The following is a 71630-nucleotide window of genomic DNA, read 5'->3' as shown; positions in this document are numbered from 1 at the left end:
GGAAGGGTGCAGCTAGGCTTTGAAGCTGCAAGGCTATTCAATGCTAATCAATTGCAACATTCACACTTGACTCAAACAGGCAGGCGTTCTTTCTCCCACCCTGGACCTTCCACAGATACATAAAACCCACTTCCTTAGTTTCCAAGACATCACAACTTCTGAGGATGCCTGCCATAGATGTGGGCGAAATGTTAGGATATAATGCTTCTGGAACATGGCCATGTTGTTTATTTATTCAGTCACTTCCGACTCTTTGTGACCTCATGGACCAGTCCACGCCAGAGCTCCCTGTCGGCCGTGGCCACCCCCAGTTCCTTCAAGGTCAAGTCAGTCCCTTCAAGGATACCGTCCATCCATCTCACCCTTGGTCGGCCTCTTTTCCTTTTTCCTTCAATTTTCCCCAGCATCATTCTCTTCTCCAAGCTTTCCTGTCTTCTCATGATGTGGCCAAAGTGCTTCATCTTTGCCTCTAATCTCCTTCCCTCCAATGAGCAGATGGGCATTATTTCCTGGAGGATGGACTGGTTGGATCTTCTTACGGTCCAAGGCACTCTCAGGATTTTCCTCCAGCACCAGAGTTCAAAAGCGTCTCTCTTCCTTCACACAGCCTTCCTTATGGCCCAGCTCTCGCGTCCATAGGTTACTACAGGGAATACCATTGCTTAACTATGCAAACATGGTCATAAGGTAAAGGTAAAAGTTTTCCCAACATATAAGTCCAGTCGTGTCAGACTCTGGGTGGTGGTGCTCATCTCCATTTCTAAGCCAAAGAGCCGGCGTTGTCTGCAGACACCTCCAAGATCATGTGGCCAGCATGACTGCATGGAGTGCAGTTACCTTCCTGCCAGAGTGGTACCTATTGATCTACTCACATTTGCATGTTTTCAAACTGCTAGGTTGGCAGAAGCTGGGGCTAATAATGGGAGCTCACTCCTCTCCCCGGATGCGAACCTGCGACCTTTCAGTCTGCAAGTTCAGCAGCTCAGCGCTTTAACATGCTGTGCCACTGGCGGCACTGAACAAGGCCACACAGCCCTGAAAACTCACAGCAACCCAGTGATTCCGGCTATGAAAGCCTTTGACAACAATTGCAAAACTGGACTGCGATTCCTCAAATGGCAAAAGAAATCAAAGTACAAATGGACCTAAGTTATTTATTAATCCTCTGAAAGCTGATGTTATGGTTAACACATAATACAAAACTATGTGTTTGTTACAAAAGCAAACTTGTAAAAAGTACCTTGTAGCTCTTGCTAACAATACTGAATAAAATAACGTTTTACAAAAGCTGCTGCACCGCTTGTTACTTTTCCATTTGGTTTTGTTACAGTAAAGTATCACTTATCCAACACTCGCTTATCCAACATTCTGGTTTATCCAACACATTTTTGTAGTCAATGTTTTCAATATATCGTGATATTTTGGTGCTAAATTCGTAAATACAGTAATTACTACATAGCATTACTGCAGAAACTACTTTTTCTGTCAAATTTGTTGTATAACATGATGCTTTGGTGCTTAATTTGTAAAATCATAACCTAATTTGATGTTTAATAGGCTTTTCCTTAATCTCTCCATATTATCCAACATATTCGCTTATCTGCCAGCCCGTTTAGCTTGGATAAGTGAGACTCTACTGTACTTTTTTTGGAAGAGGACTTTTTTTGGAGGACTATCTTAGGAGAAGCGCCTGCATTTTGAACTCCAAATTCCCAATATTTCCAGTTAAGATTTGCAATTATCAGTCTGCAAAAACATTAAGCAAAACGGGAGGAAACGGCATAGTTGTGCAAAAGGATGGGTAAAAGTAGGGGAGCAAGGCTGCAGTATTTATACAACAGAGAGAAATATTCACAGTACACAGATTATGCAAAATATCAATTCAGCACAAATTTCTTTTCTTAAAAAAATGCTCAAAAAACGTGAAAGAAAGAGTAAGCAAACACCATAACCCAGACATAAATACAGATGTATCCTACGAAACCGTTTCCGAGCTTTGGAGCAGAGTGGGAAAGTAGAAAAATACAGCCAGGAATGAATGGGAAACAATGGCATTTTGGTGAGTAGAAAAAAGTCCTCAGTCTATCGACTAATAAAAAAGATGAAATGCATGTCACAGATTTCTATTTTCTACATAGAAAATGTCCTTCCACCTTCGCCTTATTTTTTTTTTGCAAAGTCCAAAAGGTGGGATGAAAAAAATCAGTTATCTACGTAGCACCATCGACTCTAATATTTTCCTATTAAAGAAAAAAAAAACGCTAAGCAAAAGGAAAATTAAGTCTCAACGGAACAGTTGTGCTTACATCACATTTTTAAAAAGGTAATTACTCAACTCAAATACACTCTTCTTTTGCATTGGGGTCAATTCGGGCCACAGGGACAGTTCTACTGGAAAGGGGCGGGCCAGGGGCGGGGTCTGGTCGCACAACACATTGTGATTGGCTGCCCGGCCTTTCACTCGTCTTGCTTCCTTTTGGGCTTCTTGGGGTTCCGAGAGCGGCTCTTGGCTTTGCAGAGCGGGCAGATGGGCGCGTTCCGGTGGATCTGCTGGTGGCACGACAAGCAAGCCTAGAAAGATCACAAAGTGGATCCATGTGAATACAGTGTTCCCTCACTACTTCGTGGTTCACTTTTTGTGGATTCACTGTTTTTCAATAAACTCTAAAAGACTATTATAAATCATAAAAAATTACAATTTACAGCCTAAGGAAGGGAGGAAGGAGAAGCCAAAGGGAGAGAAAAGGAGCCCAAGTGGCAACGGGAGAAGGAAGCAATTTATCAACACACGATTGATTGGTTGATAAAGACTTAAAATAGTGTATAACCATTAAAATAATGCATCGATATTAAAATAAATATAGCGTCCCCACTTTGCAGATTTTCACTTATTGCGGATGGTTCTGGAACCTAACCCGAGTGATAAGTGAGGGAACACTGTACAGGGTTTAAAAGATTTCTAACGGGGTTGCTGTGGGTTTTCCAGGTTGTCTGGCCATGTTTCAGAAGCATTATCTCCTGATGTTTTGCCCACATCTATGGCAGACCTCCTCTGAAGTTGTGAGGTCTGTTGGAAACTAGGCAAGTGGGGTTTATATATCTGTGGAATGTCCAGGGAGGGAGAAAGAACTTTTGTCTATTGGAGGCAAGTGTGAATGGAATAATGTCTAGGTGGGAGAAAGAACTCTTGTCTGTTTAAGGCTAGTGTAACTTCTGCAATTGGTTACCCTAATTAGCACTGAAAAGCCTTGCAGCTTCAAAGCCTGGCTGCTTTCTACCAGGGGATCCTTTTGTTAGGAGATGTTAGCTGACCCTGATTGTTTCTTGTCTGATTCCCCTGTTTTCTGAGTGTTGTTATTAATTTATTGTCCTGATTTTAGAGTTTTTTAAAATACTGGTAACACCTCCTAACAAAAGGATCCCCCCCATGCAGGAAGCAGCTAGGCTTTGAAGCTGCAAGGCTAGTTAATGCTAATCAAGGTGGCCAATTGAAACATTTACACTTTCCTCAAACAGACAAGAGTTCTTTCTCTCACCTTGGGCCTTCCACAGATATACAAACCCCACTTGCCTAGTTTCCAACAGACCTCACAACCTCTGAGGATGCCTGCCATAGATGTGGTCGAAACATCAGGAGAGAATGCTTCTGGAACATGGCAGACAGCCCGGAAAACCCACAGCAACCCAGTGATTCCAGCCATGAAAGCCTTCAACAACACAGATTTTTAACTATTTATTTTCAATAGGTTCAGCGTTTAATCAGATTTTTAATGCGTGTATGTATTTTAAGCTCTACATTGTATTGCTTTAAGCATCAACTGTTTTGGGACTCTGTTTAGAGATAAAGTAGGATAGAAATAATAATAATAATAATAATAATAATAATAATAATAGTAATAATAATAATAATAATAATAATATAACTTTTTATCTTTAATAGCTTCAATGTTTGATCCTATTTGAATGTCAGAATGTTTTTTAAAGTTCTAAATTATGCATTGTACTGCATTTAGTTTTAACAGCTTTGGGTCTTTGTTTATAAAGATAATACAGAATAGAAATAACAACAATGATAATAACAATGATAATAATATCATTCCCTTTAAACCCAGGAAATCTCGATTTTGTTTCTACACCAGATCAGTGGTGTCAAACTGCATTAATTCTGCAGTCTAGATGCACCCTGAGCTTCCATCTTTCTCTTCTCCACAGTCATCCCTCCATTTCTATCTTGACTTTTCTACACTCAATTGCTCACAAATTTGATTAAAAATATCCCTTTGAGCAACCTCTAGGCCTTCCAATTCAATTCTAATGTCCACGTCCTCCATTCATTTTGAGGAACCTCTAGGGGTGCATCTACATTGCAGAACGAGTGCAGTTTGATACCACTTGAACTGCCATGCCTCAGCTATGGCATTCTGGGATTTGCAGTTTGGTGAGGCACCAACGCTCCTTATCAGAGCAAGCTAAAGGTAAAGCTAAAGGTTTCCCCTGACGTTAAGTCCAGTAATGTCTGACTCTGAGGGTTGGTGCTCATATCCATTTCTAAGCCGAAGAGCCGGTGTTGTCCGTAGACACCTCCAAGGTCATGTGGCCGGCATGACTGCATGGAGCGCCGTTACCTTCCTGCCGGAGCGGTAACTATTGATCTACTCACATTGGCATGTTTTCGAACTGCTAGATTGGCAGAAGCTGGAGCAACAGTAGGCGCTCACTCCGCTCCTGGGATTTGAACCTGGGACCTTTTGGTCTGCAAGTTCAGCAGCTCAGCGCTTTAACACACTTCGCCACTGGGGCTCCCAGAGCAAGCTAAGGGTCTTATAAAACTACAACTTCCACAGCATTGAGACATGGAAGTTGAAGGGGTGTCAAACCGGCATGAATCCTGTGAGTTGTAGTTTGCTGAGGCATCAGAACTCCTTGGCAGAGAAGGCTAAAGACTTTGTGAAACTACAACTCCCGATATCCCATAGCACTGAGCAAAGATGACCCTTACCTTCATGGGCGGTGGCTGTTGCCGGAAGGTGGCTGTCTGTCGGGTGTCTTGTTTTCTGGCCACTTGCAACTGCTGGGCTGCTGCCGCTGCTGCTGCCAAGGATTCTGGAATTTGAGGCTCCTGCGGCTCCGTCTGCCACTCGGCTTTCTGCTTTTCAAAGTAACTGCAGCAAGAAGAGAAACCAAGAAAACATGTGCACAGTCACCACCATCCTACTTCCTTTGGAGGCCTTATGTGAGAGTAACAATTATGATGAAAACAGCAAGGGATGTTGGGGGATGGAGTCCCACAAATACCCTGATGTCACTCACATCTGGGACTGTTAGCATGAGTACAGCACTGGTTTTAGCATTAAATCATTAAAGTCAGTTCCTCCATGAAAGTTCAACTGTTTGGAAAACATTATCCAATCCAATTTTTATTCATTGATTAGACTGTTGTTCTTTTGCTATTGAATAGTTTTGACTAGTTGTGGCCATCAAAGTATTATTATTATTATTATTTTATTATGTCACAGCAAACAAGATAGACATGCTGGATTTTGTATCACAATATCACAAGTTGAACACTTCCCAAGTGTCTATTATTATTATTAAATGCTGCATTTTCTACCATTGCATTTTCCTTTAATTCCTATATTTTGCCCCAAGATTCCTCCTCTTTTACTGGCTAGATATGCATTCATTTTTCAAGGCAGCGCTCTTGCCCTGAGTTTCCTCCTCCTCATTTTGGAGGCTCCAGTCCAGGCATGGGCAACCTTCGGCCCTCCAGGTGTTTCGGACTACAACTCCCACAATTCCTAACGGCCGGAGTTGTAGTCCGAAACACCTGGAGGGCCGAAGGTTGCCCATGCCTGCTCCAGCCCAAGCCTGTAGAGATCTGGGAATCCTGCACCGTTTGACAGTAAGAGAAGCAGCAGTGCATGGTGCTGGGATTTTTTGCATTTTCTGCCTTGGTTTTTATGGCACGTCTTATGGACTCACTCTAAGGAGAGTTTCTCTTCCTCCTCACACAGGTCCGGCAACCTCTGCAAACCCAGCGTCATCCTCAAGGCATCCACATGCTCCTTGAGAGGCTTGTACTCCTCATGCAGGCGCCGGGTCGACTCCAGGAGCTTGTTGAGGTCGTTCTCGGACTGCTTGATTGTGTTTTCCATCTGAAAAAGAGGCATCGAATTTTCTGTATTTTTCCCATTGCGATGGAGCAGCCCACATAACATTCAGATTTGAAAGAGCAATTATTTAGGCGAGCTTACAGTACTGTGGTGCATCTACTATATGAGATTAATGTGGTTTGCCATTGCTTGAACTGCCATGGCTTGATGCTACCGAGTCCTGGGGTCTGTAGTTTGCATCATTAGCAGAGAAGGCTAAAGACCTTGTAAAACTACAACTCCCAAGATGACAGCATTCAGCCATGCCAGTTCAAGTGGTGGCAACTGCATTCATTGATTCTACAGTGTGACTGCACCCATAGTCTGTCCCAGAGTCCTAGCTCAACACTCAAAATATATACCATATGTACTAGAACATGGGGTCCTCAAACTTTTTAAGCCGAGGGCCAGTCTACAATCCTTCAGACTGTTGAGGGGCCGGATTATCATTTGAAAAAAAATACAAACAAATTCCGATGCACACTGCACATGTCTTACTTGTAGTGCAAAAACAACAACAACAACAAAAACAATGAAAGAACAATACAATATTTAAAAATAAAAACAATTTTAACCAACATACATTTATCAGGATTTCAATGGGAAGTGTGCTCCTGCTTCTGGCCAATGAGATAGTCAAGTTAATTAGGATTGTTGTTGTTGTTGTTGTGTGCCTTCAAGTCATTTCAGACTTTGGGCGAGCCTAAGTCTAAAATGTATTTATTATTTATTTATTTATTTACTACATTTGTATCACACCCTTCTCACCCCAAAGGGGACTCAGAGTGGCTTACAAATTATATGTACATACAATATATTATATTATTAGCATAGCACAATATTATCATTATATATTACTATATTGAACTATACTGTAATATTATTAGTAATATTATATGTAATATAGAATATATAATTAATATTATCATATAGTATTATTATTAGTGTTATATTGTATTACATTATAATATTATTATCAATATTATATGTATATACAATGTATTATATTATAAAACTGAGTGCGGGGGCCAGGTAAATGACCTCGGAGGGCTGCATCCGGCCCCCGGGCCTTAGTTTGGGGACCCCTGTACTAGAAGATAAGCTGAGTTTTTCAGCCCTTATTTATGAGCTGAAAAAGCCTCCCCCCGGTTTATAATCAGGTCAAGGCCGGCAACGGAGCCTGCAGGCTATTGCTTGCAATATGTGATCTATTTCTCTCTTCTTCTCCCTTATCAGTGTGTTTACTTTTGCAAAGCCTCCCTCCTCTTAATCAAGGGAATGTTTTGAAAAGAGAGACACCTTTGCAAGTCAGGAACAAGAAAAATATATATTCATTAATCTTATGAAAGCATTTTCCACTGAAATATTTGTTAAACTCTCCTATAGGCATTAACCCCTTGCAAACTTTTGCAATCTCTATGTACCTTTATATATGTATCTATCTATATACATTAATTTTATATATGAATTTCCCCTCATATGTTTGCAGGTCTTTGCAAATCCTTTATACATATAGATCCATGTACCTGTGTATCTGTAGCCATACATATACATTATTTTTATATATGAATTTACCCTCATGTTTCCAAGTCTCTGCAAATATCTATATAAAGAGAAATGTCTGGATAGATATGAATATATTCTTACCTACCTATATATTGCAGAAGAGAAGGCTGAGAGGAGACATGATAGCCATGTACAAATATGTGAAGGGAAGTCATAGGGAGGAGGGAGCAAGCTTGTTTTCTGCTGCCCTGCAGACTAGGACACGGAACAATGGCTTCAAACTACAGGAAAGGAGATTCCACCTGAACATCAGGAAGAACTTCCTCACTGTGAGCGCTGTTCGACAGTGGAACTCTCTCCCCCGGGCTGTGGTGGAGGCTCCTTCCTTGGAGGCTTTTAAGCAGAGGCTGGATGGCCATCTGTCGGGGGTGCTTTGAATGCGATTTCCTGCTTCTTGGCAGGGGGTTGGACTGGATGGCCCATGAGGTCTCTTCCAACTCTACTATTCTATGATTCTATGATATAGGGAAATGAACACACAAATATATATAGACATGTGTGTGTGTGTGTGTGTATGTGTGTGTGTGTGTGTATGTATATGTATGTGTATGTGTGTGTGTGTGTGTGTGTGTATATATATATATATATATATATAGGGCTTGCAAATATTGTAGGGGAAATGCACACACACACACACACACAGAGGGATTTGCAAAAGTTTCAGGGGGAAATGCATATGTGAAATTAGTTGAATGTTTGCCTGTTACTATGTTGGAAGCCGGCCTGAGTCCCCATGGGGAGATAGGGTGGGATCCAAATGAAGTTTTATTATTATTATTATTATTATTATTATTATTATTATTATTATTATTATTATTAGGTTATTGCTGATACCATATTGTTTTTGTTGCCCCTACTTTTCCACTTATAGAGCTAGTTTATTGCTTTTCTTTGAAATATGGTAAATATTCAAAAACATTTAACCTACTGATGCCTCGATTAATGAAATTTTATTGGTATCTATTTTTATTTTGAAAATTACCCGTAACTGCTGCATTTCCCACCCTCGGCTTATACTCGAGTCAATAAGTTATCCCAGTTTTTTGTGATAAAATTAGGTGCCTCGGCTTATATTTGGGTTGGCTTATACTCGAATATATACGGTAATTCTTGAAATTTTTACTTGGATTTTACATGCATTTTTGTTTTTATACTTATGTCATATATTTATACTTGTGTACTATGTATTGTGGTTTATATACAGCACTAGGGTGCTTCTGTGAACCGCCCCGAGTCCTCCTGGGGAGATGGTGGCAGCGTATAAATAAAGATTTATTTATTTATTTATTATATTCAAAGCCCTCTTGACAGATGGCCATCCAATCTCACAGACATTATCAGGACCGTGGAGAAATAGGGCTATAGAATCAAAGACTCCTTGAGTTGGAAGGGGCCTCAAGGGCAATCCAGTCCAACCCCCTTCTGCCAGGCAGGAAGCCACAATCAAAGTCCTCCTGACAGATGGCCATCCACCCTCATGGACATTATCAGAATCATGGGGAAATAGAGCTATAAAATTAAAGACTCCTAGAGTTGGAGAGGACCCCAAGGGCCATCTAGTCCAACTTCCTTCTGCCAGGCCAACACCTCACTCACCACATTAATGTCGGCGTGGATGAGGCGCAATTCCTCCACATGCGCCATCTTCTCCTGCAGAAGGAGGTCCATCTCCTGCTTGTATTCCTTCAGGTGCCTCTCCTCTGACTCCAGTGACTCGAATTCCGCCTTCAAGCGGGCTTTGATCTTCTCCATCTGCAGAGTCTTGTTCCTGCAAAAGAAGAGAAACACACAGAGAGAGACGAGATGAAAGGAAAGAAAAGTGAAGAGCTATTTTGGGCTGGTCAAGAGAAGGTATTTAATGAAGACAATAACGAGGGTCAAGGGAAAAGGGAAAGATGGAGCAGAGACCTAAAGTGGTTCCTGATTAAAACACTAATTCACAGGTTTTGGATTTTTTCATTGCTCTTTCCTTGGTCAACCTCTTTCACTGACCATATAATTGCATTAGAGGATCTGGAGATGTCAGATACTCTCCAGCATCACATCTGAGAATCTAGAGATCCCTAGAGAGAAGAAATCCACAAAAGTGGAGAGGCAATGTTTCTATTCAAGGCCCATTGATGTCAGCTCCTAAAAGCTTGAAGGAATAGGAAAAGTTGGTGCTTTTCCTTGTAAAATGTTAGCTAACACTCCTGGGGTTTATCTACACTGTAGGATGAATGCAGTTTGGCACCACTTGGAACTGCCATGTCAGAATAATAATAATAATAATAATAATAATAATAATAATAATAATAATAATAATAATAATAAATCACACAGTCCTAGACACTTGGGAAGTGTTCGACTTGTGATTTTGTGATACAAAATCCAGCATATCTATCTTGTTTGCTGTGTCATAATAATAATAATAATAATAATAATAATAATAATAATAATAATAATTTATATTTGTTACCGGCCTTTCCCTGTGACTCAAAGTGGAGTACAACATGGTTAAACTAATACAACTGTGAGTTTTCTGGGCTGTATGGCTATATTCCAGAAGCATTCTCTCCTGATGCTTCACCCACATCTATGGCAGGCATTCTCAGAGGTTGTGAGGTCTGAGGATGCCTGCCAAAGGCCTGAGGATGCCTGCTATAGATGTGGGTGAAACATCGGGAAAGAATGCTTCTGAAACATGACCATACAGCCCGGAAAACTCACAGCAACCCAATGTTGTATTACTGTAGTTTGTTTTAACAATGTTTTACTCCACCTTGAGTCACAGGGAGAGACCAGTAACAAATATTTATTATTATTACTATTATTACTATTACAGTATTACTATTATTATTATTGTTCTGACATGGCAATTCCATGGCCAGTGATTTCGGCTACGAAAGCCTTCGTCAACACATTAATACAGCACCATTAATATGCGTATATCAAAATACGCACAACAAAGATGGACACTAAATGCAATGAGATCCTGGGAGTTGTCGTTTTACACGCTCTTTAGCCTTCCTTACCAATGGCGGCAAACTACAACTCCCAGGATTCCACAGCATTGAGCCATAGTATTGATAGTTAAAGTGGTGTTGAACGGCATCAATTCTTCAGTGTAGATGCACCCTTGGTCATATAACCTGAGTTTGCAAGATTCATAGGGTCAACATAACATAGCCCTTAACTGGAACTAACCAAATGGATTTGGGCACAAGTGTCCAATCTTTTCTCAGCACATCCCATTTTGCTCGCTGCTTTGGTTGCCTCTCTCTTTGGGGTCTCTCATTATTTCTGCGGATTTAACAGCAGCGGGAAGCCTTGACATCCTTCTGAGCAGTTCGCTCTCCAATGCTCTCTTTTCAAAAATGATCAGAGAATATATATATATATATATATATATACACACACACACACACACATACACATACACACACACACACAACCCTATTCTCATTATGGACTCACTGGAAAACTACTGTGAAGGTTCTCTGGTTGTGAAGCCAAAAGGGCAGGAAAGAAAAATTCATTTTCCATTTACCAGCCAGCAATATTTTCATTTCTCTTATACTTTTCCCAAGAATTTTGAACAAACAGAAGGGTGAAAAATAGCAAGGCCTTAATGTATAACAGAGGTGGGTACCCTTTCATCATTCGAATGTGGATGTTTTCCATGTTGAGTCTCCCTTATCCAAAATGCTTGGGACCAGAAGGGTTTCAAATTTTCGAATATCTGTATTTGCCTCTATGCCTTTCATAGCATTGAGCCATGGCAGGTGAAGCTGTATCAAACTGCATTTACTTCCATAGTGTAGATGTACCACTAAGCAGGATATAAATCATCATCATCAGAGCTGCCGTTTTACAAGGCCTTGAGCCTTTTCTGCCATACCAAACTACACATCCCAAAATTCCATAACATTAAGCCATGATGATTAAAGTGGTGTCAAATTTCATTTGATTCTACAGTTCACCTGCAAACCCAGCCAAAGGATCCCATCTAGCAGAAACAATAGGAAAGCCTCATGTCTCATAATGTGGGAAGCTGCGGAAATTCAGAATATTTCCCATTTGCGTAAGTGGGTCACAGGCTTCATTTCACATAAGAGGGCTGATTCATCTCAGGGACCCTTTGGGCACTGGAAGCCTTTAATAGGAAAAAGGCAACGTGAAAAAAGGAACTTCAAGCAATTAATGTCTTCCTTTCGACACATTCATCTACTGCTTGCTCCTTTTAGAAACTGCACCTCCAAATCCACACCAGAGGTATTTATTTTTTGGCATCATCAATCCGTGCGGTCTGGGTGTTGGACTAAAGTGGTGCTAAACTGCATTAATTCTACAGTGTAGATGCACCACATGCCCACCTTTAAATACAAAGATTCCTATGCATTTGAGCCTTCATGGCATCATCAAGCAGTGAGGTCTGAGCACTGGACCAAAGTGGTGCTAAACTGCATTAATTTTACAGTGTAGATGCACCCCATGCCCATCTTTAAATACCAAGATCCCTATGGATTTGAGCCTCCATGGCATCATCAATCTGTGGAGTCTGAGCATTGGACTAAAGTGGTGCTAAACCGCATTATTTCTACAGTGTATCTGCAGCCATAGACACAAAAACAGCCCTACTTTCCCAAAAGGTTAGTAGAATGATCTGTGCCAGCACTCTGCCCATCCTCCCCAGGCTATTAATTCACTGGCATTATTATTAATTTCTTGGTATTATTATTATTATTATTATTATTATTATTAATTCCCTGGCACTGTTAATTAATTCCTGGCATGATGAATCTTCCAGATTTCGGAATAAATCCATTGTAGAAGCCCAGACTCGGTGCTGCAGCTCCTGCAGGGAAATGCACAAAGGCAGGAGGCACAAACAGAGCCCTCCCCAAAGCCAGCCCTTCCTTACCGGATCTCCTTGATGCTTTCCAGCTTGCACATGATCTCCTGCTCCTCGGCCATGCTTCCTTGCAATGTGCGAGAGCAATAATAATCAATTGGGGAGGAAAAAAAGCCCAGTACAATAGGCACAACGGAGCCCCCCTTTTTTCTGAGCGCAAAGACTGCAGCAGGAGGAGGAGGAGGAGAGCAAAGCCTCTCGGGAGTTGGAGTTCGGGACTGCTGAGTCCTCCAGGCTCTGGAGGGCAGGCGGGACTACAAGCCCCACAATGCAAAGCGCAGAGCTTTCCCTCTCGCTTTTTCCGGCCCCCAATCCACTTGCATTGGTCAACAATTGTATGGAAGACTGCAAGGAAATAGGGGTGTCCCATGTTTTGGGGTGGTCCAACGCTTTGAAAAGGGGACAAAGCCTTGCAATATTTAGAAGGGCAGCTTTTACATTTCCCCCTTCTTTTTGTTGCTGCTGCTGTTATTGTTATTATGCATTATATAGCATTTTCATGGTTTATGTTTTGTTGTCCTGTATCGCATTTATTACCCTGCTTTGTAGCCCCATTTCTTAAGATTGGCTCTGCATCTCGTGGTGCCAGAGCGCAGAGCCTTCCAAGTCGCCCAGTTTTCTGCGTGCCCAGGAGGGAGACCCTCATTCAGCATCAGCCACTGATTGAGGTTTCGGGTTTTAGCCTGCCACTTTTGGACTCTCACTTGCTGAGGTGTTCGTGTGAGTATCTCTGTAGATCATATAATAATAATAATAATAATACAGCTGGCACAACAAAACATTGCACGGAAAGTTCCTTGACAAAATTGAAGGAAAAGCTGACAAGGAGAAGACCTGGCTCTGGCTCACAAATGGGACACTGAAGAAGGAGACAGAAGGCCTGATCCTTACAGCTCAAGAGCAAGCCATCAGAACAAATGCAATTAAGGCCAAGATCGAAAAATCAGCTGATGACCCAAAATGCAGACTGTGCAAGGAAGCTGACGAAACCATTGATCATATCCTCAGCTGCTGTAAGAAAATCGCACAGACAGACTACAAATAGAGGCACAACTATGTGGCCCAAATGATTCATTGGAACTTATGCCTCAAGTACCACCTCCCAGCAGTAAAGAACTGGTGGGATCACAAACCTGCAAAAGTATTGGAAAATGAACACGCAAAAATACTGTGGGACTTCTGAATCCAGACTGACAAAGTTCTGGAATACAACACACCAGACATCACAGTTGTGGAGAAGAAAAAGGTTTGCATCATTGATGTCGCCATCCCAGGTGACAGTCGCATTGATGAAAAATAACAGGACCTCAAGATTGAACTTCAAAGACTCTGGCAGAAACCAGTGCAGGTGGTCCCGGTGGTGATGGGCACACTGGGTGCCGTGCCAAAAGATCTCAGCCGGCATTTGGAAACAATAGACATTGACAAAATTACGATCTGCCAACTGCAAAAGGCCACCCTACTGGGATCTGCGCGCATCATCCGAAAATACATCACGCAGTCCTAGGCACTTGGGAAGTGTTCAACTTGTAATTTTGTGATACGAAATCCAGCATATCTATCTTGTTTGCTGTGTTATACAATATAATAATAATAACTTTATTTTTGTATGCCGCCTCCATCTCCCCAACAGGGACTCGGAGCGGCTCACACGGGGACAAGCCCAATACAAATCACATAACATCATAAAATCAAACAGCTAAAACAACAAGCTTGGCTAAAAACAAATTAAACAGGTCATAGTTTAAAAACATAATTAAGAGCAGGAAATATAAACAATCATCCACAGCATTAAAAGGTCCAATATGGACATAAATGGGCAAACAAACTGACAAAATAGTGTCTATATCAAAATAGAACATACATGAAATAGACAAAGCAGGTAGGGAAGATAAATATGGGATGGGAATCAAACTATTTCTTAGAAAACTATTTCTTGATTTAAGGCGTGGGCGTACTGGCTGATATCGGAACAGGGGATGGGCCGGAGATGTCAATGCCTTGGTCCTTTCATTGCTGGCTGCTACTTCCCGGCGGATGTCAGGTGATGCAATGCCGGCCAAACAGTATAATTTCTCCAGTGGTGTAGGACATAGACATCCGGTGATAATGCGGCATGTCTCATTAAGAGCCACATCCACTGTTTTAACGTGGTGAGATGTATTCCACTCTAGGCATGCGTACTCAGCAGCAGAGTAGCAAAGCGCAAGGGCAGATGTCTTCACTGTGTCTGGTTGTGATCTCCAGGTTGTGCCGGCCAGCTTTGGTATGATGTTATTTCTAGCACCCATGTTTTGCTTGATGGCCAAGCAGTGCTTCTTGTAAGTCAGGACACGGTCCAGGGTGACTCCCAGGTATTTGGGTGTGCTGCAATGCTCCAGTGGGATTCCTTCCCAGGTAATCCTCGGAGCTCGAGAGGCTTGTCGATCAGCTGGTTTTCCCTGTAATAGGCAGTAAGAGCACCAAAAGCTTGAGAGAGCTTCTGTTCAACCATTTCAAAGCTCCCTGCTTGGGCGGTGATGGCAGGATCAGCAGCATAGATGAAACTCTCTGTGCCTTCTGGCAATGGCTGGTCATTCGTTTAGATGTTAAACACTGATGGAGCAAGCACACTCCCCTGAGGCAGGCCATTCTTCTGTTTTTGCCATCTGCTTCTCTGGCCCTGGAATTCAACAATGATTGAATTGTGATTTAAAGCCACCCCTTGAAGGCATAGAATAGATAGAAGAATACTGTACTAATAGCTGTCCTCACTCCAGGCGCCTATGCCCTCTTCCGCGCATGCGCAACGCCGTCCCGTAGCCTCCCAGAGGAGGAGGGCTGGGCGCGGTTGCTAGGCGACGGCGCCCGAGCGGCCTGGTCCAGAATCCGCCTCAGACGGAGCCTGCGAGAGGAAGGCCGAGGCGGAGGAGGAAGAGGGAGAAGCGGCCTGTGGGGCTGCAGGCCCGGCCCAGAGCCCTCCGCCCCCAGAGCCGGCCCCCATGCCGCTGCGTCGAGGAGGAGGAGGGGGAGAGTCGGTAAGGACCGGTAAGGGAGAGTCGGTAAGGGTCGAGGCCTCAGGGGGCGCCTCAGGCCTCGGGGTTGAAGGGGAAGGGGGGGGGGTAATTGGAGCGGCCGAGCCAAGCCTCCCAGTGCAAGGGTAGTCTACCTGTGCTGGAACTGGAACAAGAACAAGTGGTAACGATATTATCAATAATAACCATATCACTACGTGTTTATATGCCAGTCAGTGCTTTGTGTATAATATATAAGACGGCAGGGAGCTGGATGCAAGAACTGGAGTAACAGTAGTAGTAGTAGTAGTAGTAGTAATAATAATACTTATAACCACCAGATATCTCACTATGGTTGGTAAATATTTACTAAAAGGGGAGATTTATTCCTTTCATTTTGTAAAATATATAGAGGATTATTGAGAGTTGGATTCAGGAGACATAATAATAATAATAATAACCACCAGACATATCACTAATGTTGTAGATGTGTATTTCAGGTGAGAAAGGAGAGATTTAATCCTTTTGTTTTGTAAAATATAGAAGATTATTGGGAGTTGGATTTAGGAAGGAGCCTCTGCAGCTGGAGCAATAGTATTAGTAAAAGTAATAACAATAACCTTTAATCATTTTAGTTGCCCTCCTCTGGACCCCATCCAGCTTGTCAATACTGTATCTCTTTTAAAATATGGTGCCCAGAATCGGACACAGTATTCCAGGTAAGGTGTGACCAAACAGATACAAAGGCACTATGACTTCCCTTGATCTAGACACTATTCTCCTTTTGATGCAGCCCAAAATCGCATTGGCTTTTTTAGTTGCTGCATCACACTGTTGGCTCATGTTCAACTTGTTCACGAAGACTCCGAGATCTTTTTCATGGGCTGTTGTCGAGCCACGCATCATCCATCTTGTATCTTTGCATTTCATTTTTCTGCCTAAGTGTAATATTTTACATTCATCCTTATTGAAATTCATTTTGTTAATTCTGGCCCAGCTCTGTAATTTGTTAAGGTCATTTTGAATTCTGATCCTGCCCTTTGGAGTATTAGCTCTCCCTCCTAATTTGGTGTAATCTGCAAACTTGATAAGCATGCCCTCTAAACCTTCATCCAAGTGATTAATAAAGATGTTGAACAGTATTGGGCCCAGGACCGAACCCTGCGGCACTCCACTAGTTACTTCTTTTCAGGATGAAGTGGAACCACTGGTGAGCACTCTTTGGTCGCTTAACCAATTACAGGTCCATCTAATAGTAGCATTGTGTAGCTCACATTTGACTATTTGGTTCAATCGCGTATATTTCAAGTGGGGGGATAGGTTTGTGATACAGCCTAGCAGACTCTCTTCTTACAGTCTATATATGTTGTATGGTTTCTGTCATATCTTTATATTTATTAAATCAGGCATGAATAGTTGTTGTAAAAGTGAGGGCCTTTTTGCGTCCTTGTAGTGAGCTACTGCTGCTCAGTCGTTTAGTCGACTCTGACTCTTCGTGACCTCATGGATCAGTCCACGCCAGAGCTCCCTGTTGGCCGTCACCGCCCCCAGTTCCTTCAAGGTCAAGCCAGTCACTTTTCCTTCCATTTTCCCCAGCATCATGATCTTTTCCAAGCTTTCCTGTCTCCTCATGATGTGGCCAAAATACTTCAGCTTTGCCTCGAATATCCTTCCCTCCAGTGAGCAGCCACTGAGCATTATTTCTTGCGGTCCAAGGCACTCTCAGGATTTTCCTCCAGCACCAGAGTTCAAAAGCGTCTATCTTCCTTCGCTCAGCCTTCCTTATGGTCCAGCTCTCGCATCCATAGGTTACTATGGGGAATACCATTGCTTTCACTATGCGGACCTTTGTTGCCAGTGTGATGTCTCTGCTCTTCACTATTTTGTCAAGGTTGGCCATTTCTCTCCTCCCAAGAAGTAAACGCCTTCTGATTTCCTGACTGCAGTCTGCATCTGCAGTGATCTTTGCACCTAGAAATATAAAGTCTATCACTGCCTCCACGTTTTCTCCCTCTATTTGCCAGTTATCAATAGGTGTAGTTGCCACGATCTTGGTTTTCTTGATGTTTAACTGAAACCCAGCTTTTGCACTTTTTTCTTTCACCTTGGTGATAAGGCTCCTCAGCTCATCCTCGCTTTCGGCCATCAGAGTGGTATCGTCTGCATACCTAAGGTTGTTAATGTTTCTTCCAGCAATTTTAACTCCGTCCTTGGATTCCTCAAGCCTCACATGTCTCATGATGTGTTCTGCGTACAAGTTGAATAGGGAGGGTGAAAGTATGCAGCCTTGCCGCACTCCTTTCCCAATCTTGAACCAGTCTGTTGTTCCGTGATCTGTTCTTACTGTGGCTACTTGGTCTTTACACAGATTTCTCAGGAGACAGACAAGGTGACTTGGTATCCCCATACCACCAAGAACATGCCATAGTTTATTATGATCCACACAGTCAAAGGCTTTAGAATAGTCAATAAAGCAGAAGTAGATGTTTTTCTGAAACTCCCTGGCTTTCTCCATTATCCAGCGGATATTGGCAATTTGGTCTCTGGTTCCTCTGCCTTTTCTGAACCCAGCTTGGACATCTGGCAACTCTCGCTCCATGTATTGCTGGAGTCTTCTTTGTAGGATCTTGAGCGTTACCTTACTGGCATGGGAAATAAGGGCCACTGTACGGAAGTTTGAGCATTCGTTAGCGTTTCCCTTTTTTGGTATGGGGATATAAATTGATTATTTCCAATCTGATGGCCAATCTTGTGTTTTCCATATTTGCTGGCATATGGCATGCATCACCTTGACAGCATCACCTTCCAAGATTTTAAACAGCACAGAGAGTTTTATTGGCAAAATTCTATCAGCCTACGTCCTGCTTCATTTTGTTGTCCCAGACCATGCTTGCCTGTGATCCCGGTTATCACTTGACTGCCCACCTTAGCATTCCAATCTCCTGTAATGAGAATAATGTCTCTTTTTGGTGTGTTATCCACTAAGTGCTGCAGATCCTCGTAGAACTTATCTAATTCTGCTCCAGCAGCTGTGGTTGGGGCGTATGTTTGGATCACTGTGATGTTAAATGGCTTGCCTTTAACTCGAATTGAGATCATTCTATCATTTTTTGGGTTGTATCCAATGACTGCTTTCGTAACTTTATTATTAACTATGAAGGCTACTCCATTTCTTCGGTGTTCCTCTTGTCCGCAGTAGTAGATCTGGTGGTCATCTTTTGTGAAGTGGTCCATTCCAGTCCATTTCAGTTCACTGACTCCTAGAATCTTTAATCTTACATCTCACCAATAACCACATCCAGTTTGCCCTGGCTCATAGATCTTACATTCCAGGTTCCTATAGTGTGTTGATCTCTAGAACATCGGATTCGTCCTTCACCTCCAGCACCGTCGGCCGTTAGCCTTCCTTTCGGCTCTGAGCTAACTGCGTCATCACATCTGGGACTATTTGAACTAGTCCTCTGCTCCTCCCCAGTAGCATTTTGACCATCTTCCGACCTGGGGGTCCTATTTTCCGATGTTATACCGACATTTCTCTGGTTGTACTGATCCATATAGTTTTCATGACAAGAATACTGGGGTGGGTTACCATTACCTTCCCCAGGGATCGTGCTTGGTCTAAAAATCAGGCAAAATTGTATCTAGAAGTTACTTCTGGTTGTTTTCCTAATTCTTCAACAGGTTTTGAGGAGGTTCAGGGAACATCTCTGTTGGAGGGTCCAGGAGTGGTGGTCAACCATTTTGGATTTTAAAAAAAACCCAGATTTTTTTAAAAATGGGGTTGCTGGTGCTCCATGTGATCCACAATGACACAACTTCTGCCCCTATTTTAAAACATTAAAAACATTATTCTTAGAAGCATGATACAAATCAACAAGAACATTTTCTACTATGTAACTTTTTAAAGCCCATTGAAATGAAAGGAACATAATATTTCGTAGTATTTCATTCACTTGGGCTTGTGTTAGAAAAGTGTTATGGTTTTTATCACTTTTAGATAATTTTCTTCTCTCTAGTTTGGTCTTTAACATTGAAAAAACAGAGATGATGAATGTGATTAGCGAACAGATCTGTTGCATTAAGTTTTCAGACTTTAGCACTTTCCAAACTACTAATTTCCTGTTCTGATAGTGATGAAATTGTGAGGAAAGTTTAAATTATTAGTAAATCTTATGCATAACTGTTCTGTAGTGCCCCATGTTTACTTATTTGTTTACAGTGTGTTCTGCTTAAATTCTGTAGCAATATGACTGCCATCTTTAAAGCTGAAACACTGGTCTGTTACAACTAGCATTTTAGGACAGATGCTTTGGGGTTCAGCCCCTTGATGGCTAGGAAAATCTGGAAATATTCTTAATTTCAGTGGTCCATCAATCAACATAATTTTCCCTGTGGAGAGAAAAAGTGGGGTATAAATAAACATTATTTTATTGTATGACGCAGCAAACAAGATAGATATGCTGGATTTCGTTTCACAAAATCACAAGTCGAACACTTCCCAAGTGTCTAGGACTGTGTGATGTATTTTCGGATGATGCGTGCAGATCCCACTAGGGTGGCCTTTTGGAGTTGACAGATCGTAATTTTGTCAATGTCTATTGTTTCCAAATGCCGGCTGAGATCTTTTGGCACGGCACCCAGTGTGCCCATCACCACCGTGACCACCTGCACTGGTTTCTGCCAGAGTCTGTGACGTTCAATCTTGAGGTCCTGATAGCGGCTGAGTTTTTCCTGTTGTTTTTCATCAATGCGACTGTCACCTGGGATGGCAATATCAATTATCCAAACCTTTTTCTTTTCCACTTTGTCAGTGTGGATTCAGAAGTCCCACAGTATCTTTACGTGTTCATTTTCCAATACTTTTGCAGGTTTGTGATCCCACCAGTTTTTTGCTGCTGGGAGGTGGTACTTGAGGCATAAGTTCCAATGAATCATTTGGGCCACATAATTGTGCCTCTGTTTGTAGTCTGTCTGTGCAATTTTCTTATAGCAGCTGAGGATATGATCAATGGTTTAATCGGTTTCCTTGCAGAGTCTGCATTTTAGGTCGTCAGCTGATTTTTCGATCTTGGCCTTAATTGCATTTGTCTTGATGGCTTGCTCCTGGGCTGCAGAGATCAGGCCTTCTGTCTCCTTCTTCAGGGTCCCATTCGTGAGCCAGGGTCATTTGAGAAAGGCATTGTTTGCCTGTATTCCAAGTTTAGTCTAGATCCAGGGTCAGCGAGGTTCCATGGGTGCAGGTGAACTCCCATATGCAAGTCCCATCATCCATGTTCCATTCCCCTCAAACAGCGCCAGGATGTATAGTAGGTCATGGGGACTCTATGTGTCAAGTTTGGTCTTGATCAGACATTGGTGGGGGTTGCAGTGGTCTCAGGAAGTGAGTGAAGATACTGGAAGTCCCATCATCCATGGTCCAAACTCTTCCAAACCACACCAGAATGTAGAGTGGGTCATGGGGGCTCTCTGTACCAAGTTTGGTACTGATTCATCGTTAGTGGGGGTTGCAGTGCTCTCAGGAAGTGAGTGAAGGCCTGGGCTGTGGCGCAGGCAGGAGAGCAAGCCAGCTGCAATTAACTGCAATGAATCACTCTGACCAGGAGGTCATGAGTTCGAGGCCCGCTCGGAGCCTATATTTGTCTTGTCTTTGTTCTGTGTTAAAAGGCATTGAATGTTTGCCTGTATGTGTAATGTGATCCGCCCTGAGTCCCCTTCGGGGTGAGAAGGGCGGAATATAAATGCTGTAAATAAATAAATAAATAATGAAGGTATTGCAAGTCCCATCGTCCATGGTCCATCATACTCCCAACTTCACCAGGGTATAGAGTGGGTCATGGGTGCTCTGTGTGCTAAGTTTGGTCTTGAGTCATTTGTGGCATTTGCGGTGGTCTCAGCAAGTGAGTGAAGGTACTGAAAGTCCCATAATCCTTGGTATGTCCTCCCTCAAATTGAACCAGGACATAAATTGGGTTATGGGGGGTATGTGTGCCAAGTTTGGTCCTGATTCATCATTGGTTAGAGTAACTGGTCTGTCATAGACACAGCATTTGAAAGTACTGCAAATCCTATAATCCTTGGTCCATTCTCCCCCAAAGTGGTGCAGCATGTAAAGTGTGTATTTTGGGATATGTGTGCTAAGTTTGGTCCAATTCTGTCATTCCTGGTAGGCACAATAGTCTCAGGAAGTGAGTGAGGGTACTGCAAATCCCATCATCCATGGTCCATTTCCCCCCAATCTGCACCAGGACATAAAGGGGGTCATGGGGGTTCTGCCTGCCAAGTTTTGTCCAGTTACGTCACTGGTGGGCGTCGCAGTGGTCTGTGGAAGGCAAAGCGATTGAAAGTACTGCAGATCTCATCATCCATGGCCCATCGTCCCCCAAATGGCACCAGGACATAAAATGGGTCATAGGGTTTAAGTGTGCCAAGTTTGGGCCAGGTCCGTCATTTCTGGTGGTCACAGTTGTCTGTTAAAGTGGGAGCCAATCAGAAAGCTGCCACATACCCGCATACCCACATACATATATACCCACATATATACAAATATTGTCTTTTATTATATACCGTACTAGCTTGGGGACCCGGCGGTGCCCGGGTTATTAGTAGAGGGCATTGAGTTGTTTTGGGATGTGAGGAAATATCACTTAAGTTTGGTCCAGATCTGTCGTTGGCCAGGTCCAGTGCTGTCTGGATAAGGGTGAACTACAACTTCCAGATTCCCAGGACAATCACCCCCAAAGCAGGCCTGTATGCACAATTGGCTATGTTGAGTCTGTGTGCCAAGTTTGTTCCATATCCGGTCGGCTGGGTTCAGGGCTATCTGGATAAGGGTGAACTACAACTCCCAAAGGCAAAGGATAATCACCACGAAACCCTACCTGTATAATAATAATAATAATAACAACAACAACAACAACAACTTTATTTTTATACCCCGCCCCATCTCCCCGAAGGGACTCTGGGCGGCTTACATGGGGCCTTGCCCGATAAAACAATCAAATATCAAAACACAGCAATAAAACAGTTATCCAATAAAAACATCAATTACAGTAAAAACAATCATTAAAATCAACATAAAACATACAATATTAACACTGGAGACTAATTCATAGAACCCAGGCAACGTGCAACATGTGCCGAAATGGGCCGAAATGGGGAAGGTAATTTCTCAGTTAAAATGGACAAAGTGCAATATAGCATTGACAACACCTCAAGATTGTATGTACAGTTGTATGTACAGTTGGGCATGATGGGGCTATGTGCCAAGTTTGGTCCAGATCCGAAGTCAGCTGAGTTCGGTGCTGTCTGTATAAGGGTGAACTACAACTCCCAGAGGCAAAGGACAATTGCCCTGAAACCCTGCCTGTATGTACAGTTGGGCGTGATGGGTTTAAAGCGTGTCAAGTTTGGGCCAGGTTCGTCGTTCCTAGTGGTCACAGTGGCCTGTGATAGTGATGGCCAATCAGAAAGCTGTCACATACATACATATTCCGCCACACTGTTGTCCGCCGCATACAAACACTGACTTTTATTATATAGATATAAATATAGATTTTTTTTATTATTATTTCCAACATTTGTATCCCGCCCTTCTCACCCGAAGGGACTCAGGGCGGCTTACAACAATGGCAACAATTCGATGCCCACATAAAAACAATATCAAACAATACATAAAACCAATTAAGACTATTAAATGCAATATAAAATTACAATATAGAAATTTAAAACATTTGATCAGATCCGTTCATCCAAAAAACCTCGTGCTGTATCCATAGGTCCATCCATGTCATCTTTATCATTTATTCCTTGAAAGACTGGGCACATAGCCATGTTTTTAGGGCTCTTCTGAAGCCCAAAAGGGTTGGGACTTGTCGGATATCTTTGGGGAGGGTGTTCCACAGCTGGGGAGCCATCACTGAGAAGGCCCTGTCCCTCGTTCTCACCAGCCGCTCTTGTGAAGCAGGTGGGACCGAGAGCAGGGCCTCACCAGATGACCTTAGCTATCTTGCTGGCTCATAGGAGGAGATACGTTTGAACAAGTAGATTGGGCCAGAGCCGTTTAGGGCTTTATAGGTCAAAACCAGCACTTTGAATTGGGCTCAGTAGCATATCGGCAGCCAGTGAAGCCAATGGAGCTATATATATCTAGATATAGATATAGACTAGGCTGGGGATCCAGCGGTGCCTGGGTCATTTGAGAAAGGCATTGTTTGCCTGTGTTTGAAGTGTAGTCTCGATGCAATGTCAGCTGGATTCTGTGAGTGTGGGTGAACTACAACTCCCATATTATCATTGCTCATTACTGTATCTTTGGCCTGTGTTTCTAAAGATGTGTAATCGCTTCAGCTAACACATACCACTTCAGTGTCACAAGGATCTGCTCATTATCCCCATCTCATAGAGCAAAGTTCCTTGCCTCACAAGAATATCTATTTCTGTTCATATTATTTTCATTGCCATTAGTTATTTTGGGAACAGAAATAGGCTTCTTGGAACCTGGAACAGCAGAACACTCCTATTGATTTCACTGGATCCCGAATGTTCAATGCAGCTTGAAGAACCTTTTCATAGGCATCGCCTCCATCTAAATTGAATGTCTTCTTTTAAAATTATTCTTAATCCATTGTCTGGCTTATGAGGATAAAGCCGTGTTGTATATCATGATTTAGCCGCCTTTATGCCTTAATACTTTTAAAGCTGGAATTGAACATGTACAATTGAAAAATTATTATTTTTCAGCATATTATAACCTTGTAGAATGTAATTACTAGGGAAACCTTTTTCTTTGATTTTACTGTGTAGAAAGTGTATTGATACTTCAAATACAGCACTATGTGAGTAGAATTCAAGTACTTCTCAAATACATGTTCTCCCTGAATTGTATTATCAGCCAGTCAGTCGTGACTCTGCTGAAACGCCGTGTTTAGGTAAGGATGCCTGGTTGCTAAGCAATGGGCATCAGAGGCTTAAACACTTAAAGCTGTAGTGCAAAGTTTTCCCTTCTGAGTGATAACATATTTTCATGTTACAAATCAGGAGGCTGTAGTGTTTCTCCTTTGTTGGATTATTACTCAGAATATGTTTTATATGAGGGAGATTACCTTATGGTACAAAGGTTTAACATTCTGAAGTATTGCATTGTATTATCTAGACCAGGTGACAAAAACAAGTGAGCAAACAACTCTAACCTATTTCTCGGGTATGAATAAGGAAGGATGTGTTTGGCTTAGTGTGATGTCCTGGGTAAGACCCAGCTTGTAAAATGTTTGCTCTGCCGTTGATGATGCTGGGCAAGAGTCTTGAGCATAAAGGTTAGAACTCCTTGTCCTTTCCTTTAGCCCACTGGCATAAAGGTTGACAAGCTGGAAGAACAGAAAATGTGTTCCAGACAATATGATGTTCGAGGCAGGCTGGACTGCTGCACTACAAGTTCCAGAACTCTATGGAGTGCGCCATAGTCAGTTAGCTTCTCAAAGTGTGGTGTATTTCCCTTGTAATTTTTCTTTTTGTTAGAACTCAGTGGCAGGCCGCTATTAGCCCTAGGGCTATATAAGAAAACAAAGACTGACCTTCTCCCCCAAAGAGCACTCAGCCTAGGTTGCATGCCCTGAGACCTTGGAGAACAACCCAAAATAATGAACTCCCTCTTGAACACTGGAGCTCTCTCTAATTATGGAACTCCTCCCATCCATTTTTTCAGTGTCCGAATTTGGAGTAGACTCCTGAGGAAAACACAATCAGCCATTGAATGAAGTTCCAAGACCAGGAGAAGGACCACCAACTCAACAGTAATTGTATATGTATTGCACTCTTATACCACCCACCATTCTTACATTGCACACATAGCACTCAAGGAGATTGGGCAGTCTTCTAGCAGGTGACAGCCAAAGCATGGCCCAGACATCAACTTGACTGAATCACTGCTCCATTTCTGATGTTTAGAGGCCTGTGTGGTTGTTTATACAGCCAGAACACTGCTGGAAATTCTGGAGGCTTAGGGAAAGCCCAAAATGTACAGAAGCTCAACAACACAAACTCTGGGATGTGTGTGAAAAATATTCTTTAAAAAGGATGCATCCTCTGCACACAATTGCCCTCTAGAACAGAGCATGTCCAGCAGATATACAATGGCAGCTCTTAAAGTGAAAACCAGAAAAGCAGGAGGGAGCAAGAACAGAATAGCATGGTTAGGGTCCTGAATGGTAAAACTCAATGCTGCAATCCCACAGCTTCTGTACATACTTTTAACAGTGTAAGGATCTATCTCACTGTCTCCCTTTCTCTCTTAAAATCATACACACCGTAATTAACTCCACATAAACATTAATTTAGAGGTAGTCACGATTCTCACATGACTGTAGCTCCCCCAGCCTCCACCGGCTTGAAATGGAAAAGTGACACAGCTGAATTTTCTTAATAGCTTTTTCAACCCGTCGACAGTTGCGTTAAAAAAAGAATGCAGAAGCCGAAAAGGCAAGAAACTCCAGTGAGTCATGGAAGTGGGTGTGTTTCTGCAGAGAACGGCTTTCGTAATGCACCCATGGAACAGAAAACCCCCTGTATGCAGGCTCCTCCGGGCTGGCAGAGAGCTCGCCTCCTTTACTACCAGCGTGGAGAACAGCTGAGCCGCTTTCTGTAATGGCAGTTGGAAGTGAGTATGCCAGTGTGAATGAATCGGAATGGCAGAGGGCTCAGAGGTGGCTTCTTCCCCCTCCTCCCCCAGTTTACTTTTAAAATTTGAGATTTGTGACACATTTGGAAGTCTTTCTTATTCATGATCCTGTAGTTGAAAGGGCAGCAGTCTCCAGGAAGTGTTTTGAGTTAAATTTCTTAGAGCTTGCTGGCCTATAAAATGGAAGCAGAACAGAAATGTTAAAGAAACCTAAAGAGTAAATATAGGAAAATCAACATCATGCTTTAGTACTGAAGAAATAAGATAACATTTTAAGTGTGAAGTTGGCTCTAATAATAACCTTAAAGGCACCCAACTTGCAGTGGAGTGCCAAACTCTTCCATGGCTTTTCAGTTGGTTTTACTTCTAGGTGCTTGTATTTCCCATTATAGGGATAAAAACAGATTGGGAAAGTGGCTCAGCAGGACACTGAGTGTTAAAATGCCCCTTTTGATGTTGCTACAAACTTAGTAATGTTTCCTCGTTTAATATAATAAATAATCTGTACTTTTGGATACATAAATTCTTGTACTTTGTAAAAAGGGAGGACAGTTGGAAAGTTCTCAAGTAGAAACATAAAACTTTGATTACATAGTTGCTTACTTAAATATGGGGGTTGCAAACAATTCATTGTTCGTATTTCTCATAAGTTTGTTGCTTCACTAGAGACTATAAGCATACATTGGAAAGAAGAGAAATAATCGTTGAATTAGAAATTCTTTAAGGATTTGTATGCACTAATGTTGTTTAGTAACATTAAGTTTACTTCTGAGTTGTCTCCTGTTGTCTGAGTATAGATTTTTAAGTTGTTGCTAATAGCTCACACTTTGTGTACTTTAAACCAGGGATCCCCAAACTAAGGCCCGGGGGCCGGATGCGGCTCTCCAAGGTCATTTACCTGGCCCCTGCCCTCAGTTTTATAATATAATATTTTTATATCAGTTTTAATAATATAATATTGTATATACATATAATATTGATAGAAATACTACAATGTGATACTAATAATAATACCATATAATAATATTAATTATATATTATATATTACATGTAATATTACTAATAATATTACATTATAGTGGTATAATTCAATATAGTAATATATAATGCTAATATTGTTCTATGCTAATAATATAATATATTGTATATAGATATAAATTGTAAGCCACTCTGAGTCCCCTTCGGGGTGAGAAGGACAGGATATAAATGTAGTAAATAAATAATAAATAAATTTTGACTTAGGCTCGCCCAAAATCTGAAATGACTTGAAGGCATACAACAACAATAATCCTAATTAACTTGACTATCTTGTTGGCCAGAAGCAGGTCCACACTTCCCATCGAAATCCTGTTCGGTTTGAGTTGGTTAAATTTGTTTTTATTTTTAAATATTGTATTTTTCTTTAGTTTTTGTTGTTGTTGTTGTTGTTGTTGTTTTTGGACTACAAATAAGACATATGCAGTGTGCATAGGAATTTGTTCATTTTTTTTCTTTAAATGATCATTCGGCCCCTCAACAGTCTGAAGGATTGCCCTCTGAAGGATTGCCCTCTGAAGCCCTCTGCTTTAAAAGTTTGAGGACCCCTGCTTTAAACAGTGCATAGTGGCTTGTTGCACAGGTTATGTGTGTAAGATGAAAATGGATAAGCTTTGCAAATGTCTCCAAGATCATATATATCAGAGTGAAGGGTGCAGATAAGATATAATCCTTTCCACTCAAAATATTTTTTGGAGGAAATAGTAAACACTCCAGTGAATAGTCTGGTGTGCAAAATGCAGTATGATCCTTGGGATTGGTGTCCATGGTTTATTTATTGACAAAATATGTCCTCTCTAGGCATTTTCACATATCCATATCTGGCTTCAGGTATCTATATGGTGATTTGGCAGTAATGCTATATCAGCTTTTTAAAGAAAAGGATCCAGTGGATATACAAGAAGGTGGTTGCTAGAGTGAAGGACGCTGTATGATACTTGCTGAAACTTTTGGAAAATAGTGTATCTTTAAAGCAGTTGTTCTCAACCTGGAGTCCCCAGATGGTTTTGGCCTACAACTCCCAGAAATCCCAGCCAGTGTACAAGATGTTAAGATTTCTGGGAGTTGAAGGCCAAAATCATATGGGGACCCCAGGTTGAGAACCAGTGTTTTAAAGAGATATTAAGAACTGTTACCAGTCTCTTTAAAGCAGTGGTTCTCCCTGTGCTGAAGGTACATGAAACTGTTGGGTATTGAGTGTGTGCTTGTGTGTAGTGAAATTGCATGAGGAATCCTGCAAGACCAAGTGTGAAGAATTTGGGATATTATATGTGGAAGTTCCCAGATTTCTACAGGAAGAAACCAAGATGTGAAGCACACACTCTTGTCCCATCAGCTATGATCATAAGAGGGCTACTCCAGTCTGTGAAACTCCTCATAGTATTGAGTCATGCGAAAAGCTCTGAAGGTTTCTGTTGTGTCCCACATATGTCGAAAAGTTTGTGTTGGTTTCCTAGAGGCTTCCATCTTTACTACTTAATCTTTCTTTCCCTCCCTCCCTCTCTCCCTCCCTCTCTCTTTCTTCTTCCCCTGTCATATTTGCCACCAAGAGGTGAATGTCTGCATAGTGTGTGTTCGCAACTGTAGAGGTGCAAATGAGAACAAAGCCCTTGGCTTCTTTAACTTTAGAGCAAACAAAAGTGTGTTTTCTAGCTCAGAATTCCCCTTCATCATTTGCATAGTTTGCATGGATTGCTAAAGGAAGGATTACCCCATTCAGAAGCCATGTTTTCACTTTCTTTTTCATTCAGTAAGGGCACTAGTATTATTACAAATTATAACAAATGCTCTGTCTACACAATTGTACAATCAGTTCCAGATTGCAAAATATTTTCTTACAGTTTCCATGAGTTTTGGAATAGTGTCATTTTTTTAACCCCCCCCCCCCCCCCCCCCGGGCAATGTAGATAATCTAGGGACCACCACTTTGGGTAATAGCAGCCTACAGATATAAAACATAAAGTCACTTGTGTTTATGTTTGCTGTAATGGCTACAATGCAGTTCTTTCACCTGCAGAGAGTGAAATTTTGGGCCTCCTTTTCTTATAGGAGGCCTATAAGTCTTCTTCCTATCGCTGCTAATTATGTGTGAATAGATTGGGCAGGATTGCGCTTTTCCCCTGCAAATGTTTCTTCAGTAGTTGAAGCCTCTGTGCACTGGGGAAGCTGTTTCCAATTCACAACTGCTGTTGTGACAGGCAGCTATCCGACAGTGCATTAACTTCAATGTTGAATTTAGCGTGTGGGTGCCATAAGTATAATTGCTGCCACCTTCTTAAATCCAGTTAGTGTGGGGAGTGGGGACCAAGGAATTAAACTTGCTATGACTCAAAGTATTAGCAAAAAGTATCAAATTAAATAAAAATGTATTTTGTAAACACATTAATTACTTCACACTTGTTCATAAAACCTAATTGAGCATATTGTATATTCTGTCTCCCAGGCTTTCAAGGACCATATGGTTGGCTATGGGCATGTCGGAGATTGGCAAGTAGTTAACACAATGGTGCGGCAGAGGGCAAACTCTGGGCAGCTTTGGCAGTGAGTGGCGCTTGGAGATCAGTGGTCAGAAGGTGACCGTGATGACGGCCTGGTCTATGGTGGAAAAGCTGAAAATGGAGAAGCGGCATTCCCAAGAAGAGAGGGTGGCTGACCAAGATGGCGGGGATTGCAGTCCGGAGTCGGAGGAGTGGACAAGCTCCGAGAGCGAGCCGGAGCAGCAGCCGCCACCTCTCAGGAACAGTGGCAGCAACCCACAGTGGCAGGAGAAGGAGATTTCCCACAAGCCTCATCGGCAGCTCTGCCGTTCCCCTTGCTTGGACCGCCCCAGTTTCTCACAGAGCAGCCTCCTCCAGGATTTGAAGCTGGAGGAGAACAAAACGAGCCTGAACAAAGAATACCAAGCCAAAATAGATTTTGCTGTAAAACTGGGCTACGCCGGGGATCAGATCCAAGCCGTGTTGAACAAGCTGGGGGCGGATGCTCTCATCAATGACATTTTGGCTGAGCTTGTGCGGCTTGGCAACAAGGCTGAAAATGAAGGGCAGGCGAGTACCGGGAGCACTTCTGGTCCTCCTGGCCCTGGCCCAAAGGAGACAGCCAGCCCTGAGCTCTCTTTGGAAGACGAAGTGGTGGACAGCTCTGACAATTTGAGACCAATCGTCATTGATGGCAGCAATGTGGCAATGAGGTAACCTGGCAATAGTAAAATACTTTTGAGGAAGGCAGCCATTCTGCTGTCTGTGCTTACCTAAATTTAGCTTGATGTATGCCACTGTTCTTTTAATCACTGTTAAGAAATACAAATATTACAAGATGGATGAAGATGGCAAACAATGGCTGTAAAAACAACAATAATGCATCTTTTTTCAAGGATTCTTTACATTCAACCTGTTGAGATAGATGAGTCTCATGTAAAAGCTCAGTTTTGTGTTCATAATCCCAGTATATACTTACCTGGGAGAATATCCTATTGAATGTAATAATAATAATAATAATAATAATAATAATAATAATAATAATAATAATAACAACAACAACAACAACAACAACAACAACAACAACAACAACAACTTATGTATGTATTACCTGCCTCTTCTTTCAGTTTAAAAAGAAGACAATAAACATATAATGTGATTTTAAAATTCATAGTTAAAACTGTTTCTGAATAAGACACGCATAGAATGTACACTTTTCAACAGTGTGGTGTAGTCTCTAAACTGCCAGGGCATTGTTCACATTCTATAGATTTTTATTTTTCCTCTGAAAATAAATCAGGGGAACTGCTTTAAAATACACAAGACACAAAAATACTCAATCTGTTATTTGCTAAGCCAAAATAAGAGTCTCCTTCCTACCCCAGCTGTTGTTCAGGCTGGGATAAGAAGGTTTCTGTAGCAAGTCCTCCTGCCCTTAGCCTGAGAGTTAGATTAGAGTATGAAATAAAGGGCATGTTTGGGCATTGAAAGAAGCTGGCATCCTGACTTCTTTTGGACAAGCAAACATGCTGATGCATGCTGCCCAGTTTCCCGTTTGCAGTTGGAGTAACTGAACAAAACACAAACCTTCCACCTGAATCTGAATATCTGAATTTGGCAGGGGAAGCACTGTGTCTTTCTTTCCCCTCCAATAAGTCTGGAACACAGTTTAGAAACCATATATAACATAAGCTTTGAAGGAATTACACTGGATTCTTTTAGTTTGTATTCAGGGTGCTGGAATTTAAGGCCCCCAAAGGCTTGAGACCTTAATATTTGAGGGAACACCTTTCTGTAGATATTCGCCTGAAAATTCCAGCCTATTGGAGGGGTTGTCCTCTGTGGCCTATTGATAGGAGTGCAGTACATTGTAGGAATTTACGGGAAAAGGTCTCTGCAGTAGCACTCAAGTTGTAGAATGCCTTCCCCTTGGGAGCCCAATTAGTGCCAATGCTGGTATCATTTTGGGGCCAAGTTAAAATGTGACTTTTTACCAAAGCCTTCATCTGGTTTGTGCATGTGTTATGGCTGGTATTCATTTAAATGCTTGTAACTGGTTTTAAATTACCAGATTATTAATGGATAAATGATGTGATACAGCATGACTCCCATATCCATGGGGGATGTATTCCTGAACTTAACACGGAAATATGAAAATGCGGGTAATAGCGAAGTCTATTGAAATGAATAACTTTTAGGGGAAGAATGGAGGACCTAAATGTTCTTAAGACAGGAAATATTTAATCAAATGTGGATAGGTGAAACTGCAGGTACCAGTCTTTAGGTGCAGAGCTTCAGTTGTTTTAAACTATGAATACTATGTATTGCTTTAAATTGATGTGATTATATGGTCTAGGGCAGAATCTAAATATTTTAATAAACAAAGAAACCTTTAGTGAGGCGAGTCTTAGAGTGCAGGTTCTGACATGTTGCTTAACTAATGGCAAAGGAAAGGTCTCTGCTTTGCTTAACAGCTTGCATTACAAGCAGGAATTAACAAAAGATTTACTGTGGTTTACGGTGAAAATAGAATTGGGCCAGAGACTGACCGGGTTCACTGAGCAAGTCTAAGCCCAGACCATGTAGCTCACTAGCTTTTTTAGGTATATCCCACAATGCTAAAAACTGGCACACTCAGCATGGCTTTTCCCCCCTGTTTTTCAGCCATGGGAATAAAGAAGGCTTTTCTTGTCGTGGGATTCAACTTGCTGTTGACTGGTTTCTGGAGAAGGGCCATAAGGACATTACGGTGTTTGTGCCAACGTGGAGGAAAGAGCAGTCGCGGCCAGATGCACCCATTACAGGTAGTGATTTGGATGAAGGTTGGCTTTCTTTAATTGGTAAAACAGAAGCCATTTCTAAGATGAGGATGTTGTTCTATACTGGGCATAGATATTGGAAGGCATTCTCTATAGAAAATGATCCTAGTTTGATATGCTGGGTTATGTCTTTGTGTGGAATAGTAAGCCAGAATTACTGAGAATTCTGGTTTGGCCTTCTTGAATTTATGAACTAGCATTGGCAACGGTAATCCATGCAACAGTTACCACTAGGTTGGATTATTGTAACGCCTTATACGCCAGCCTTCCGAAGGTAAAAACCCAGAAGATCCAAATGGTTCAAAATGCGGCAGCCAGGCTGCTAGCGGGATCATCTATGAGATCCCATATTACACCGATTCTGAAACAACTGCATTGGCTACCAATAGAACATCGGATCTCTTACAAGATACTGATCCTGACATTTAGAGCTCGAAATGGCCAAGGACCATTATATCTTAGGGACCGCCTCATTCCTTTTTTCCATCAGTGGTCACCTCGACCCTCCCAGGAAAATCTCCTATACGTACTGGGCCCTAGGGAGGTATGCCTGGAAGCTACAAGGCATAGAGCCTTTTCGACCTATGCTCCAATTCTGTGGAACTCATTGCCTCCATATATTAGAGCAATGTCGGAGTTGCGACCTTTTGTAAAAGTGCTCAAGACTTGGCTGTTTGGTTGTGCATTTAAGTAAATCAGATCTAATTTGCCAAATAGTCACTGTTGAATGCTTTTATGTTAAAAGTTTTTATATTCTGGAATGATATTTTAAATTGTAAGTCGCTTGGAGCACTCTGGTGGAGAGCGACTAATTAAGAAATAAAGTGAAGTGAATGAAACATGATCCATCCTCTTGGCTCTATTATCAATGGCAATGGTGAATTCTGCAGACTCATGGACCTATAGTCCTTGTCCTGTCTGAGTGTGCCTCGAGAGAGAGCCATTTTCAGACACCCCATTTATGACAAAGGTAAGAGGAAAGGGCTTTGTGGTAGAAAAACATCTGTTTTGAAGTAGAAAAACATCTGTTGCATATTAACCAGAGACTAAAGCCCAGGCTAGGCAGGCCTGTTTCTGGATTTCCCCATTTCTGATAGCAGGTGCATGAGCACATATTTGGATTTTTGCCAGGAGGCAGTTTTGCCTTGCAGTAAGTGGGGTGTTTTTACTTCTGTGGGCCTTTTTTTGTTTGTTTAAACAAAAGCATGTAGTGATGTCATAATCTCACCTGAAGCTATAGAACAGTTATAGAACAGTTTCAGCATTTGAGGAACTTTTTTTCTAGACTGGGCCACAATCTGGAATAGAGTGCAGAATGGCTGTGAAACTGCATTACAAATATTACAAGGAGCCCAAATATCAAAGTGTTAGGGTTTGTGGGGTGTTGGAAGCTGTAGTACAAAACCACCTAAAGAGGAAGTCTAGCACAACAGGATTCATAGAGGTATGGTGCCATTTATTATCTCAGCCTCCTACAAATTATGAAGAAGTGGAAGGATAAGCGAACCTGAGCTGAACGGTGGTCTCTGCATCGTGAACCACAGGCGCCATGGATTATGCTCATTTTGTGCAAAATGTTCCAGTAGTTCTAGAGATGCCACTGAGGAGCTTTGACAACAACTGAAAATATTCCAGTTAATGCTGTGATCATGTTTTGACCTATCTGAGCACCCTGATCTTTCACAGGTTCTTAAATTGTCTTGTTATTTGCAGATCAAGAAATTCTGCATAAACTGGAGAAGGAAAAAATCCTGGTCTTTACTCCATCGCGGAGGGTTCAAGGGCGGCGGGTAGTCTGCTACGATGACCGCTTCATAGTGAAGCTGGCTTATGACTCTGATGGTATCATTGTGTCCAATGACAATTACCGAGACCTCCAAAATGAGAAGCCAGAATGGAAGAAATTCATAGAGGAAAGGCTGCTAATGTATTCTTTTGTCAATGACAAGTAGGTCCTTACTAAAACTCCTTAATGTTGATCTAGCACTCAAATGTTCATTGTTTTGTCTACAATTTCATTGTTCCTTCCAGCTTCATCTTAAGATAAGAAAGGCCTGCAATCTCCCCCATTATGTTTTGTTGAAGTCTTTCATGGCCGGGATCACAGGGTTGTTGTATGTTTTCCGGGCTGTATGGCCATGTTCCAGAAGCATTCTCTCCTGACGTTTCGCCCACATCTATGGCAGGCATCCTCAGAGGTTGTGAGGTATATGGAGATATTAGTATATGGAGGTATATGGTATGTTAGTTTCTCCATATACCTCACAACCTCTGAGGATGCCTGCCATAGATGTCGGCGAAACGTCAGGAGAGAATATTTCTGGAATATGGCCATACAGCCCGGAAAACATACAACAACCCTCCCCCATTATGTTTATCACTACAGCAGCCTCCCCACTTCAGCCTTTTCTTCTTACAAAGGAACCTAGTCACAATGGTTGGTTTTTCTGAGCTCATAAATGTGGCAGGATTCAAAAGAAGCTCCCCGCCCCCAGCATTCTTGCTTCTCTATACTTTTAGATACATTTAAATACCATAGGTAACATTTCCTTGTGTTTTCCAGATTTATGCCACCTGATGACCCATTAGGGCGCCATGGCCCTAGCCTTGAAAACTTCCTAAGGAAGAAGCCTGTTATACCCGAACATAAAAAGCAACCGTGTCCCTATGGTGAGTGTGTGGCTTTTCATTAGTTTGAAGGAAAGAAGAAGAAATGTTATTTCTGATGTGTCTCCAAGTTGTTTCTGTCTGTTGTTGTGTTTTTGTATCAGAGTTTGTTCTGAGAGGGTTTGCCACTGCTTTCTTTTAAGAGAGCTGGATTTAAATATATGGGGTTTTTACATCTGATCAGAGATTTGAACCTTAACCTCAACTGTTGACATACTACTTTTGCAAAGATCATGCCTATCTAAAATGTTTTTTCCTCCTCAGGCAAAAAATGCACCTACGGACACAAGTGTAAATATTACCACCCTGAACGTGCAAACCAGCCACTGAGATCCGTAGCAGATGAGCTTCGCATCAGTGCCAAACTCTCTGCTGTAAAAACAATGAGCGAAGGAGCACTGGCCAAGTGTGGCACGGGATTAGTACTCTCCAAAGGGGACCTTGCGTCGGAAGTTAAGCGCATTGCTCCAAAACGTCAGTCTGACCCAAGCATCCGGTCTGTGGCTGTGGAACCCGAGGACCGGCTGTCAATGGCCCGGAAGTCTGAGGCCAACTCTGTCCCTTCCCTTGTTTCAGCATTGAGCGTCCCGATCATCCCACCTTCCAAAAGCCACGCAGCTGGGGCTTTAAACACCCGATCGGCGAGTAGCCCAGTACCGGGTTCATCTCACTTCACGCATCAAAAGTCCTCCCTGGAGCATATGTCCAGTGTGCAGTATCCTCCAATTCTGGTCACTAATAGCCACGGTGCTTCCATCAATTATTCGGATCAGTACCCAAAATACGAGTCTTTGGGAGACCATGGCTATTATTCTATGCTCAGTGACTTCTCCAATTTGAGCATTAGCAGCATGCACAACACGGATTATTACGGGGCGGAGGTCGAGCAAGGTTTATACTCCAGAAATTCAAGCCCTTGTCCTGACACTTGCTTAAGCCATACGAGCAACGATCCTTACTCTTCATATGGCGACCTTTACCTCGGGGTGGGAGATGCAAGCCCCGAGGACATCAAGGCCCGCCTCCCACCACAAAACCGCCTCCCGCCCTTTTCCCAGGGATATCATGAGGCCTTGACTAGAGTCCAGAGCTATGGCACAGAAGGATCCAAACGCCCTCCCCACAAACACTCGACCTCCCATTTGGCGCTCCACGTCCAGCATCCGGTCGTTGGGGCACGGTCCAGTTGCCCGGGGGACTATCCCACGCCTCCAAACGTCTACCCATCGGCCACCACTCAGCCGAGCCGTGCCCTTGTTATGACGAGGATGGACAGCATTTCCGACTCACGGCTGTACGAGAGCAATCCCACCCGGCAGAAGCGGCCACCCTTGTGCCGGGAACAGCATGCCAGCTGGGACCCACTGCCTTGTCCCACGGACACTTATGCTTACCATTCCTATCCTCTGAGCAGCAACCTCATGCAGCCGTGCTATGAGCCTGTGATGGTGAGGAGCATGCCAGAGAAAATGGAGCAGCTCTGGCGCAACCCATGGGTTGGGGTCTGTGGGGAGCTGCAGGAGCCCCACATCATCCCTGAACATCAGTATCAGACATATAAGAATCTCTGCAATATTTTCCCGGCTGGTGTTGTCCTTTCTGTCATGGAGAAGAACCCACACATGACTGATGCACAGCAGTTGGCCGCCATGATTGTGGCCAAATTGAAAACGGGGCGTTAAACATCACTCCCTTTTAAATTTGCGAAGATAAATTATTGATAGATGACCCTTATGCAGATCCTCGTGATAATTCTGCAACTGTAAATAGTTTCTAATGGTGATATATGACTCTGTATATTGTCGCAATTATTTAAGACATGTGATGCAGGTTATATTACAAACATGAGTATTTAAGGATTTTTAAAGCTGTTCTTTTTTAAAAATGGCATTTTAACAGGCAGCACAGACCTTATGCATGGATGCACTTATTGAATCCCAAAGGCCACATGTTGATATGTCTGAAAACAGGTCCTTCAAAACTGTTAGCAGTTATATTGCATGCGTCAGAGTATAGTTTTCAGTATGGACACGTTGCTCCAGTCAGATAAGCTCTCCACATTTTAAACATCCTTTATGAAGGGAAGCTTGGGCTGCTGTTCTTAATAGCATCCACAGATTTACACACGGTGCATGGCCCCATCGTGAAGAGAATCCACTTGTTGTGGAAATGTCCTTTTGTAGGTAAAAAAATAAAGCTCAAATAGGGAGAAAATGGACCTACCATGCTTGTTGAACTTTGGTTAGGAAATACTCTTTGAAGAAAGGAACGTCAGTGAAAAATGGAATGCTTGAAAGCATTTAGTTTTTCTGAGCTTTATAGATCAGTTTATTTCAGGTCAAAAGCAGCAAAGACGTCGTCTCTCAGATTTGGTTCCTCCTTTTTCCTGAGTTGATGATGATATAGAATTCAACAAATTCAGGTATAAATAGAGCCAGATTTATTTACTATTGAAGGGCAGGCCAAAAGAGATGCTGAAGGATTGAGTTGGTTTTGTATTTGCACTCTGACCTCCATGCAAAGGGGTGTGTCTGCTTCTGTGAGTTGCAGTGTTTGTGCAATGGGTCTTTTGGGCTCAGGGTAGGCAACTCTGTAGTCCATTGTCTCCCGCAAGAGGTGTCTCTGGCGGTGGCAGCTGCCATGATTTCTTCTTTTTTAAATAAAAAGCAAGCTGCACTGACGGGACGCCCTTTTTAAATCCAAATGTGTATTTCAACATTTTGAACCACTACTACTAACTCGGCGCGTCTCGAGCTAGGACTTGTTGACTTCTACTGTAGTTTTTTTTCATGAAAGTCGAGAAGGCCTGGTTTCCCGGCCTTTGGTTTCTTCATGAGAAGGTGTGACACTGCCTAATGTTTCTTACTTTGAAACACACGGAATGTGAGGCTGCAGTCAGGGTTGTTTCTGGCGTTTTGGTCAGGGCTCGCCAGCTGCTTTCAAGTTGCTTTTGGATCCTTTTTTGGAGGGAGAGAGGAGAAAAACCACAAAATTGGGGGGCTGGGGTCCTTTCCTTGAACACTTGCACCAATGCTCCGAATGGCTGATGGCCCTTCTCTGGTTGCGTCAGGAATATTTCTGAGTAAGTTTGTATAGAGGGATGAACAGGCCTTAGGCTAGATGGTTAGATGGGCCATGGCCAGCAGCCAGTCCATAGCATGTGTGTTATCTGTTGGAAGATATGGGCCCAGTTCTCATCCAGGCAGTAACAATAGCCAGAGGTAGTATGATCTGTCCTCCACATTTGCAATGTTGACTTTTACGGATGTGATTCAAATGTTATCTCTAGGAATCTTTAGATCCTCCAGTGTGGCTTTATGGTCAACTTTGGCAAGAGGTAAATCTGGAGGACCTAGAGAGTTCCATGGAAGTGTTCCCTAGGTCCTTTGGAGCAAACTGTAACTAGCCACCAGCAGATGTTGATCACTGAATCACTTTGGGGACCTTAGAGATTCCTGGTTTCTCTACTTTCCTGGGGCCCCTGCACCTCTAATCCCAGCAGATGTGGAGGGTGGACTCCATACTTTTCAAATGTATTTCTAGATGGTTTTACATCTGATTTGCGGGCAAGAAGAGTGCTCTCTGTTTTCACAATGGCCAGATCCATCATTCGCTCACCCTTATCCTTCCCAAGCAAAAGGGACACGTTCAGCCCTTGTCAACAATATCATTGCTGTTTGGTGGGGATTTTTGGATTTATCCATCACTATTCAGTGATGGTTTCCCTGCTGCAGAAGCGTCCTGCTGACGCTGTTGTGGGCTGTTCCTGGCAAGTTGGGTATGGATTTTAACCCATTGCTCCATTGGTTTTGTAAGGGCTCTTAACTTGGGACTTAGGACGGCACCTGCCTTGGAGCATCGGTTGTTTCATTCAGTCTTTTATGGCAACTGAGTGGAAATGGAAATGTGCTTTAGATGGTGCTTAATTGAAAAATATTGGGATTAAAATCTGAAAATAAAAATTTATATGGGGTCAGGGTCAACCGATTTCCTTATCCCTCCTTGGTCACAATAGGATCCCTTTCTGGTCATTTATCCCACTCCTTTCCTTTTGTGGTTTTAAAAGCAGCTGAGCGCAATGCCTCAAATAACCAGAAACGACCTTTTGTTTGTTGATACAAATTGTATCTTTCTTGATTGTATAAAAATAATATATATTGTACAAAAACAAGCCGTCCGTAGATTAGCTTTGATATTGTATTTTCACCACTATGTTTGTGGCACTGTGTGTCACAGGGGAGTAGCCCATGGAGGATTGTGAATCTTTTTATTTAAAAATGGGCACATTTAACCCTTTCTAGAATTCAAACAAAGGCAACTTTGGAAAATTGACTTTATTACTATGATGTGCACAGCAGGAGTGTGTGTCAAAGACTATATATATATAGTCTTATTTATTAAACAAATGCCTTCTTTCAGTGATTTCTCTTTTATACAATATCAGTGTTAATAATGTTAATGTTCCTATTGATAAGGATAGGAAATGCTGCTGTACGTCCCCCTTTTGTTTGTACTAGGATAATTAACTAAACTATCATATCAGCATGAAAAGTTTTGCATGCATTGAGTTTATGTATGTGTTGAAAATGGGCCTTCTCCTTTTTATCCTCATTTTAAGGCAGAGGTTGTTAATGCATGTGTTTCTTTGTGTGTGTGTGTGTGGGGGGGGGGGGGGACAGCGACGAAAATATTTTATTGTTGCTTTACGATTTCTATGTATTATTCTGTTTTTTAAAAGTATATTTCAGATTCTCTTTTTGGAAGAAATATCTCTGTACCATAACAGTACTGTCTTTCTTTTCCCTTCCTTAGAAAAAGTGTCCCAATCCCTCTTCTCTGCATGTAGTTATGAACGACAGCCTTCAAGCACTTTGCCAGTTCCTTTTGGGTGCACTCTTTCCCTTCAACTTTGATATAATATAGTATTTGTTCTGTCTTCATTCACTTCTTTCAAACTTACATTTCACTCACATATTATCTCTTCTTTCAGAATTTCTTCTAATATAGAAGAGATGGTATATTTTATAAAAAGTCACGCCTTCGCCTCTCTTGTAAATACCAGGCTTTGTGTTAAAATGCTCTTTTTTGAGAGCACAGTATTTAATTTTTTTAAACTGTGTACCAAACAGCTGCAGAATATGCATCTATCTATATATAAGCCAAACATGATCCAGTCCTTTTCCAAATATTTATCTGAATGTAAAGTTTTATGTAATTTATTCAGGAAGAGTGCTTAATATTCAACTATCAGGGAGGGGGGACTTCTCAAAAGTTAACTTTGGGTTGCAAGTCTAAGTTGTAAATAGTATCGTTTTGGCTTGTACATAGGTTTGTTTTGTTATTTTGGTCCTGTTGTACTATGGAGCGAGTTTGCTTTCTTTGTAAAATTAAACATTCCTGTTTAATTGTTGTAAAAAAAGATTTATACAATCTCTTTGGGTTCTTTGGTCGACCCAAATATAATGTAAGTCTCAATGACAAAAAAAGAGAGCAAAGATAAAAGACTTTGCAGCGAAATGCCTGGATCCATTGAGATGGAAAAAGCAAAGGCAGGTTGTGTTGGCAATCCTGTCCCTTGGAAAAGGGCCGAAGAGAAGAGCAATAGGAGCTGGGTCAGGGCCAGTATGCTGTGTCTCTGATCGATGTATTTATTCTGTGCAATGCGTGTTCAAGGCTTTTGTCAGCATGGGCATGCGTACGTGTCACCTTGTGTAAAAAAGTAGTTTTTATAGAAATGTAAGAAAGCCAAGATAATCACCAGAACAACTGGTACAGTTTCCCCCTTAATGTGAAAATGGGATAGCTTTATATTTCCACAAATGGCAGCAGTGAGCACTTTATCCCCGCAAGTTGGTTGTCAGTGTCTGGATGTTAATACTCACAAAACAAATGATATAAACAGAGTAAAATTCCACAAAACCAGTGCCACTGGACCCATAGCAAGCGTTCCTGATCTTTCAGCCTTTCTCCGGCCTGACAAATAGTGAAACTTAACACTTGACGAGTCTTTGCTGGGAATGGAAACATTTCAGCATGTTATTTATTTGCACAACTAACTTGAGGAGGATTTTTATGCTTTTTAAAACTGTCAGATAATTGCTTACCAGCAGCTCATGTTCTGAACTGCTGAATGTTTCTGTGTTTGTTTTCTGTCAGAAGCCTTGCCAAAGTGGTGTTGAAGAGTAACCGCTTTAATGTGGGTTATTTAGCAAAAGATCACTCAGCAGCAGAACGCATAGGTTAAAATGTCTCATGCTTTGAGTATCTTTTAGTACATATTTTTTCCCTGTAAAATAGTGATCCTTTTGTTAGGGCTGCTAATATGTCCACACACACTTTTGTGCAGATTTCGTGGTCATTTCATGCTGAAAAGAAGTATAAGTCCCATTGACACCCAAGGCTGTTTTGGGTGGCTTCCTTGTATTTTAATACAGCTTTGAGCAAGTGATTTTGGGCAATGCAGCCTCTGTTTAAATGCAACCCAACCCACCCACTTGGTGAGAACACTTCTGATTTATGTTACAATAAAGTTTTGTGTGGCTGTCTTCTATCTGGACATTTGTATCAATGCATTCAATAAATTGAATCACTTGCTCAAGATTTTTGGTATCACCTTGTTTCTTTGCAGCTTAACATTACAAAAAAGGCTACATTCATTTAAACCAGCTTTTAAACACTAGTCCCAAATCTGGCGGAAATTGCTATTTAAAAGTATTTTTAAAGCCAAATTTAAATTTAGTATTTTGAGCAGCTTCATATTGCTTCGACTGGATATAAATCTTATAAAAATTCACCATGCCATTAACAACCAATGATATTTTATTAATATATAGAACCGGTTTTAAAAGTGGGGAGCAGTTACAGATCAGAAACACTTAACATGGCCATTATATGGGCAATATCTTGCTGGCATTTACATAAAAACAACACTTCAATATAATGAATGAACTAGGAATTGTTTTTGGAATATTTTTTAAGAGACACAAGTATCTTTTCTCTCTCCCTTGCAGCAGGGAGCAACTTTACACATCTGGTGTACTTCTGTGGATACCCAGGCGAAACCTCCCCTCTTAGTAGAGCTGGAGGCCACTTTTCAATTTATGGAGCTGACTCTGAGTCCACAAGAGTCCTTCCGCCGCTGAGGCGCCTCCCCATTCGGAAGACCTGCAGGGACAAAGCGGGGAGAAGAAGAAGAAACAACTCATGAGGAGAACGACTCCAAACCCAAGGCTTTGTCCTACCAAACTAGGCCTTGAAGCAGGCAAGCCTTTGGGAAGTTTCCTTGTCCGGTGTAGGCTTAACCTGTCTCTCAAAACCAGTCTTTAAAAGGGGGGATAACTTGATAGGAAAGAAAATACAGCAGACAGCACACAATACTCAGGACTAAAGGTTTGCCACTAGGCACACACTTTAGAAAAGCTGCATTTACAAATTTCATGTATATAATTTCACTGGCTCACAATCGCCTTTTGCGACATCTTTCCCAGCCTTTTTAGTAATTAGCTCCTTAAATAAAGCATTACATCATGGTCCTAATGTTTCCTTGAGTCAATGACGCTGGTTCTCATCAGTCCTTGGCTCCATTCTTCCTGGTTCCCTTTCCCTTATCTTCCCAAGCGCAGAGCAAAAATCCTTGTTGGTTCCCACAAGCTGCAACACACTCTTAATTCCCATCTACTAGTTTGCATGCAATCGAATCACTAGGCTGCAGTGGATTTCTGCATTACACTGAAGCATGCGACACATAACAGGTCCACAAGGATCCCATATAATTTTTCTGTTACCAGGACAGGGCCCTTGTGAGGATCCTGACACTCCTTTCTTTCCTTATTTTCTTTCCCATTCATCTCCTCTTCCCAACTCTTCCTCCTTTGATTACATGTAAGCAACCTGATCTTATATCTTACACCAGTGTATGTAAATGTATGGATGTTGCAGGAGACGGTATACAACCACAACCATTCAGTGGCCTGAGCAGCATCTGACTTCAGTGTTTTTATGGAAGACGTGCAAACGCACTGGAAACCCCAAGATTTTCCCAACTGCAAACTACATCTGGATGCCGCTTGGACTGCCTTTCCCAATTCCTAAACGATTGCAGGGTGCGCTCCTACACATTCCCCCAAACCGTAAGCAGCAAAGTTTTCCTAACAGCACCACATAAGGTTGAGAAATGCAGCCTCAGTGAGCTTGTCTCACTTCTGCATCAGTTTCACCTTTCCAATCAGGTCACATGTAATAACACGTGTTATTATGAGTATGTTCAGCAAGCAGGAAGAGGAAAAGGTTGAAGCTCACTTCAAAATTCCCCCAAAGCTAAAAAGAGATAAGAATTCCCCTAAAAGCCTAAGCAAAGAGCCAAGGCCGGCTCAGGCTCTTGCATCATCACAAACAAAAGAACCTCCTGGAGGGAGTGCAGAATTTCCGTGTAAAGAGCGCAGTCAAATAGACTGAAACAATTGCCAAGTTTTGTCAGTTTTTGGAGAGGTTCCGGTTTTATGGACCTTGTCCTAATTTTGACCCCAATTCTGTGCAAAACCACAACCAATTCTATACGAGGACCTTCTCTAGAAACTCCAAACAAATGGTCACCTTCCCTTCACCCCTCTAAAACATGTGCAGAAAGTCATATTCTCCTGCTTCATCTTTTGATTAGCATTTTTTCTTTCTTTTTGGTTCCATTTTAATTCTTTTTAAAGATGATTACAGTGCAAAAAAGGGAAAACTACCAGTTTGACAAATAGACGCAAACTACGTCCTGAATGCTACTTTTTATACTAGGCATTCATCTCTTTGAGCTCTATAATATACCTTTCCTTATTAAAATGGAGGTTGTCCTCCTCAGATCATTTGACTGTGCCGCTGTATATAATGGGACTTGAGCTTCCTTGGATACAGAAAGTGGGATCCCAGAACCAAGGACCCACTGTATTTTTTTTTGGGGGGGGGGGGGGGGTTATGTGGGACTCCACCAGTTCTGGAGTAGGAGAAAAATACTGGAGAAATCTATTGTTTCTATGGTACAGGTTCCTATAAACTGCACGGCACAGGTAAGGAAGGCCTCAAGGGAACAGGCCCTTTGCTCCTCCTTTGTATAGAAACCACAGCATCAAGTGGTGATTTCTTTCAGGCAGCAGCTGCATCCCGTACGTCACTCTGCTTCTTCCTCTTTCGCTTGCTAAAAAGAGATCGAGAACACCGAGGGCTACCCCAATGTGCTCTATCGCAACTATGGTTTCTGAATAAGAAAACACAGCTGATACCAAGGCCCAATCACCATGACACGCCCAATTCTCCATAAGTTTTAATGTATTTGCAAGATCGTATATGCAGATTTCTTTTCTTGTGTATATTAAAATCATTTTGATCCAAGAGTAGCATCCTAAATGCAATTACAGTTGGCTTCTGTTCTGGATCCATAGATTAAACCAGCCCTCTCATCCTCTCCTCTGCTTTCTTTTTTTTTTTTAAATAAATTTTTATTAATGCTTTTTCACATAAAATTAACAACATCACAGTAAGATAGAAAAGAATGTGAGAGGTGAAGAATAGAAGAAATTTGATAAGAAAATAATAATAATAATTAAAAAAAACCAAAGAGGGGGGAAAAGAGAAAGAAAAGGAAGACGGGAGAAGAAAGGAAAAAAAAAAGGGGGGGGGAACCAAAATCAATAACATTTAAAATTGACTTCCATCTCTTACACGGCGTCTTACATAAAATAATTTTAACCATCTTCTCCTCCATCATCACTCTAGTGTTGCTGTTTTGCACATTACTAAGTTTTGTCATATTCTAATGCAGTGCAGACCTTATTTTCTATCTTGTTTTAGATAATTACGTTGAGTTCTTCTTCTTTTAGGTATTTTTAACCATCTCCCCATCTGCCTGTTTTTTTAGTTGTCCTTGGTTATTTTTTAATAAATACGTTAATTTATCCATGTTCATTATATCCCAGATCTTATTTATCCACCACTTTATATCCGGAGTTTCTTTATCTGTCCAATATTTAGCAAAAGTCATTCTTGCTGCGGTTGTGAGGTAATAGAATAGGATTTCTTTATTTCTATCTCTTCCTATGTTTAACATCCCTAAGAGGAAGTATTTCGGGTCCAGATCTATTCTAATCTGCAACATTTTTTGAATTTCCTGATGGATTTTTTTCCAATAGTCCCTGGCTCTTTTGCAGGTCCACCAACAATGGAAAAAGGTCCCTACCTGTTCCCCGCATTTCCAGCATTTATTAGATGCCCTTCTGTTGAATTTTGAGATTTTTTGTGGTGTCCAATACCATCTATAAAACATTTTAACCCAATTTTCTTTCATATACATTGCATAAGTAAATTTTAATCTGGTATTCCAACTTTTTTCCCATTCCTCCAATTGTATCGGTTTCCCAAAGTTTTTTGCCCATTTTGTCATACACTCCTTTATTGGTTCAGTTTCCGTTTCCCACTCTAATAGCTTCTCATAAATTTTAGAGACCGTCTTCCTTTCCAATTTCAGAATCTTATCCCAGAAACTTTGTTTCTCCTCGAAACCTAATTTCTTATCTTTATCACAATACTCTTTTAATTGCATGTATTGGAACCATCCTATATGTTTGAATTGTTTGCTTAGCTCCTCCTGACTCTTTAAAATATAAGAATTATTTTCCCTAGTCAATATTTCATGATATCTTGGCGAATTTTCACCTCCTGTTTCCCTTCTATGACAAGCTTCTAATGGAGAGATCCATAATGGCGTTTTTGAGTGAAGTCTCTTCTTATATTTATCCCAGATTTTTATTAATGCTGATCGGATAAAGTGATTGCCAAAGTTTTTTTCAATTGACTTTTTACCATACCAAAGGTAGGCATGCCAGCCTGTTCTAAGGTCTGCCCCTTCCAACGCTATAATTTTCTTTTTTTGAAGCTTAGACCAGTCTTTTAACCAAGCTAGACTGGCTGCATCGTGGTATAACTGGAGACTCGGAAGACCTAATCCACCTCTTTTTTTGTCATCTATCAAATAAATTCTTTTGATCCTAGGTTTTTTCCCCATCCAAATAAATTTGCTCAAATCCTTATTCCAGTTCTTAAATTTTTGTGTATTTCTTATAATTGGGATATTTTGAAAGAGAAACATCATTTTTGGAAGGACTGACATTTTTATTGCAGATATTCTCCCTATGAGTGATAATTTTAGATACTTCCATTTTTCTAAATCTTTCTTTATTTCTTTCCATTTGGAATCGTAATTATTTTCTAAAAGTTGTGAGTTTTTAGCCGTTAATATTATTCCTAGGTATTTAATTTTTTTTGACCTGAATACCTGTTATTTTTGATAGCTCCATTTGTCTAATATTTGTCATGTTTTTTGTTAATATCATAGTTTTATCCAAATTTATTTTTAACCCAGATATTTCCTCAAATTCTCTAAATTTAGTTAACCAGGGCTTAATGGTTCTAATTGGATCCTCTATTATACATATTAGGTTGTCGGCAAATGCCCTTAATTTATACTTATATTTTCTTATACTTGCTCCTTTTAATTGGGGGTCTTTTCTAATATTGTTTAGTAGTAATTCCAATGAAAAAACGAATAGGAGCGGGGATAATGGGCAGGCTTGTCTAGTTCCTTTCAGGATTTTGAAATTTTTGGATTCTAATGTGTTTATTTTAATTTTAGCTTCCTGTTTGTCATAAATTTGGTTAATTGCGTTACAAAATTTATATCCCATATCCAATTCACTAATTAATAATTTGAAGAGATCCCAATTTAGATTATCAAATGCCTTTTCCATGTCTATAGTTAATAATGCCAATTCTTCCTTTTTTTTGGATTCATAGTGTTCAATTATATTTATGATTTCCCTCACGTTGTCTTTCACCTGTCTCCCTGGCAGAAAGCCCGTTTGTTCCTCTCCTATCCAATCACATAAGAATTCTTTCATTCTCTCTGCTAAAATGCTCGTGAATATTTTGTAATCTGAATTTAATAAAGAAATGGGTCTATAATTTTTGACGTTCTTTGGGTCTTGTCCTTCTTTTGGAATTACTGTTATCGTGGCATCGCTCTCCTCTGCGTTCTGTTCAGTGCTGGAGACTGAAGAGTGTACATGGGGAAAAGCGATCTGGGAATGTAGCAGCATGTCCCTTACTGCTTGTCGGCTTCACAAGGAGCAAGATATTTCCAACTCAAATAGCCATACAACTTCTTCACATCTAGAAATTATTTTATTCTTGGGGTTGCCAGGAAAAAAAACCCAAACAACATGGACTCAAAGCCAACCCTATATCCTGAATGTCGACTGTTTCTTAATGCTATTTTGAAAACAATAGGACTTCTCTCCAGATGAGAGGTCAGCACAACTAGCATTTGCACTAGCTTCTGTTGTGCGGATGCCCTCCTGGCTTTTATTCCTCTTTAAAGAGGGAATTGATCAAAATTCCCCAAGTGTTGGATTCTGCAATGAGGCAATTGACACTTTCCTTTCACATCTTATCAGCTACACACTGTTTTGTTCCATGTTCCTCGCTCAAGGGCCTGGGACTTCAGCTGGCGGGATGACGAAGGTGACAATAACCTGTCCCAGAGGTCTGACGCCTCTTGCATCCATTCTTAGTTTATATTTGCCAGTATCTATTTTAAGCCCTTGGTTTGCCAGGAGTATGTTTCCAGCAGGCCAGATGCTTTCAGGAGGGCGGCTGCTAATTATCCGCCTGAGTCGGTGTCATGATTCGCATCACGTTGCCATTAAGAAGCAATGCCTGTTGCTACAGCAGCTGGGCCAATTATGGGAATTACAGCCACTCTGGTCCCACTTGCAAAGCCGTGCCAATTCATCTGATGTCCCTGGAATGATGGTCGTTTTTCTGAGGGGAGGCAAAACTGGAAGGATCATGTCCAGTAGTCACCTAATTTTTAACACTGTTTTCAAATGTTTGATGGGACTGTAATTGTTCATTTATTGAGATTATTCCTCACCCTTCAACCAAACTGAGTCTGATATCTTCTGAAGCATCCAAAGATTTACTGGATTTGGTTCTTACTGCTCTTCTCTCAAATGGCACTTAAATATATTGTTCTTCTCTCACATTGGGACTTAAAAGTGACTCACAATATAAATTGAAACACAATATCTTAAAAGAAATATGGAGCACACAAGTTCAGAAGCATTTAACCATACATCAAATGTAAACACTACTTAATGACATAAGCAACTTATATACTTAAAATACAAATTAGGGAAAGGTAAAGGTTTTCCCCTAGATATTAAGTCTAGATGTATCCAACTCTGGGGGTTGGTGCTCATCTCCATTTCTAAGCTGAACAGCTGGCGTTGTCTGTAGACACCTCTAAGATCATGTGGCCGGTATGACTGCATTGAGCGCTGTTACCTTCCCACCGGAACAGTACCTATTGATCTACTCACATTTGCATGTTTTTGAACTGCTAGGTTGGCAGAAGCTGGGGCTAAGAGCAGGAGCTCCCCCCATTCACCAGATTCAAACCAACGACCTTTCAATCAGCAACTTGAGCAATTCAGTGGTTTAACCCACTGTGCCACTGGGGAGCTCATAAAATACAAATTACATATAAAAAAACAGCACCTACAATTGTTCATCACTCCACTATGGTCAGCCAACTTCCAGCAAGGGAATCAGAAATTGGGTGGCACCTAAACGGGTGAAGAACAAGACCCACCAGCACTGGGAAGTTGGTCACCCACAACTTTGTCTGCCATGTGATCTTAATTGTTTACTGCATTTGGCTGCAGAAAGGCCATCCACCCCAAATCCCCACTTACGTCACGTCAGGAGAACTGTTCTTGTCTTGTTTCACCAGCTGGTCCAGCCCTGAAATCAAGGTGTAGTTGTCCACCAAGAGGGTGTCGGGGTCATCGCTTTGGCCAGGCAGCCGGCCCAGAGGGAAGTTCTTCCACTTCACCCCATCTGTGGGAGGAGAAAGTTGTAATCAAGATAGATAGATTCAGCACTTCTAAGCTGGAACTCACATTCTCGGGAAGACCACTCTTATTTCTTCCCTCCCCCTGACCCCAGATCCACAGTCCTGACTGCTGTCTCGGTAGACATCCAGAGGAAAAGTATGGCAATAATTCCACCCCCCCCCCCCACACACACACACACCTTTTAGGGCCCTTTCTACCTGTGTTAAGCTGCCAGGCTGATCCTTGTAAGGCCATCCTTTTCTCAGCTAAAACTGCTGCATTCTCTGTGAAGTAAGGCTCTTGTGGAGACGCCAGCTGAGTGTCCATCTCCTCCTCCTCCTCGTCTTCCCCTCCTTCATCCACTTTTTCTTCTTCCTCCTCCTCCTCCATCTCTTCTTCTTCTTCAACACTCTGCAGGCCCATCACTTGTCTCCCCGGCCTTCTGCTATTTCCGCTGTGCTTCAGCTTGAACTGCAAACTCTCAATGGTGTAAATAGGCTGCTTCTGAAGGTCCGCAGTGGAGCCGGGGCTGGGCCGGGAGGCCTCTTCTTGGGTGTAGATGGAGGTCAGGTAGAGGAGTTTCTCCTGGGAGTCTGGCGGCAAAGGGGGCTCCATGCTGGACAGGATCCTGGCCACAAAAAAGGGAAGAAATGAAATGACAAATGAAAAAGAGAGTAAGGAGCCAAAGCAAGATGGCAGCTTTCAGGTGGATAGGGTTGCAGGAAGTCTCCTGAGTTGAACAAATCACTTTTTTAATTGTGTCAGAAGTGACTTGAGAACATACTGCAAGATGCTTCTGGTGTGAGAGAATTGGCCTTATACAGAGACATTGCCCAGGGGACGCCTAAATGAGTTACTATCCTGCTGGGAGGCTTCTCTCATGTCCCTGCAAGCTAGAGCTGACAGACGGCAGCTCACCCCGTCTCACAGATTTGAACCGGCAACCTTCAGGTCAGCAACCCAACCTTCAGCTGGCACAAGAGTTTAACCCATTGTGCCATTGCGGCTCTAACAAATTATTCAAGCCTCAAGAACCAAGAAAATCTATACAGGTGAATGTATGGCAAATGAAGGAAACTGAGGGGGTTGGCAGAGGAAAGATAGGTTATTTCTCCATTTCTCCAGCAGCCTTTTTGATTTCTCTGACAGAGGAAGCACATGTACAACAATCCAATACAACGGAAGAGAAAAAATAGACCCTTTTGCCAGACCACCAAGCAGAAGTCAAGAGTTATCTGTTACGAGATGAATGCATCCCAGCTCTTCACCCATTCTGGCCTTCATACTTACAGATGAAGGAGGTGGGGGCTGGCCCAGCAGGGCGCCTCAAGGCAGCCTTCCAGCAGCTTCAGCCATTGCAATGGAACGGGCCTCCGAAACAGCGCCAAAGAGTGCTTTTTCCGTTTCTTCTCTTTAACACAAGAATATGGAAGATGGAAAAGAAGAAAAGCTCAGGTGTCTGTTATTTCCATTTGGCAGCAATGCAAGAGGGAAAATAAAGTTAAGACGATGCTCACTTTCTAAGCCGAAAGCAGTAACCATGGGGACCTTTGAGCCCTGAAAACATGACACGTTTTCAAAGGAAGAATTGTACATTTTTGTGTGTGTCAGGAGCCACTTGAGAAACTGCAAGTTGCTTCTAATGTGAGAGAATTGGCCGTCTGCAAGGACGTTTCCCAGGGGATGCCCGAATGTTTTGATGTTTTACCATCCATGTGGGAGGCTTCTCTCATGTCCCCGCATGGAGCTGGAGCTGATAGAGGGAGCTCATCCGTGCTCTCCCCGAGTTGGATTCGAACCTGGCAGCCTTCAGGTCAGCAACCCAACCTTCAAGTCACAAGGCTTTAACCCACTGAAGAGGTGCAACTCCCCTCTAACATCATAATGGGACTTTGCAGGACATGCATACTTTTTTTTTTAAGTTAGTTTGGATTTTTATACTTTTTTATCCACAAGAAATTATCTATCAAACATTTTAAACCAGAATATGGACCACTAGCACACAGTTTATTATTCTTTGCTTTGTAGACTACCAAAGTTCATAGACTTTTCCCCCAGATAATTTTATCAGCTGTCTTACAACTTCAAAACATGAAACATACCTCAGTAATATTGTCGGTGTTGTTCAGTTTTTGTTGGAGAGGGACATTCCTACTAACTTGAAGTCACTGTGTTTCAAGGTTCCATAGCCATCATTCAGAAATATATTTGGCTACTTACTGACATGATTAGCTGAGTTTAAACCCTAGTTGCCCCATTTCCATGACATTTTCCCTTTCCACCAGGTAACAAGAATGGTTTGAAGTGCAATATTGTATCCTTCTATTTAATCTAAGACCTAATAACATCTAGGGACAGTCATATCAATGATTGGAGATAGAAGATAAATCTAAAATTGGATCTTACTGTTCCTTTTCACTTGAACAGTGGCTGGGATTTTTTATGAATGGTGTTTTATGTAATTTTAAAATGCTGCTTTATTTTAATATTGTTTGTCTCATTATTAATTATTGATTTAGTTAAAATTGGATTTATTTATGTGCATTGTTGTCGAGATGATTTGTATAATTATATTGTTGTGAGCTGCTCCGAGTCACCTCGGGGAGATGGGGCAAGATATAAATAAAGTTTATTATTATTATTATTATTAGTAGTAGTATTTTATTGACACAAAAACACAATATGACACAGCAAATGAGATGTATATGCTGGATTTTGTATCATAGAATCACAAGTCAAACACTTCCCAAGCGTTTAGGATTGTGTGATTTATTTTTGGATAATGAGTGCAGATCCCAGTAAGGTGGCCTTTTGCAGTTGACAGATCATAATTTTGTCAATGTCTATTGCTTTCAAATGTCAGCTGAAATCTTTTGGCACGGCACCTAGTGTGCCGATTACCACTGGGACCACCTATAGTGGTTTATGTTGGAGTCTATTTGGTTTTGGTTGTAGCGGATGCAGGACCCCCTTAAGGTCATGAAACTAGGTTCTAGACTCTGAAATTGGCTCTAGACACTGAAAACAGGTTTTTAGACTCCTCAAACTGACTCATCTTATGCTAAGACTGGGGAGGATGGAAGGAGAATTCCATCTTAAGAGTGAAAATTCCACTCCATTTCCACCATACGAACTATTTTTATCCACCTCATGCTTAGACCACCCCCCAAAAAACCCCAATGTAACAATCCTAGGCATAGTGACTGAAGCCAAGACTCACTGGCCTGCATGTTGGTTTTCAGGATTTTGGTGATCCAGTGGATGAGGTATCGTGAGCGAATGTCTGGGTCCCGTCCGTGCCTCTTCAGCTCCACAAACATCTTTTCCAGCAGCGTCTGCGTGAAATCCTTGTAGTGCAGGCCCTTCAGCAGGAGATGCCAGAAGCAGAAAAAGCGCCGAGGGATTTTGAAATCCCACTCTTTGGTTGCTTCATCGCCACAACAGAGGGATGGATGGGGAGGAGGAAGAGGCCATTAAAAAAAGATGCGACCAGAAAATACATTGAAAACCACCCCACTTCAATGTGACTCAAGCTTCAAAGCTGCAGCTCTATTATTTTGGGGGAAGGACCAAACAGAGATGGGCAAAAGGAGTGCATCAAAAGGGACCTTGGGGAGACAACAGTCTTTCATGGAGGGAAGGACAAAAAAAAAGATTTATGTCTGCTGCTCCCACAATCAACATTTGCTGGGATTTAGAACATACAGTAGAGTCTCACTTATCCAACATAAATGGGCCGGCAGAACGTTGGATAAGCGAAAATGTTGTATAATAAGGAGGGATTAAGGAAATGCCTATTCAACATTGAATTACATTATGATTTTACAAATTAAGCACCAAAACATCATGTATGTATTGATTGGATGACTGCTTTTCATGTTGATTTTACAATGTGTAATTTGTCACTGTTTTTATTATTGCTGTGAGCCACCCCGAGTCCCTTCGGGGAGATGGGGCGGGATACAAGAATAAATTATTATTATTATTTTACAACAAATTAACAGAAAAAGCAGTTCAATACACAGTAACCTTATGTAGTAATTACTGTATTTAGGAACTTAGCACCAAAACATTGCAATGTATTGAAAACATTGACTACAAAACACTGACTACTAAAAGGCAGATTGTGTTGGATAATACAGAACATTGAATAAGCAAAGGTTGGATACATGACACTTTACTGTAGTCCTTTTTATGTATTTGAAATGGCCAACAGAAGAAAGGACATCCAGCCATTTGCCCAAGGAAGGAGATCTGAGAGACCAACCTTGAGAGCTGATATACAAAATCTGCAGGTCTTCTAGGGTTGGGATGAGGAAGCCGTCGTCCAGCAAAGCTCCAGCCACAACCTCCCTGAAAACATTAGGGTTAATCTGCCATTAGAGATGATGCACCAACCTACAACCAGCCCTTCACATACCCCATTATTTTATATAAGTATTGATCACAGTCTGCTTAGAAGGGCAGATTCACTCCTTCCATTATCGAGTTATGGATTTCAAAGGGTTTTCTTAAAGATGGTTTGGCATTGCTTTCCACTGACTATAACCTGCACTTGATATTCCTTGGAGGTCTACCTCTCAAGCATTAACCAAGACTGACCCTGCTCTTTACGAAAAGGGACCACACAATGAATGCAAGCTTTTGCCACTGAGTCCCATAGAGAAAAACATAACAGAAATATGCTTTTTTGTGTATCAGGAGCGACTTGAGAAACTGTAAGTCTCTTCTGGTGTGAGAGAATTGGCCATCTGCAAGGACATTGCCCAGGGGATGCCCGTATATTTTGATGTTTTTACCAACCTTGTGGGAGGCTTCTCTCATGTCCACACATGAAGCTGGAGCTGATAGAGGGAGCTTATCCGCGCTCTCCCTGGGTTGGACTCGAATCAGCAACCTTCAGGTCAGTAACCCAACCTTCAAGTCATTGGTCCTACCAGCACAAGGGTTTAACCCACGGTGCTACTGGGGACTCCACAAAAATATGCTGTACTGCCTTAAGACCAATTCAGCTTCACTCCTTTTTACTCTAACTTTATTTACTCTATTGATTTAAGACATTGGCATAGTATAATTTGTTCCATGCATTCCAGAATAGTGGTCAGCAAATACATAATGTGTACAGTCAAGCTATAACATTAATGATCAAATGAAACGGTTGGTTAGAAATATATAACAATTGAGATCAATTTTTTTTGAAAATTAAAATATTTCAGCTAAATATAAATACATAAAAAGGGCTTCACTTATTACTGGAAAAAATGTAATGTGCAAACACAACTCTTTAAGCCATTTATACTGAGTGTCTAATCAAGATGCCATCACTTTCTATAAGATTTGGGTACAACTAGCCATCTAATATTACTAATAATATTACAATATATTGATATAGTACAATATAGTAATTTAATGCCATTATTGTGCTACGCTAATAATATAATATTGTATGTAAATTTAATTTGTAAGCCACTCTGAGTCCCCTTCGGGGTGAGAAGGGCGGGATATAAATGTAGTAAATAAAATAAATAAATAAATCTCTTTGAATATGATATAAATCTGAATAAATTTGAATAAAACATCCAGATTTCCTGGACCAGAAATTTCTGAAATAACTGTAGAGGCCACAGGCAATGCATCAATGTAACATTGCTATTATTATGTATTTATATTACATATTGATATGACCGGATTCAATATGATTGATATGAGATGGTTTTTAAACAACTGATTTTAAAATGGAGAAAATTGTCTTCAGTGTTTATGCATATTTATAGTTTATTTTATGTTCTGGCATTGAATGTTTGCTGTATATATGTTGTGCTCCACCCTGAGTACTTTTCAGGGTGAGAAAGGCGGAATATAAATGTTTTAAAAAATAACAAATAATATTGCAGGATATCTATACATGGTACTTTTCAAGTGAATGACAATGCAATTAAATAAAAGGGAAGCCTTCAAGTTATTATAAGATGCCTTTTCCCATTCAACCCACAGCTGCTGCTACAGGAAACTCTGAGTAAGACAATCCTCTCCAGGGAAAAGGGACATGAAACTCAAAATGGCATGCGCTTGGCCACAAAGTCCCAACTGAAACTACATCGGTTTGAGCTACATGTTTAGAAACCCCCTTGTCTGACATCCACAATCATGGAAGTTTTGTTACTGTTGTGTTTTGTTGGTATTTCCACCAGCTCTGTTTCTATGAGAACAAAAATGTGACACACCTGAAACATTAAAGAGGATGTATGTGGGAGCGAGAACGAAACTGAGGGTTTCTGGCAGAAAGCTAAATACGTTTGGATGGCATCTTAATCTCCTCTCCCTCTCTGCTTTCACTTAAATCAAGGGATTACACAATAGCTCAGCCCCCTTCTAAACAGCTGAATTAAAATCTCACATTTTCTGCTTTGAACTGGAATATATGGTAGCGTGGACTCAATTCAGTTCAAAACAGATATTGTGGGATTTTCTGCCTTGATATATGTCTTATATGGGTTATATGTCTCTGTGGAGGAACCCGGTGGCGCAGCGAGTTAAAGCGCCGAGCTGCTGAACTTGCTAACCGAAATGTCGGCAGTTTGAATCCGGGGAGTGGAGTGAGCTCCCGCTGTTAGCCCAACTTCTACCAACCTAGCAGTTCCAAAACATGCAAATGTGAGTAGATCAATAGGTACTGCTCTGGCAGGAAGGTAATGGCGCTCCACGCAGTCATGCCGGCCACATGACCTTGGAGGTGTTTACGGACAATGCCAGCTTTTCATCTTAGAAATGGAGTTGAGCACCAATCCCCAGAGTCGGACACGACTCAACTTCATGTCAAAGGAAAACCTTTACCTATGTCTGTGTGGAAGGGCCCTGAGTGTGAAAAACAGGGAAAGATAAGCCTCAGGTGAGACTTTCTCCACTGAGAAGGAGTCACTATCTAGGCATGTTTTTTGAGAGCCAAGAGATGCTCTGAATGTGGAGGTAAGACATTCTCACTTCTCCAAAACGCTTCCCCAGGCGCAGGGCTCTGGAAGATTGCCCAAATTATATAGTAACTAACACCCGAATCATGTGCCAGATTCCTACCCACACAATAAACAAAAGGGGGAAGAAGTGGAAACAAGAACCAAGCCTATCATTTTCACTTGCATAAACATCTGGAGCTCTTTCAAAAAATGACTCACCCAAAGGGACACTTACAGTGACTCCTTACAAGCAGAACTGGAGATATATTGTAATGCTGGAATTTGCTAAAAAGAGCAGAGGTTGACCCCCAATTACTGTATTCTCAAAAGGTGAAAAATAGCCATAGAATTTCCTTCTTTTGACTTCTGAGGACTTCTATTTTTGTTATCTACTTGGCAGAAATCCAACTAATCAGTATATTGCTAATTTCTGGTATGAAGTTGTGGAACTGTGAAGTGCTATCATTCTTTGCTATTATCATCCTTTCAGGTCCTTCAAATATTCAATGCCATTTGCGGGTTATTTTCCACTGTTTGGTTGCCTTCAAAGGGTGATTGAATCAATGGACGGAGAGTCCCTGGAAACAGAGGGCCAACTAGCATTCTTTTACATTGTGGTCGGTGCACTTTAGTTTTTACCCACTTGGGTCCCTTGGTGTTATTATACGAGAACTCCCATTGCTTTTGATGATCTGCCATGCAAACTGGTGATAATGGGAATTGTAACCCAACAGCCCCTGTGGCTCTGAGGTTTGGGAAAGGTTAAAGGACGTAACATCCACAAGCCTTGTTTTAAATTCAAACCAAACTCCTGACTAAACAGAACGAATGGCAGCCTTCCAGATGGTTCATGACTCCCATCAGCTTTAGTCATGGTGTCTAGTGATGACGAACAAGAGAACTGTAGTTCAGCATCTGGAGGGCCACATAAAATGACATGGAGGGCCATCTTGGCCTCACAAGCCCTGAGTTTGACACATGTACCTTACCTATTCTCTTGCAGTAAGTCATTCATTTGGGCCACAACCCATTCCACCTCCGAGGAGGAGCTACACCACACTTTGCAGGCCTCTTCAATTTCCTCCAACTCTTGTAGGATCTAACAAAATATAGGAAGAATCTTGCTGACTGACTGAAGGCTTCATGTGGGACAGCAATGGGGTGCTGAATATTTGCCAATGCAATTTGACATAGGCCACCAAAACTACCAATACTACTGACAAGAGCAGAGGCTCTTTATATAACCAGCCAGTGTTCACCACAAAACCAGGCCAAGATGTAACAACAACAACAACAACAACTTTATTTTTATATCCCACCCCCATCTCCCCGCAAGGACTCAGGGCGGCTAACATGGGGCCAAGCCCAAATAATCACAATAAAACAAGATAAAATACAATCAGAACAAACAAACATCGTCAGCAGTAAAAAAAAACAAATTTAAACAGATTAAAAGTACAAAAAACAATAATGTACTCCTATGACAACACTAAATCAATGTCCCGTTGGGCCATGGGTGCCTGAGAAAAGATCTCTTTTTCTTACTGAAATAAATACCTTTATCTAGAGCAGTGGTTCTCAACCTGGGGTTTCCAGATCATAGAATCATAGAATAGTAGAGTTGGAAGAGACCTCAGGAGCCATCCAGTCCAACCCCCTGCCAAGAAGCAGGAAATCACATTCAAAGCACCCCCGACAGATGGCCATCCACCCTCTGCTTAAAAGCCTCCAAAGAAGGAGCCTCCACCACAGTCCGGGGGAGAGAGTTCCACTGCTGAACAGTTCTCACAGTCTGGAAGTTCTTCCTGATGTTCAGGTGGAATCTCCTTTCCTGTAGTTTAAAGCCATTGTCCCGCGTCCTAGTCTGCAGGGCAGCAGAAAACAAGCTTGCTCCCTCTCCCTATGACTTCACATATTTGTACATGTTTTTGGCCTTCAACTCCCAAAAATCCTCACAGTTAATAAACTGGCTGGGATTTCTGGGAGTTGTAGGCCAAAAATATCTGGGGACCCCAGGTTGAGAACCACTGATCTAGAGGAAGGAGTCTATTCTACAGTGATGAACTCAAAGGGTTATAATATAAATGCCCTCTGAAGACACTATCCACAGATGCAGGCAAAACTACAGGAGAAAATGCTGCTAGAACATGGCCATACAGCCCAGAAACCACACAACACCCTGAAGTATCTGGCCATTTTACTAGCTTAAATGTGAAAAAGGCATCTCTTGTCACATTAGAAAGCAGAGAGACATACCTTATATTGTTGCTTCTTGTAAGACATCAAAACATCCATGACTTTCTCTGAGGGAAGAGATAAAGGCAAACATTTTCAAATCTATAAAAAGCAGCTTGAGGAAGTAATGTGGCTGTCCTTTGCGCTATCTGGTAAAAAGATAGGATACAAATCTAGTAACAGTAATTGTACTTATTTATTACTGAAGCGTTTTGGTTCTTGTAGTCTATGGACTCCTTATATAATAGCTTCTAATCTAGATGTCCAACAGTCAGATTTGCAAGATTTGTGTTTTGCAAGAGCTAGTAAAGACACAGATGATTTTCCCTCAGTCCCTTTCTCGCTCCCTTGGAAATTCCCCTTTCCAGTTGTTAATTTCCTTTGCCTTAACCCTTACATACACTAATTGATGAAGAAGGCCAAGATTCTAGCACCGATTTCCCCTTATCAACAACTACACACCATGGAGCTCTAGGTGTTTCAGTGAACCTGGCGACTGGAATTTCTCAGGCTCCTCTCGACTGCTGTCTGTCCCGCTCTCTGTTGCCGACGACCCTTCTCCATCCTCCTCTTCCTCCTCGCATCCCCCAGCCATGCTGTTGCCCAGCTGTCGGCTCCAGTACGTCCGGCGGAGCCAGTCCAGGACGACATCACAGCCTGGATCAGTGAACACTAAATCATATTCTGACACAGAGATCTCCACCAATCTAACTGAGGTCAAGCATTTTCGAAGGATGTTCCACCAAGGAAAATGTATTTGCAACCATCAAGCACACACACGTCACGACAGGTTCTCTCTAGAGCCATGTAGAAGATACTTAAATCTCTGTGCCTAAATACCATAAAAGTGCCAAATCCCGTTTGCTCTTGGAAGCAAAGTGACATTAGCCCTTCTTAGTACCTGGATAGAAGACTGTCAACATATATCAGGTGCTATCAGCTATATTTCTGAATTAGGACCTGGCAAATCTGTGTCTTCCTTGCCTAAGAACCTCATGAAAGCCAAGTGGTCACTGAGTTGACAGGTAACTTGAAGGTACAGGTGCATTCCTTGTGTGACCTTATTGCTCATTGCATGACAACTTTCCTCTAAAGTGTTTTACAGGGTAAAAATATGGCTGAAAACTGATACAGGGGCTAAGAAAGCAGGCAGGTCTAGTCTAATACTTCGTCAACAAAGGGCAGGGGAAGAGCTAACTTGGTGTAGTGTCAGAGCAGGACACAGAGAGACTAAGAGTCATATCCTTGTTCAGTTGCAGAAAGTATTCTGCAGACCCTAATGCTCTGATGCCACCTTGTGGGAATCTTAAAACAATGCATCTAGTAAAAGTAATAATCAAGAGTATTCACACTGTAAGAGTCTGACATTTCTTAGTCTGCGTGGAATCCTGTGTTTTATAGTGTGGTGAAATGGAAGTTCTCTACTAAAGAACTGTAGTTCAGGGAATGGCAATTAAACTGCAATTTTATTTTTCCACCTGAGGGAATGCCTCTATAGCAGTGGTTCCCAATCTTTGGGCCTCCAGGTGCTATGGACTTCAATGCGCAGAAGTCCCAGCCAGCTTAGCAGCTGTTAGAAACTGTGGGAGCTGAAGTCCAAAACACCTGGAGGCCCAAAGGTATGTCCTAAGCACAAACTGCCCTCTAATGTGACTCTGTGCTCATCTTCTGTCATAAGTTGGCCATAGAGATGTGTACAGAGCACACACAGAAGGATTCCTAAAGCTGCCCTGAGTCACTGTATCAGGAAAAGGCCTGGATAAAAATAAAGTAAATACATATTAATCAAATCTGCAGAAATTAAAGCTTACAAATGTGGAGAGCTGTCTGTGGTTTCTAACATAGTCCCCGACTCCCCATAAATATGCACAACAGATATGATCCCACATTTTTCCTGTCTTATTTCTCTCCTTCTTGGATCCTTTATGCTAGCCTTTAAAACTGAAAATCCCCCAGGTGGAGATTTAGTGAATTATCATGTGCAAAGTGCTGTTATAAAACACCAACCAATAATTGCCATCAAAATATTAATGACTATATTCACCTTTTTGACAAGTAACCAGAGGGGGAAGCTTGCCATGGGTCAGTTCATGACGAAGGTCCACGATCCAGACTGGGATGTTCAGCTTTGAGCAAAAAAAATCACCAATTAACATCACCAAGAGCAGAGCTTTGAAATGTAACATTTCGGAATTACAATTCCCAGAATGAATGGACTTATTGGAATATTCTGGGTTTTGTAGTCCAGAAAAAATTGGCTCTATCCGCAGATATTAGAATTTACTCAAAATCCCTCCTGTATTCTTTTCTGGGCCATGCTTCCTCTGATGGGAGCCATGTCAGTACCTTGCAAGTGCTTCAGATTCTGGGAGTTTTCTTTACCTCTTTAGCTAGCCATCTTAAGGACGTGGTGAATTTTTTCTGCTTTCGCTCCGTGATGAGATTCAGGAACCTATTAAAAGAAAAAACAGCCTACAGAGAAGTGTGCTGGGAATTCAGGGCTGTAACAGCAATTTCAAATAGTTCTTTGTAGACAAGGAATGGAAAAGGAACATCTGACCACTATCAAGTGCATCCTCCCCCCCCCCCTTTTTTTTTGGCTGTTGTCCATTTCACTGCTTTATTTGGTCGCCAGCAGTTCTGTGTCTTTTGATTAAGTCCTAGACTATTTTACTGATTTCATCTCTTGTTGTAAGACAATAGACACAGGCCAGTATAAACTCAATTAAAAAAAACCTCCATCCTCATTTTTCCCTGACAGAGAAACCAGAGAACTTCCAAAAGTATCATGTCTTTTAGCACCTTTTAATTGGTGTGATAAAAAACAAGTAAGCAATTGGGTTTATGTTTCTCTTATAATGTATATGAGCTTTTAAAAAATGTGCCTTCACAAAATTATGCTGTGAAGACACATGAAGAACTTTAGAATTCAGTTTGAAGACAGTTCTCCATACTAGAGACACTTGCGCCATAAAAAAGTTGGCAGCTTTCTGCAAATAGTCATCTTTTAAAAAGGGAGACTGAGACTCCTTCTACACTGCTATATAATCCAGTTCAAATCAGATAATCTGAATTTTATATAGCAGTGTAGAAGGGGCCTAAGGTGTCAATCAGCACTATTCCCAAACTCATCCCTTTCCTCCCTCTCCCTGCCACAGTCCTTACCTGACAAGAGCAAGACCATATGTGAGGACAAGTTCATGGGACTTCAAATTGCCAGAGGCATCTAAGAGTTTACACCGAACCAGATCTGCAGTGGATTCCACAGCCAATGGCATCCTGTGCCCATATCTAGCTCCAAAAAGTAAGACACAGTAAGGTCAAGAGTAGCTTCACACAAAGGCAAAAACAGATTATCATATATCATCCACATTGGCAATTTCTCCCAACCCTCAATGGACCAAGGACTGGTACCATATTTGTGTTGAATGGCTATAACTGTTTCTCTCTTTCCGGGAAATCTCCATAGTCTGGCAGGCAGACAACAGTCCATGGACCGCTACTCTAAGCACACACTGTTCTATAGCACATCAACATGGATCCATAGGACTGCTGGATTCAACCAGAAAACTACTGTGTGCTGATTCCAAGGACATACCCCCAACTTCTGCAATGCTCAGTTGTTCCTTGCACATATGGAGGTTCCTCAGCAAACAAAATGGATATGCAATGATATCTCCCAAAAGAGGATAATGTTGAAACTCAAGAGGTCAACCATGGGGGAAGAGCCCTCTATATTACAAAACCTTCAGATAGATGCCACATCAGACAGGAAACAGATGAGATGCTGAGAAATGAACTAACTGGAACAGCACAGGGAATGTTGTTCTCAAGTCAGTTTGTCAAGTACTGCCTATCAAAAGTATTATGGACCAACGGCATTTAGATCATGCCATACCACATATCGAATCAAGCATCTCTAACTTCTAATTTTTACAGAAAAACTTCACATTGCCAAAATAAAGAACTGGCGTCTAAGAAACTATGATTACATCAGGCATGGGAAAACTTCGGCCGCCCAGGTGTTCTGGAGTTCAACTCCCACAATTCTACTGGTTGTTAGGAATTGTGGAAGTTGAAGTCTAAAGCACCTGGAGGGCCAAAGTTTGACCATGCCTGGGTTACATTCATGACTAAAGCCAAGAGTTTGGAATTCAGAACAGAGAAAAGATGCACTATTTGAGCTTAAGGCAGGACAGATATGTCTATGACAAGCCAACAAATATACTCCTAGGACTTGCAGGACAGTCCCTGGATCCCTTGTTCTCAAGTAGTTTTCTCCTTTCTGATGCACTCTGTCCCCTTCCCCACTGACCTGCTTTTCCAAACAGACACTCGGTCCAGCGCCTCTTGCTGCATCTGGCAGTCCCCGCAGTAAAGCCCGACCATCACTTGGTCCCATTCGGCCTTGCTCTGCCAGGCCACCACACTCCGTGGCCTCTTGCGCTGCGACTTGGCCACCCGCTGCCTTCGCCCTGAAGGCACCTGAGGGGAACTGCCGGCCATGGCGGAACTGGAGGCTCCCTGTCGGGATCACCGATCTGAGGACAAAACATAACCATGAACAAAGGGCTTCCAAAAAGAAATGAATCTTTTTGGAACTGGAATATATGGCAGTGTGGACTCAGATAACCCAATCAAAGCAGCTATTATGGGATTTTCTGCCTTGATATTCTGGGTTATATGGCTGTGTAGAAGTGCCCTGAAACTGAGCCTATCAGCAACAGAATAAAGATTCACCTCTCAGATGCATAAACTTTATATGTACTACACTCCTGACAACCGGTTTTGAATATTTACTTCAACAAGCAAATCACACTGATCCCAAAGAGGAATGTTTAGCAACAGGTAATATATTATACATATTACACAGCCTTATATATATGTTTACAACATAACATTTAATATATATATAACATATATGCGCATGTACATACATACATAAGAGCTGTTCAACAATGGAATACACTGCCTCAGAGCCTTCTCTGGAGGCTTTCAAGCAGAGGCCTGATGGCCATCTGTCAGGAGGACCTTGATTGTGCTTTTACTGCCTGGCAGAAGGGGGTTGGATGCTCCTCAAGGTCTCTTCCAACTCTTATGATTCTATATCTCTGCATTATTTGCTATTAAATTTGCTTTTGACTTCTGGAAGTCTAGGAATGGGTAATGCATAGTCCTGCTCAGGTCCTGCAAATTCAGTGCTATGATTGAATCAACTTTTCAAACTATTCCCCAATGCAGGGCTGAGACAGGGATGATGGGAGCTGTCATCCATCATTCGGCAACGCTAGAAGGCCCAGAGCGACTTTAAGCCCCACTCCTCTCCCCTCATTCCACCCATTCAGGAATAATATGAGTAGGGTTGCTGTGAATTTTCCGGGCTATCTGGCCATGTTCCAGAAGCATTCTCTCCTGACGTTTTGCCCACATCTATGGCAGGGATCCTCAGAGTTTTTGAGGTCTGCTGGAAAGCTTGGCCAGTGGGGTTAAAATATCTGTGGAAGGTCCAGGGTGGGAGAAAGAACTCTTGTCTGTTTGAGGCATCTATGAATGTTGCAATTGGTCACTTGATTAGCATTGAATGGCCTTGCAGCTTTAAAGCTTGGCTGCTACCTGCCTGGGGGAATCATGTATGGCCACACAGCCCGGAAAACTTACAGCAACCCAGTGATTCCGGCCATGAAAGCCTTCGAAAACACAATATGAATATCAATACCCCATGCAAGCCCATCCCTTCAAGTCAATGTCAATACCCATGGAAGGTCCCGCCGCCATCTTGGAATCCAAACCTCCCCCTACGGTGGCCGGCAAGGAACGAGGCCCCTCACCTAGCTTCACACAGCCCGGGCTATTGGGCGGGCGGGAGCAACAGTAGCCAATCGCTACAAGCCTTTCCGGAGGCGCAGCCAATCAGGATTAACTTGTCGAGAGGCCAGCCAATTGACTCGAGAGGAGATATAGCCAATCAGTACTCTCCGATTCGGGGGGGGGGGTGCAACCAATCACTGGAAGATAAATCTTTTATCGCTAATAGACGACTAGGAAGATTAGCCAATCACTACAAAGGGCGGGGAAAAGAAGGCAAAACCGTGCTCTCGATTGGATGCGTGGCGCCAATTGATGGCACTGAGAAGCGGAAGTGGAGGAAGGGAAGCATAGATGCAATCAGCTAGAACAGGCCTGGGCAAATTGGGCCTTCCAGATGTTTTGGACTTCAACTCCCACAATTCCTAACAGCCGGTAGTAAGAAGAAGAAATTAAAAAATTCAAGCAGCATCTTTAATTGTCTGATTATATACTGTTATGGTGTTATTGTTCCAGTTCATTTGCCATGGCAACCTCTTGTAGAATCCTGGGGGTTGTAGTTCATTGATAGACTACACTAGAGCTTTTTGAATGCCCTTGCTTAAGCTACGCATCCTAGGTGTGCATAGGCTGTTGCCATGATACAGTAGAGTCTCACTTATCCAACACTCGCTTATCCAATGTTCTGGATTATCCAACGCATTTTTGTAGTCAATGTTTTCAATACATCGTGATATTTTGGTGCTAAATTCGTAAATACAGTAATTACTACTTAGCATTACTGTGTATTGAACTACTTTTTCTGTCAAATTTGTTGTCTAACATCATGTTTTGGTGCTTAATTTGTAAAATCATAACCTAATTTGATGTTTAATAGGCTTTTCCTTAATGCCTCCTTATTATCCAACATATTCGCTTATCCAACATTCTGCCAGCCCGTTTATGTTGGATAAGTGAGACTCTGCTGTAGTTAAAATGGAATAGTAGTGCTACGGCCTGGAGTGTAATTGGGTGCAGCTACACCATGGAATGAATGTGGGTAAATTCCCCTTTACTTGTGATCCTGGGAGTTGTCCTTTGTCAGAGAAGACAAACCAGCTCTCATGATTTTGTAACATTGAGGTACGGCAGCCAAAGCAGGATCAAACTGGATTACTTATTTATTTACTACATTTATATGCCGCCCTTCTCACCCCAAAGGGGACTCAGAGCGGCTTACAAATTACATTCACATACAATACACTATATTATTAGCATAGTACAATACTAGCATTGAATTACTATATTGTACTATATCATTACATTGTAATATTATTAGTAATATTACATTTAATATATAATATATAATTAATATTATTAAATTGTATTATTATCAGTATTATATCATAATACATTATAATATTATCAATATTAATTAAGAACAAGCCATGAGAGTAAAGACAAAGATCCACCCAGAGGAAAAGTGTTCTTGCCATACATCAGTGGTTCTCAACCTGTTAATCAAGGAACAGGAAAGGCACTGCAGACTAACTCAGCCAGAGAAGTAAGCCATAGCAAAGGACCTGATGAACCAATCTGGACACAGCGTATTATTTAAGGACACAGAAATGCTGGGCCACTCTCACTACGACCTGAAAACATGGCTCTTCCGTTGTGCTTTTGGAGAGTAATTACTACATACATCTTCTCTGTTGCTCTCCTTCAATATCTATCCTCCAGATTGCACCACTTTTTTATGACCCTGTTCTTTGTGGTTTTTATTCTTATTTCTTTTCTCACCCCGAGTTTTAACTTAGTGTTTATGTGGCCCGCCCTTGTTTTTATTGTTCTTCTGATTTTGCGTTGTAGTGTATATTATCATTTATTGTATTGTTCAATGTGTTATGATTTGTTGCTCTTTTTATATTCTGTCAAATTGTAATGTTCTGGGCATGGCCCCATGTAAGCCGCCCTGAGTCCCCGTTGGGGAGATGGTGGCGGGGTATAAATAAAGTATTATTATTATTATTATTATTATTATTATTATTATTATTATTATTATTACGACACAGAGAAGCCACTGAAATCCACAAGCATGTGGACAATTTCAACAGAAAGGAGGAAACCATGAAACTGAACAAAATCTGGCCACCAGTATTTAAAAAAAACTCTAAAATCAGGACAGCAAATAAAGAACAACACTCAGAAAATGGGAATTCCAGACATGAAACAATCAGGGGCAGCTAACGCCATCCAACAAAAGATTCCCCCAGTCAGGAATCAGCCAAGTTTTGAGGCTGCAAGGCTTTTCAATGCTAATCAAGGTGACCAATTGTGACATTCATATTTGCCTCATAGAATCATAGAATCGTAGAGTTGGAAGAGACCTCATGGGCCATCCAGTCCAACCACCTGCCAAGAAGCAGGAAATCGCATTCAAAGCACCCCCGACAGATGGCCATCCAGCCTCTGCTTAAAAGCCTTCAAAGAAGGAGCCTCCACCACAGTCCGGAGAGAGAGTTCCACTGCCGAACAGCCCTCACAGTGAGGAAGTTCCACAGTGGAAGCCATTGTTCCGTGTCCTAGTCTGCAGGGCAGCAGAAAACAAGCTTGCTCCCTCTTCCCTACAACTTCCCCTTTATACATCACTATCATGTCTCCTCTCAGCCTTCTCTTCTGCAGGCTAAACATTTCCCGGTTCTTTAAGCCACTCCTCATAGGGCTTGTTCTCCAGACCCTTGATCATTTTAGTTGCCCTCCTCTGGACGCTTTCCAGCTTGTCAACATCTCCCTTCAACCAGACAAGAGTTCTTTCTCCAACCCTGGACTTTCCACAGGTATATAAACCCCACTTGCCTAGTTTCCAACAGACCTCTCAACCTCTGAGAAAGCCTGCCATAGATGTAGGCAAAACATCAGGCAAGAATGCTTCTGGAACATGGCTGTACGGCCCCGAAAACTCTCAGCAACTTGGATTAATTCTGCTGTGTAGACGCACCCAGGGCCTTCCAACAGCAGAGGGCAGGAGTGAGCTACCAAAGAATAGGAAACATTTCTTTTCAGAACAGTATGTCATTATATTATTTGGCCCATTATTACCAAAGGGATACATTGACAAAACAGATGGGTATGTATGTTTCTTATAGAACAAATGCCCATAAATCAGAGCCCGGAGCCTTCAAACCTTGAATTGATTCTCTGCAAAGGAGAAATGAATGTATTGCTTCCGTCCCCACAATGGAGCTTCAATGCAGACCAAACAGGGCTTGCTTCCTCTGACACAAGGATAAATCACAGAGGTCCTTTGCGCTTAGGACTCAAAGGGAAATCAACCGAAAACACACTTGTTTATGTCATAGATTCCCAATATTTTGAAGAACAAACAGTAATGCTTTGTTTTTGTTCTTTAATAGCTACAGGTTTGATCAGATCTCATTCCTAGCCACGTTAAGGGTGGAAAAGCAGCAAGCATACTATTATTGTGATCGAGGTGACCATCCCCCCCCCCCAGGACTTTGTAAAAGATAGTTCAAAAATCAAGACTTTATGTTCTATATTCCATATATTTATAGTAGAAGGTGATTGAGACTTTTTACTGGAGTTTACTGTGGTTTACTAAAATTCTCTGTACAAAAGGTGTTTGACCTTTTAGCCTGAGGCAAGAGATAACAACTTCATGAATTGTAAAATCATGCTGCTAAAACTCCACTTTTATGAATTTCCATGCTGGGTTCTCCAGATGTTATGAACTTCGTTCTTATCAAATATTTTCAATTGTTTATATCATTCATGATTCCCCTTTATGCAATGTAACTCACTTTTATGGATTCTCCCTTATTTCCATGAAATCTATCTATCTGCCTATATGTATTTGTACTCTTTGGGATCCCCGGAAAATATGTATTTTTCCCAGCATGGTTTATATTCCAACTTTATTTTATTTTTCATTTTATTTCATATAATTGTCAAATCATGAAATCAAATAGGAAATATTTTGAACTCAACCTGAACCCCAGAACTTATCCCATTTCCTATGACCCAGGCTTCCTTTCCCAAAAACAAAAGGATAATCTGCCACCGCTAAATCCAATCAAATTCAAATTGCATGGACAATATAGGGCTTGAGTCGCCGAATTCGGAGTTTGCTGACCTAAAGGTGATTCGCCCCAAGGCAAACATTGTCATATGTCAGGCTCACTTCAAAGGACCAGTCTGAACGCAGATCAAAGATAGCTGCTCTCAAATCCAATCTTTATTGAAGAATACATGACTTTGGAAAAGTCGAGAATGACCTAATGTTTACATACAATCATTTTTATCACCTCTGATGCCACGTAACACCACACGCAAATATCATCATCAAACCCCACCCCTTGTATCACATTTCTACTATTCCCACACACTATACCAATTATAATTGTTTATACTTTCAACCCCGAGTTCCCAGGCTCATTCTATCTTCTTCTGCCAGGTGCTTCTAGGATTATTTATGTTATGACTCCAAGTCCAGGGCTTGGAAATTCAGCCCTGGGACTTGGTTCCATGACATGGCGCCCTCTTTTTCTTCGTCCTCCTCTTCGGTTCTTCTTTCATCACAATCCTGAAATAAATCAAACAATAACTCTATGTGTCCATTTTGTCCAAAGTACCCATATACTTTTTCAGTAAGCTGCGATGAAATACTGGGTGTATTTTCCCTAAACTTTTTGGCAACGCCAACTGGAAAGTCACTTCGTTGATAACACCCTGTATTCTGAATGGTCCAATATATTTGGGGCCCAATTTTCTTGAAGGTAGCCCCAATTTGATGTTTTGGGTACTTAACCACACTAAATCTCCTTTCTCCAATTTATCGCCTTCCACCCTTTTTCTGTCTGCGAATGTTTTATACTTTTTGTGTGCTTCCTTTAAGGATGCAGTCACTTGACTCCAGCATTCTAGCATTCGAGTTTTCCATTTCCCTGCCCCTGTTTCTTCATTCTCTGTCCATTTTGGCAACTGGGGCAGAGGCTGTATTTCATACCCGTAAACTACTTCAAAGGGAGTTTTATTTGTTGCTGAATGTATAGTCGAATTAAAAGCTAGTTCTGCGAAAGCCAGCCACTTAGACCAGTCATTTTGTCTCATGTTAGAGTACATTCGAAGGAACTGCCCAAGTGTCTGTTGAGTACGTTCTACTGCCCCGTTTGTCATGGGGTGAAAAGCAGAACTTAGACTCCTTTCTGCTCCTAGCATTTCCAAGAATTTTTCCCAAAATTTTGCTGTAAATTGAACCCCTCTGTCACTGACCACTCTACTGGGACATCCATGAAGTTTGTAAATATGGTTTATGTATAATTCAGCTAGTTTCTCTGCCGATGGTAATTTCGTCAGTGCTATAAAGTGGGCCTGTTTAGAAAACAGGTCTAATACTGTCCAAATATAACGATGTCCTTTGCTAACCGGCAGTTCCCCCACAAAATCCATAGCTACACATTCCCAAGGCCTGGTAGGTTCCGCTACTGTTTGTAATAATCCCATTGGCTTCCCTCCTCTCGATTTATTTCTGGCACAATCATCACATTGAACAACATGATTCTTTATGTCCTTCCTCATTCCTGGCCACCAACAATGTTTTGCTATTGCCTTTGTTGTTTTTGTAATTCCTGTATGACCAGCGCTCTGGTTATTGTGAAAACGATGCAAAATCTTAATCCTTAATATTGCTGGGATATACAGTTTCTTGTTCACAAACCAAAATCCCCCCTTCTGCTCCCCCTTTTCTGCGTTGGATGCGATCCACTGATCTCCTTCGTATGACTGTTTCAGTTCTTTTCCCCAACTATTTTCCCCGTCGAATTCAATAATAGCAGTGTTCTCTCTTTGGGTTTGCGCTCTTGTCCTGACAGCTAAGCCCCATTGTTTATCCGAGAATATTGTTCCCTCTTTTGCTGTGGTCATGCCTTCGTGTTGAGGCATGCGTGAAAGAGCATCTGCCAAGACATTCTGTTTCCCTTGGAAAAACTTTAATTGGAAATCGAACCTGCTGAAGTATTGTGCCCATCTAATTTGTTTGGGGGACAATTTTCGAGGAGATTTTAAATACTGGAGGTTCTTATGGTCAGACCAAATTTCAAATGGGATTCCGCTCCCTTCGAGGAAGTGTCGCCAGCATTCTAAGGCTTTTAATATGGCTAATGCCTCTTTTTCCCATATGGGCCAACATTTTTCAGTTTCACTGAACTTCCGGGACAAATATCCACAAGGTTTTAAGTTCCCATTTTGATCCTTTTGTAATAGTACTGCTCCGTATGCACAGTCTGAAGCATCGCAATGGATTATGAAAGGGCTCCGGATATCGGGGTGTTTTAGGACGGGTTCTTCTGTGAAGCATCCTTTTAGGGTTTCAAATGCCTTTTGGCATTCTGGCGTCCAACTCAGTTTGGCGCCAGGAGCTTTCACTTTTGCTGTCTCCCCTTTCCCTTTTGTTTTTAAAAGTTCAGTAAGGGGTGCAGTTATTTGTGCAAAGCCTTTTATGAACGATCTATAAAAATTTGCAAACCCCAGAAATGATTGCAATTGCCTCCTTGTTTGGGGTACTCCCCATTCTTTTACGTCTGATACTTTAGACGGGTCCATAGCTAACCCTTCTGGAGATATCCGATACCCCAGAAAGTCAATTTGAGTTTTATTAAATTCACATTTGGACAGTTTTGCATACAGCTTTGCTTCCCTTAGTCTCTGTAAAACTTCCCGGACCAATTCCACGTGCTTTTCTTTATCTTCGCTCACGATCAAGATATCATCAAGGAATATGAATACCCCTCGGTACAACAATGGGTGCAGTATTTCATTTATAAGCTGCATAAAGCAACTGCCGCCATTTTTTAACCCAAATGGCAAAATTTTATATTCAAAATGGCCGAATGCGCAGGAAAATGCAGTTTTCCAAGTATCCTCAGGTTTGATTCTTAATTTATGATATGCTTCAATTAAATCAAGTTTAGTAAATATGCTCCCTTTCTTCAATACGGTAATTAAATCCTTTACTAAGGGCATAGGGTATTTATTGTCCTTAGTAATTGCATTTAAATTGCGATAGTCAATGCACAATCTTAGGGAGTTGTCCTTCTTTCTCCTAAATAACACTGGGGCTCCGAGAGGAGAATTGGATGGCTTAATGAAGCCTCGCGCCAAGTTCTTATCAATATATTTCCTCAATTCCTCCTTCTCCTGAACAGACATGGGATACACTTTTGGTTTTGGTAAGTTTGCTCCTGGGGTTATTTCAATTTCTACTTCTATATTCCTCTTGGGAGGTAATTTACTTGCCTCTTTCTGATTGAAAACATCCACAAAGTCTCTGTATTCAGGTGGCAATAGCTGTGGGTCTATTTCACCTGCTTCATCTCCCTCGTCCTCCTCTCCTGCTATTTTGCTTATCTCCCATTGCGTCTGTTGTTCTTTAAATGCTAG

General features: G+C 41.7%; 3 protein-coding genes across 10 annotated transcripts; 1 reads left to right on the top strand and 2 right to left on the bottom strand.

Annotated features, from left to right (window-relative positions):
* Nucleotides 1–1140: 1140 nt before the first annotated feature.
* zc4h2 (zinc finger C4H2-type containing) lies at nucleotides 1141–12810 on the bottom strand. Its single transcript, XM_003226402.4, has 5 exons — nucleotides 12622–12810; nucleotides 9315–9486; nucleotides 5983–6155; nucleotides 5000–5162; nucleotides 1141–2571 (listed from the first exon to the last, which is right to left on the bottom strand). Exons 1-5 carry the CDS (start codon nucleotides 12672–12674, stop codon nucleotides 2458–2460), a joined length of 675 nt encoding a protein of 224 aa, XP_003226450.1. The 5' UTR covers nucleotides 12675–12810; the 3' UTR covers nucleotides 1141–2457.
* Nucleotides 12811–15444: 2634 nt separating this feature from the next.
* zc3h12b (zinc finger CCCH-type containing 12B) lies at nucleotides 15445–41875 on the top strand. Of its 8 annotated transcripts, none has more exons than XM_062964076.1 (8): nucleotides 15445–15629; nucleotides 25306–25393; nucleotides 26123–26256; nucleotides 29756–30502; nucleotides 32454–32593; nucleotides 34322–34556; nucleotides 35172–35278; nucleotides 35540–41875. In XM_062964076.1, exons 4-8 carry the CDS (start codon nucleotides 29895–29897, stop codon nucleotides 36955–36957), a joined length of 2508 nt encoding a protein of 835 aa, XP_062820146.1. In that variant the 5' UTR covers nucleotides 15445–15629; nucleotides 25306–25393; nucleotides 26123–26256; nucleotides 29756–29894; the 3' UTR covers nucleotides 36958–41875. The 8 variants fall into 8 exon arrangements, with proteins under 8 accessions (XP_062820146.1, XP_062820144.1, XP_062820147.1 ...); XM_062964074.1 differs by having other exon boundaries at nucleotides 26026–26256; XM_062964077.1 differs by having other exon boundaries at nucleotides 15445–15639.
* A 201-nt stretch (nucleotides 41876–42076) lies between these two features.
* Nucleotides 42077–64278, bottom strand: las1l (LAS1 like ribosome biogenesis factor). Its single transcript, XM_008119211.2, has 14 exons — nucleotides 64145–64278; nucleotides 62707–62932; nucleotides 61557–61682; nucleotides 60774–60843; nucleotides 60436–60517; nucleotides 58854–59048; nucleotides 58413–58459; nucleotides 57146–57255; nucleotides 53474–53559; nucleotides 52427–52633; nucleotides 50497–50617; nucleotides 49425–49834; nucleotides 49066–49210; nucleotides 42077–42439 (listed from the first exon to the last, which is right to left on the bottom strand). The coding sequence occupies exons 2-14, from the start codon at nucleotides 62895–62897 to the stop codon at nucleotides 42346–42348; spliced, it is 1884 nt and encodes a 627-aa protein (XP_008117418.1). The 5' UTR covers nucleotides 62898–62932; nucleotides 64145–64278; the 3' UTR covers nucleotides 42077–42345.
* Between the last annotated feature and the right edge of the window lie 7352 nt (nucleotides 64279–71630).

The sequence above is a fragment of the Anolis carolinensis genome, unplaced genomic scaffold (genome assembly GCF_035594765.1).
Source record: "Anolis carolinensis isolate JA03-04 unplaced genomic scaffold, rAnoCar3.1.pri scaffold_12, whole genome shotgun sequence".
Lineage (NCBI taxonomy): Eukaryota > Metazoa > Chordata > Lepidosauria > Squamata > Dactyloidae > Anolis > Anolis carolinensis.
Note: the sequence above shows the minus strand (reverse complement) of the source record. Positions and strands in the feature narration are given on the sequence as shown.

Coding starts and splice junctions, on each gene's coding strand:
- zc3h12b (XM_003226413.4), top strand. CDS start 29,895: ATGACGGCCTGGTCTATGGTGGAAAAGCTGAAAATGGAGAAGCGGCAT. Junction 30,503..32,453: donor GGCAGCAATGTGGCAATGAG/GTAACCTGGCAA, acceptor CCTGTTTTTCAG/CCATGGGAATAAAGAAGGCT. Junction 35,279..35,539: donor AAAGCAACCGTGTCCCTATG/GTGAGTGTGTGG, acceptor TTTCCTCCTCAG/GCAAAAAATGCACCTACGGA.
- zc4h2 (XM_003226402.4), bottom strand. CDS start 12,674: ATGGCCGAGGAGCAGGAGATCATGTGCAAGCTGGAAAGCATCAAGGAG. Junction 6,156..9,314: donor TCCACGCCGACATTAATGTG/GTGAGTGAGGTG, acceptor CCTCTTTTTCAG/ATGGAAAACACAATCAAGCA. Junction 2,572..4,999: donor AACAGCCACCGCCCATGAAG/GTAAGGGTCATC, acceptor TGATCTTTCTAG/GCTTGCTTGTCGTGCCACCA.
- las1l (XM_008119211.2), bottom strand. CDS start 62,897: ATGGCCGGCAGTTCCCCTCAGGTGCCTTCAGGGCGAAGGCAGCGGGTG. Junction 53,560..57,145: donor GACTTACTGCAAGAGAATAG/GTAAGGTACATG, acceptor TAATGTTTTCAG/GGAGGTTGTGGCTGGAGCTT. Junction 49,835..50,496: donor AGCCCCCACCTCCTTCATCT/GTAAGTATGAAG, acceptor TTTTGTGGCCAG/GATCCTGTCCAGCATGGAGC.